Source organism: Gossypium hirsutum, chromosome D02, assembly GCF_007990345.1.
Source record: "Gossypium hirsutum isolate 1008001.06 chromosome D02, Gossypium_hirsutum_v2.1, whole genome shotgun sequence".
Taxonomy (NCBI): domain Eukaryota; kingdom Viridiplantae; phylum Streptophyta; class Magnoliopsida; order Malvales; family Malvaceae; genus Gossypium; species Gossypium hirsutum.
The window spans coordinates 49,452,475-49,524,563 of record NC_053438.1 but is presented as its reverse complement, the minus strand read 5'-3'; the positions used below and the strand labels follow the sequence as shown (position 1 = coordinate 49,524,563).

The 72,089-nt window shown below is 33.3% G+C and overlaps 2 protein-coding genes across 16 annotated transcripts; one reads left to right on the top strand and one right to left on the bottom strand.

The window, feature by feature from the left end:
• Positions 1–14,098: 14,098 nt before the first annotated feature.
• LOC107907930 (pentatricopeptide repeat-containing protein At1g51965, mitochondrial) lies at positions 14,099–17,386 on the top strand. Of its 4 annotated transcripts, none has more exons than XR_005910627.1 (3): positions 14,105–15,003; positions 15,488–17,216; positions 17,336–17,386. XR_005910627.1 is itself a non-coding variant. In XM_041089363.1 (3 exons), exons 1-2 carry the CDS (start codon positions 14,251–14,253, stop codon positions 16,691–16,693), a joined length of 1,959 nt encoding a protein of 652 aa, XP_040945297.1. In that variant the 5' UTR covers positions 14,105–14,250; the 3' UTR covers positions 16,694–16,708; positions 16,927–17,386. The 4 variants fall into 4 exon arrangements, 3 of the variants coding, with proteins under 3 accessions (XP_016690718.2, XP_040945297.1, XP_040945296.1); XM_041089363.1 differs by having other exon boundaries at positions 15,488–16,708; positions 16,927–17,386; XM_041089362.1 differs by having other exon boundaries at positions 15,488–16,708; positions 16,844–17,386.
• A 1,290-nt stretch (positions 17,387–18,676) lies between these two features.
• Positions 18,677–68,822, bottom strand: LOC107909972 (ADP-ribosylation factor GTPase-activating protein AGD2). Of its 12 annotated transcripts, none has more exons than XM_016837695.2 (20): positions 68,658–68,822; positions 68,227–68,303; positions 67,770–67,879; positions 64,141–64,211; positions 62,800–62,862; positions 62,093–62,137; positions 61,449–61,514; positions 44,797–44,844; positions 44,592–44,687; positions 44,444–44,485; positions 43,372–43,587; positions 43,124–43,255; positions 42,592–42,801; positions 39,537–39,623; positions 39,103–39,417; positions 38,225–38,343; positions 20,914–21,004; positions 20,310–20,447; positions 19,984–20,210; positions 18,677–18,976 (listed from the first exon to the last, which is right to left on the bottom strand). In XM_016837695.2, exons 1-20 carry the CDS (start codon positions 68,703–68,705, stop codon positions 18,862–18,864), a joined length of 2,316 nt encoding a protein of 771 aa, XP_016693184.1. In that variant the 5' UTR covers positions 68,706–68,822; the 3' UTR covers positions 18,677–18,861. The 12 variants fall into 12 exon arrangements, with proteins under 12 accessions (XP_016693184.1, XP_040945294.1, XP_016693180.1 ...); XM_041089360.1 differs by having other exon boundaries at positions 39,166–39,417; XM_016837691.2 differs by having other exon boundaries at positions 19,984–20,447.
• Positions 68,823–72,089: the final 3,267 nt, after the last annotated feature.

Here is a 72,089-nt window from a genome sequence, read left to right as displayed (position 1 = left end):
TTGATAGACTTACTAATATGATGAACTCTCTTATTGTAGAAAAAGCGAAGACAGCCTGATTATGCGAAATATGTGCTACACCTGATCATGCAACTGATGCATGTCCCAGTTTGTATGATGATACCATGGCCCATCTAGGTACTATGGGAACTTTCCCTGGGCCGCCATAAAGTTGATACGACCCCTATGCTAATACATACAACCCAGGGTGGAGGGACCATCCTAACTTAAGTTGTTGGGCTAATCTACAAAATAACCAGCCGTACCAAAATCGGTTTTCGCAACAGCCGCAAGGTTCAGATAATTTTTTAGCAACTATGGTCAATAAGTTAGCAGCTAATGTTCTTGATTTTCAACAGCAAACTCTTAATTTCCAAAAAGAGACGAAGGATTTTCAATAGAAAATCGATGCGTCCATCAGAGAGTTGACCACATCGATCGAGAAATTGACCTCTCAAGGGAAGCTGCCGTCACAAACAGAACCAAACCCTAGAAAAAAATGCAAATTCAGTGATGTTGCGAAGCGGGAATGTACTAGAACCGATTCTTGACAGAAATCTTGGCCAAGAAATCGCCTAGAAAAAACTTGATAAAGACGAACAAGTCCGACCGAAGCTGCCATTACCGAAAAGTAAACCTCCATTTCCAGAACGATTCAACCAGTGGCGAAGAGGTAAAGAGGACAAAGAAATCCTCAAAACATTTAGGAATGTCGAGATTAACATTCCGCTGTTGGACGTCATCAAGCAAATACCGCGGTATGCTAAATTTTTTAAAGAGCTTTGCACCAACAAGCAAAAATTAATAGGTACTGAAAGGGTGAATGTTGGTGAGAATGTATCCGCAATGTTACAGTGAAAAATGCCAGCAAAATGCAATGATAGGGGCATGTTTGTAATACCATACAAAATAGGCCATCTGGGAATTGAAAAGGCTATGTGTGATCTAAGGGCTTCTATAAATGTAATGCCGCATTTTATTTATGAATCACTTAACGCGAGTTTTTTTTGACAAAAATAGGTGTTATCATTCAATTGGCGGACAGATTTGTTGTGCATCCAGAAGGAGTCCTTGAGGATGTTCTGGTAAAAGTTAATAAGCTTATTTTCCCTGCAGATTTTTATGTGATCAAAATGGAGGAGGATAGCACTCCTGGATCTTCAGATCTCCTGCTGGGTCGACCATTCCTTAGTACAGCTAGTACTAAAATTGACGTTTGAAGTGGAACTCTCACGATGGAGTTTGATGGGGAGATCGTAAAGTTTAATGTCTACAACGCCATTAGCCATCAAAGCGAAATCTTGAGCGTAAATCGTATCGACATAATTGACTCTTTGGTGGAAGAGAATTTTGAGTCACTTAATGGAGATAATTATGATGTTGATAAATATGAATTTGTTAATGAGTTATTATCTCCAAATACTAAACTGTTACCTTCTGTTATACATGCACTAGAGTTGGAGTTAGAACCCGCAGGAAAGGCAAGGAAATTAAACATCCAAGACTTAGAAGAAATTTGCAATAATTCCTACGAGAATACTCGCATTTATAAAGACAAGACAAAATTGTTTCACGATAAGAGAATAGCTCAGAAGCATTTTTCGGTAGGACAAAAAGTTTTACTTTATAACTCCATGTTAAAGTTATTCCCAGGTAAGCTTCGATCACGATGGCAAGGACCTTTTATTGTTACTGAAGTGTTCACATATGGAGCAACACTTAGAGCGCATTAAGGCCCGACTTGAAACCTTTGGCCAGCACCTGACCGAGCTCATTGTCGTCATATGCGATCGATAGTAACAATACAGAGAGTTTTTCTAAACTTTTCTACCTATTTATTTCTTTTCGTCCACATTGAGGACAATGTGCTTTTAGTAGGGGGAGGTACTCTTAGTTATTACTGTAATTTTCTGCTGTGATATAAACACAATAAAATTATATGATATAAATAATATTGATATAAACACATCTAAAATATTTATTTTTGGGGAAGGGTAATACCCTACCAGTAATAATCTCTAATAGACTCTCCACACATTAAGAGAAAAGTTTGGTTCATGAACTAAAAAGTCATAAGGAGGCGATTGGTTGGACCATTGCAGACTTAAAAGGGATAAGCCCTTTGATGTGCACACACAGAATCTACTTGGAGGAAGACACGAAACTGAGGCGAGAGGCGCAAAGACAACTAAATCTGAATATGATGGAGGTAGTAAAAAAATAAATAATCAAGCTTCTGGACGCTGACGTAATTTACCCTATTTCTGACAGTAGGTGGGTAAGTCCGGTACAAGTCGTGCCCAAGAAAATAGGTGTGACAGTAAAGAAAAATGCTAAAGGTGACTTGGTACCTACTCGAGTACAAAATAGGCGGCACATCTGCATTGATTACAGGAAGTTGAACTCATACACTAGAAAAGATCATTTCCCTCTTCCTTCTATAGATCAAATGCTTGAAAGATTAGTCGAAAAAACTCACTTTTGTTGTCTTGATGGATACTAAGGTTTCTTTCAAATTTTAGTCGCACCGGAGGACCAGGAAAAGACCACTTTTACATGCCCATTCGGTTGCGTACCGAAGGATGTCATTTGGTCTTTGGAATGTGTCGGCCACCTTCCAGAGATGCATGATAAGTATATTTTCTGAATATGTGGAAAAAATTATCGAAGTTTTTATGGATGATTTTATTGTATATGAGAATTGTTTTGATGATTGCCTTAAAAACCTAACGATAATGTTAAGGAGGTGCATAGAATTTAATCTTGTCTTGAATTATGAAAAATGTCATTTTATGGTAGGCAGGGGTTTAATTCTGGGTCATGTTGTTTCATCTAAAGGAATTCAGGTCAATAAGGTCAAAATTGATATTATAAATTCTTTACCTTATCCCTCCACTGTGAGGGAAATTCGTTCTTTCCTTGGCCATGCAGGGTTCTATAGGCGCTTCATAAAGAACTTTTCAAAGGTAGCTGAACCACTGTGTGAGTTGTTGCAGAAGGATAAGAAATTTGAGTTTGGTCCAAAATGTAATGAGGCATTTGATACACTCAAGCAAAAGTTAGTCTCCGCTCCTATAGTGCAACCGCCAGATTGGAAATACTCGTTTGAAATTATGTGTGATGCCAGCGAGCGTAGTGTAGGAGCCGTGTTGGGGCAAAGGATAGACAAAGAACCGCATGTCATATGTTATGCATCGAAACCCCTAATGCCGAGCAACTACACCACTACGGAAAAAGAACTCTTAGCAGTTGTATTTACTTTAGATAAATTTCAACCTTATTTATTGGGATCTAAAGTAATTATTTTTTCTGATCATGCAGCCCTCAGGTACTTGATCGCGAAAAAGGAAGCAAAACCGAGGCTCATTAGGTGGATTTTGCTACTCCAAGAATTTGACATCGAGATTCGAGACAAAAAGGGATGCGAGAATTTAGTGGCTGACCACTTAAGTAGAATAAAAGTACGTTTTGACGACATAACTATTAAGGAAGAATTCCCTGATAAGAGCCTATTCTCGATCGAGGCAAGTCTCCCATAGTATGCAGATATAGTAAACTTTATAGCCATAGTATCGTTACCCACTGACTTAGTACGTTCCGTGAGGAACAAGCTTAGACGCGATGCTCGATATTGCATTTAGGATGACCCACACTTGTGGAAACACTGTTTAGACCAGATAATACGAAGATGTGTTCCAGAAAATGAGGTAACTTCTATCCTTAATTTTTGTCATGTTGAAGCTTGCGGAGGTTATTTTGGCCCTGAGCGGACCGCTCATAAGGTGTTAAAATGTGGGCTATATTGGCCCACAATTTTTCGGGACGCATATAACTTCTGTAAGTCTTGCGACAGGTGCCAACATACAAGACACATCATTAGACGAAATCAAATGCCCCTTTTCCCCAATTCATGTATGCGAAATATTTGATGTATGGGGCATCGATTTCATGGGCCCATTTATATCTTCATTTGGCAATGTATATATAATTCTTGCCGTAGATTATGTTTCTAAGTGGATAGAAGCAAAGCCTACTCTCAATAATAATGCCAAAACTGCTGTGGAGTTTCTAAAACGAAATATTTTTTTTAGGTTTGGCACACCTCGAGCCCTAATCAGTGATCGTGGCACCCACTTTTGCAATAAGGTCATGGAGGCACTTTTGGCAAAATACGGAGTCCACCACCGTATAGCTACGACTTACCATCCCCAAGCAAACGGTAAGCCGAGGTCTCGAACAGGGAAATCAAGACTTTTTAGAGAAAACAGTTTGTCCCAACCGAAATGATTGGAGCCTTCGGCTAAATGACGCATTTTGGGCCAATCGGACTGCGTATAAGGGACCGATTGGCATGACCCCGTATCGACTTGTTTTTGACAAAGCTTGTCACCTTCCAGTCGAACTGGAACATAAAGCCTATTGGGCCTTTCGACAATGTAACATGGAGTTAGAACCTGCAGGAAAGGCAAGAAAATTAGACATCCAAGAGTTAGAAGAAATTCACAATGATGCCTACGAGAATGCTTGCATTTATAAAGACAAGATAAAGTTGTTTCACGATAAGAAAATAGCTTAGAAGCATTTTTCAGTAGGACAAAAAGTTTTACTTTATAATTCTGTGTTAAAGTTATTCCCAGGTAAGCTTCGATCACGATGGCAATGACCTTTTGTTGTTACTGAAATATTCACACATTAAGCAATTGAAATAGAAATTAAAGAATCTGGAAAGCGGTTCGTAGTCAATGGCCAGCGTTTGAAGCCATTTTATGAGATTTTCAAGCCCACACGGTTGAGAAAATCCATTTGGAATCACCATAGAACCAGTAACAACGTCGAGCTAACGACGTTAAACAAGCGCTTGTTGGGAGGCAACCCAATTTTTATTATTTATTTAATGTGGTCGTTGAAAGCACAAAAAATATCCTACCCGTAATAAATAATGAAAAAGAATAGTAAAAGGGAAGTAGGGTCAAATCCTCAGGGACTGGATTTGCACAATATCTTGTTCCGTGAAATCCCAACAGAATCTTTCCCAAGAAAACCTTCTTGCTTAGAAAAAAATAAAAATAACAGAATTAAAGGTTTGGATCTGGAAATGAAAAATAAAGTAAAAACAAACTTAAGAATATTAAATCGAAAATTCGAGAAATTAAAAATAGAGTTGAGAGAAAGGAAATTCTTATGGGAGATTCCAGCCTCCAGTTGTCTCGTTTCGCCTTGGGTTCATTCCTCGACTTTTAGATGATCCTTCCCAAACCGAATAAGCACGTTATAATGGAAGAGGATGCCTACGACCACCAGCTCCAAGTATTTAGACTTACGATTTAGTGGAACCTAACTCTAGCCAACAATCGCTTCTGTGGGATCGTCTTATGCTAGATCAACGTTTCTCAATGGCGAATCTCATGCCATTTTGTCTCTTGAGCTTGCCAACCTCTGACGCAGTAAGCTAACGAACCGACTGTGCAACCTTCTCAAAACATACAAAGCGGCCGCCTTTGCATACGTTGAAAAGCTTACTTCTTAAGGGACATGGACGGAAGAGTCAGCCTTGTAGTGCGGAGAAACGATGAATACTCAGCGAAGAGGCTAAGCACGGACTCAAAGCCTCAAGAACCCTTTTTAGGGAATATTGACAACCTTCTGCTAGATGGTTTAGTGGCTCATGGTTGTGGTGGAAAAGAAAATAAATATAATAAAAATAGAGATTTTATTGAAAGGAAATATGAAAAAAACAAAAGCCTAGACTTTTAGGGAGAGGGTGTTTACAGAAAAAGATGGATCTCTTTTGAGTTACTTCACCCCCTATTTATAGTGCTAGGGGAGATAGTCTAATCCTACTTAAATTCCCAAAAGATAAATACATTTAATTGAAGATACATAAAGATAAATAAAATAAAACCCTAAAATTAAATAATCCTTAATAATTATCTTAATATTAATTATCCTAATATAATTAAAATAGAATCTGATAGAATAAAATCTATTCTTTTTGCATTTCAACCCTTGTGTCCTCCATGCTTGCACTTTTGGCACAAACTTTTCCTTGTGTCTCACATTGGCCCATTTTATCTCTAAATTCACGCTTTTGGCCCTTAATTTTGCTTTTGCCTCAAATTTAGTCCCTATGAGATAAAAGATCATAAATAGCTCAAATTAGCAGGATCATACTCAGAATAAATACATAATTAATACATAAAAATACGTTATTCTAGAGTGTTATCAAATTCCCCCTACTTAGCCCATGCTTGACCAAAACTATGGTTCTTATCTACTGTGAAAGTTAGATTCTGCCATAAAAGAAATAACACCCCAAAGTTTTATAAAAATCAGTAAAAAATGCATATGAAATATAAAAGGAACCCTAAGCTTGCTTTAAGTAAAACATAAAAAGTTTTCCAATTAATACACTGTATTTTCAACTTACTGTATTTTCATTTTGTATTTTCATTTTGTCTAGGGTTTGGTTCTGTTTGTGACGGCAGCTTCCCTTGAGAGGTTAATTTCTCGATCGATGTCTAATGGATGCCTCGGTTTTCTGTTGGAAATCCTTCGTCTCTTTTTGGAAAGTAAGAGTTTGCTGTTGAAAATCAAGAACATTAGCTGCTACTTATTGACCATGGTTTCTAGAAAATTACCAGAACCTTACGGCTATTGCGGAAACCGATTTTGGTATCGCTAGTTATTTCGTGGATTAGCCCCATAACTTAAGTTAGGATGGTCCCTCCACCCTGGGTTGTAGGTATTAGCATAGGGGTCGTATTGCCTTTGTGGCAGCCTAGGGAAATTTCCCACAGTATCCAGATGGGCCATGGTATCATCATACAAACTGGGACATGCATCAGTTGCAAGATCAGGTGTAGCACATATTCTGCATAATCGGGCTATCTTCACTTTTTCTGCAATAAGAGAGTTCATCATATTAGTAAGTCTATCAACTTTACCCTCTAAGGTTGAATTACTTAGCTGGTAAACCTTCTAGGGGGTTCAGTATTGGCTCGGAACTACTGAGAATTTGCAGCCATAGTGGAGATCAAGTCTCTCGCTTGTTGGGGAGTCATGTTGACCAATGCTCCTCCACTAGCGGCGTCTACCATATTCATCTCCATGGGTTTCAAACCTTTGTAAAAGTATTGTAGGAGAGATTGCTCTGTTATACCATGTTATGGCAGCTTGCACACAACGTTTTAAATCGCTCCTAATAATCGTAAAGGGACTCAGCTTCTTTTTGCCTTATTCCAACGATCTCTTTTCTTAGCTCAGCTGCTCGAGACGCTGGAAAAAACCTATTCAGAAACAAACGATATAGATCAGCCCAAGTTGTAATAGATCCAGGGGGTATATAAAATAACCATTCCTTAGCGGAATCTACTAGGGAGAAAGGAAAAACACGTAATTTAATCTGATCCTCAGTTATCCCCTGAGGTTTCATGCTAAGATAAACCATATGAAACTCTTTCAGATTCTTGAGGGGATTTTCATTTGCAACCCATGAAAAGTTGGAAGTAACTAGATTAAACCTAACTTCAACTCAAAATCAGTATCCACAGTAGGATACGCGATGCATAATGGCGGTTGTTCTATCAGAGCTTTGGCCAGTTGCCGAACATTTGAGCCATTGGTTTGTGTGCTAGATTCGGGTTTTCGTTAACCGTAGCGTTAAGCACTTCTTTTAGTGAGTCGACTTCTACTTTTTCGCTTTCAAGTGTTTGAATAGGGTTTTCGTTAACCCTAGACTCAGTTTCGTCATCGACTTTGATTTCTTGTGGTGGGTTACTTTGAGTTCCAACCACCGGTGACTGCTTTTTCAGTAACTTTGTCTCCTTGCGATTGGCTCTAGCAGTCTTCTCAATTTCTGAATCGAACGCAAGAGTACCTGGAGCAAATCTGGTCATAAGAAACAAAAAACAAGATTAGTACGTTGCCAGTCCTCGGCATCGGCGCCAAAATTTGATGCGATCATTAAAAGCACCAAAAATATCCTATCCCTAATAAATAATGAAAAAGAATAGTAAAATGGAAGTAGGGTCAAATCCTCAGGGATTGGATTTGCACAATATCTTGTTCTATGAAATCCTGGCAGAATCTTGCCCAAGAAAACCTGCGTGCCTGGAAAAAAATAAAAATAACAGAATTAAATATTTGGATCTCGAAATGAAAAATAAAATAAAAACATAATTAAGAATATTGAATAAAAAATTTGAGAAATTAAAAATAGAGTTGAGAGAAAGGAAATTCTTATGGGAGATTCCAGCCTCCAGTTGTCTCGTTTCGCCTTGGGTTCAATCCTCGACTTTTAGATGATCCTTCCCAAACCGAATAAGCACGTTATAATGGAAGAGGATGTCTACGACCACCAGCTCCAAGCATTTAGACTTACGATTTAGTGGAACCTGACTCTAGCCAACAATCGCTTCTGTGGGATCGTCTTATGCTAGATCAACGTTTCTCAATGGCGAATCTCACGCCATTTTGTCTCTTGAGCTTGCCAACCTCTGACGCAGTAAGCTAACGAACCGACTGTGCAACCTTCCCAAAACATATAAAGCGGCCACCTTTGCATACGTTAAAAAGCTTACTTCTTAATGGACATAGATGGAAGTGTCAGCCCCGTAGTGCAGAGAAATGATGAATACTCAGCGAGGAGGCTAAGTACGGACTTTAAGCCTTAGGTAACCTTTTTGGGGAATATCGACAACCTTCGGCTAGATGGGTTTAGTGGCTCATGGTTGTGGTGGAAAAGAAAATAAATATAACAAAAATTGAGAGTTTTTGAAAGGAAATATGAGAAGAACAAAAGCCTAGACTTTTGGGGAGAGGGTGTTTACAGAAAAAAGATGGATCTCTTTTGAGTCACTCTACCCCCTATTTATAGTGCTAGGGGAGATAGTCTAATCCTACTTAAATTCCCAAAAGATAAATACATTTAATTAAAGATACATAAAGATAAATAAAATCCTAAAATTAAATAATCCTTAATAATTATCTTAATATTAATTATTCTAATATAATTAAAATAAAGTCTGATAGAATAAAATCTCTTCTTTTTGCATTTCAACCCTTGTGTCCTCCATGCTTGCACTTTTGGCGCCAACTTTTACTTGTATCGCACATTGGCCCATTTTATCTCTAAATTCACGTTTTTGGCCCTTAATTTTACTTTTGCCTCAAATTTAGTCCCTATGAGATAAAGATCATAAATAGCTCAAATTAGCAGGATCATACTCAGAATAAATACATAATTAATACATAAAAATAAGTTATTCTAGAGTGTTATCAGTTCAAGATGGATGTTCGAGTTTAGAACTTCAAGTTACAGTATAGGTGAGTATTAGGTGAGTATTTATCTTGGCTCCTGTATGTGAACTGTTCAAGTGGAGATGATGATAACATCTCGGATAATTGGTTAGTGTGTATGCGAAGTAATGTAAACATTCTATATGTGTAATGATGATATGATTAGGTATTGTTTGAATAAGAAGTTAAATGGTAAGTATGCATGTGAAATTTAATATGAGAAACTAAAAATCAGAGAAGTATGTGAACAAATCTGGGTAAGTAACTTCTGAGTAAAACATCCATTTGTGATGCCTCTACTAGGATAATTATATTGTTAAGATCACAATGTAAAAATATGTGTAAGTCCATGTGGTAGAAATCCATGATATTATATGACAACGAAAACACTCATGGTGATGCCTCTAGTAAGACAAAGATTGGACTAACAGATCACGACATTAGAACGTCTAAGTCCATATGGCTGATACCCATGGCATAATTATGAGAATATTCATGGTGATGCCTCCAATAAAATATGAATTGGAATGACAGATCACGACATGAAGTTAAGTATAAGACCATGTGGGAGGAAACCCACAACACTTTCAGATTTGGTCTAACGAGATAGTAAACACGTAATTCTCTATGATGCCTTAGTGGCGTATTCTGTAAGACCTTCATGGCGTATTCGATTAAGCCTCTGTAGCTTTTTTGTGATGTTTATGTTACGTATTTTGTAAAGCCTTACTTGTAGCACCCCATTCCCGACCTTTAAGGAGGATTCAGGAATGGTGCGTTACAACCTTAAAGTCTTTTCTTTACAAAAATGTAATTGGCGAAACCTCAGGTTTACAAAAACAGTCAGGTATATGCTATAGTAATAATATATAAAACATTTAAGCCTTAGGACCCAAACACTTTTAAACCATAAAAATTCATTATAAAGATTTAAGGAAAGAGCACGGTTTAACGGATACATTTTTAGTTACAAAATATTGTTCTTTAAATTTCAAGCCTTGATGCCACCCTTATTTGTTATGAATAATACAAAATCACTATAATCCTCACACAGTATGTATCCTCTAGCGTAGTCTTTGAAGGTTCTTTTATTTCTTCAGTGGTCCTGAGAAGGGAAGATAAATGGATTAAGTTTATCGAACTTAGTGAGTTCTAGAGAAAACAGTATGATATTTATACGTCACACATACAAAATGACTCTTCTTGTAACAACTTATTTTTAGTGGTGTCGAAAATAGTAATTTTGAGACCACAATTTCGATAAGTGAGTCAGTGTTTTATAATTTATTTAATATTTATATGATTATTACAGTTTCGTATTAAAATTTGGTTTGAAAATTTTAACGTTTATATAGTTAATTAAATAAAAAGACTAAATCATAAAAACTTCAAAAGTCAATTGCTATTAGTCAATTATATTAAATGAATATTAATTCATGATTTGTAGGCTTTAAAATGGAATTAGACCATTAATAGAAATAATGGATGGTTTAGTTCATCATTTGGTTATATGTTAAGGTTAATTATAAGGGTAAAATAGTAAATTAGTAAATAAGAAAAGATAAACTAAAATAAAACAAAATCATCATCATCTTCATTAGCTTACCGCTGAATTGGGAGAAAGAAGAAAAAGATCGTAGTTGAAGTAAAAGGTTCGACCGAGCAAGGTTTTGTGCATATAAGTGATTTTATCTCATTTTTAATGATTTTATGTTTTTGTCCCCATGCCCAAAATTGCATGGTCTTGTCGTCCACATGGATAATTTGTGCATGGTCATCTTTTATATATTTAAATCATGTTTCCATATACTACCTACATAGTGAAAAATACATACATTAATAAATTAACATGAATTAATATAAAATATGCATGAAAATCATGTCTAAAATTACTAATTAAGTAAAATTCACTTATTTCAATAATTATTACTCGAGATAAACATAATGATTAAGAAAAATGGTGGTAAAAACATATAGAAAACCCTATATAATTTCGAGTTTACATCAGTGCCCCGAAATATGTACATGCGGGAACAAAAGAACCAGGGACGTGCGGTGCTACGTAGTGCGGTGCTTGTGAGAAAACACGGGGTTAGTGAAATGAATAAGAATAAGTGGAGTTAATTGACCGAGATATTGTGTAGACATAGACGGCGGTTCTTTGGTAGGAGTCGATGACGAACCCATCGTGTGATCGTGCCTGGCCTTACATTGTTGGGGTGGTCGTCGTTGCCTCTTCTAATGAAGGTGCCTACTCCTCGCCTCCACCGATAGTAGATACAACATTCTGGCGACTTGAACCATGACATGTACTCTAAACAGGCCACAGTGTCTGTTGAGAAAAATGGTTCATGGAAGGGTAAGAATTCCATCCTACGATCCCAAATGTATATGTAGTCCTTGTGAATCTCTTTCTAGTCCTCGTCATTCTCCTCTTGAAGATCCACATTGTGCAACTTATCTATGTGTCGCAATGGAAGCTGAATTTTTTGCCTCCATCTGAACTGCCGCATCACTCGATCTGATTCGTATATTTTCACCATCGTGTACACTATCAACGGCACCTTCGCGTCCTACATCCTCTGACTGGCCAACAATTCTGGTGAGATGTAATTTATGATATCGGTGTCGGCATATGACATCCATTCAAACTGAAGTGCACAAGTAAATTCTATTATCTACAAAATTTTATTTTACAAATCATTACGTTATTAATATATGTTTGAAAGAGTAAGTAGCTAATATCAACTTTTGAGCATTGATCTAACAACAACCTAATATCTTTCAGTTGGTCGGGTAGTCCCACGTAACTCGGCCCATGGTTCTACCTGTATAAGCGATATGTTAGTTCAAACATATAATAAATAAAAACAATTATTATACAAACTACATATTTTTTAACAAATAATTTTACCTTGTCACCAACATGAACTTGTATGGGTTGCTCATTCAGGGATGTAGAAACGGTAGTCGCCACCAATCCTACAACTACAGCAGGAGAAGGCAACCACCGATTGAGATCATATTTGATTTCGTCGCCTGACACAACTTCTGGTACAACGTGGCCAACACGACGATCCCCAACCCAATTTTTCACATTCTTTGAAGTCCACTAAGTGTAGTAGTCACCTTATGTGCACCAAATTTCGAGATTTATCAGACATTAAAATGCCCCCGATTGATCTTAGAATGAATGCTCGGGCGTATTATCCTTTGACCATGTTGGTTGCGTGCGGAGGAAGCTTCTTGAAATTGGTCTCCAACCACTTCATCTGTATCCAGCCACCTTCGAACGAGTTCGAGACCTTGCCCAATAATGTCGCGCAGAGGTCTTCTTTACCGAGAACGATCCCTGATTCCATGACAACTGACCCATCTACTAGTAGACTGAGTTATAACTCTACGTCCTCGAGTGTGATTGTACACTCGCCGCATATAAGATAGAAAGTGTGTGTTTCGGACCTCCATTTTCCCACCAACTTTTTGATGAGTGTAGGATCGAGTTTGCATCCCCAAGCATACAAGATGTATCAAGAATCCTGCCTCTTGCAAGTAACCACAAAGTTCGGTGATTGGAGGCATTGCCAAATTATGCATGATCCCTTCCAAAACAGGATCATTCACCTATTTATAACGACAAAAAAATTATTTTAAAATATTAAAAAAAATTTAAACTTAATTGAAAATAACGAAATTTAAAATTTCATCTTACCATTACTACTTGAGCGGCTAAAATGTGTTTCTCATCGAAACAAATTAAAGAGGTTTCCATTTGTGAAAACTTAATCTGAATGAATAAAATACAGAATAATTAAAAAAACTAATATTTTTAAACGAGAATATCGAAAAGTTTAGAATAAGAGCTTGTGAAAATTGAGAGAATTTAGAGAGTTGAGAGAATAGAAAGATTTGAGAGAATAGGATGTGAGTGAAATAAAGTAAAATTTGGTGGTATTTATAGGGAAAAATTTTGGACCATTTGGCATTTAATTTTTTTTACTATTGGAATTAACCATTGGGGGAAGCGCACACTCTTTCCAGCCAAGATGTAGAAAGCGCACTCAGTTGGATGTGCTTTCCTTTTCTCTCTTAAAAAATGACCTATTTCTTTAATTTTTGAAAAAAAAGACCTAAAACCCTAATTTAAAAGAAGACATATACCGCTAAATTAGCCAGTTAAATAATTCAATTAATTGAACGGAAAATTAAGTGATGTAAGTAGAAGTGAGCAAAATCTAATTCGATTCTAAAAACTCGATAAAAATTTAAATTTTGAATTAGATAGTTCGAGTTATTTGAGTTAATCAAGTTATTCGAATCAACTCAAATAAAAAATTAAGTTTTTCTATTTAACTTGAATATGAATTACACAATTCTAGTTATCCAAAAATCTGAATAAGAAAAAGTAAAACTACATCGTTTTGATAAATATTTACCTTTTTCAAAGTTAAAAGCCAAAACCATCTACGTTGTTTTGATAAATGTTTACTCATTAAGTTGAAAGTCAAAACCATTATATTATTTATGTAATTAAATAATATTATACTTCGTCTACTAGTTAAATAATCTATGCATGTAAATACAATATTTTGTATAAATAATAAGATTCGTTAACTTGACTAGAGATATTTTGACTTTGATTCGATTCGATTTGAAAAAAATTCAAATTGAATTCAATTTCTAAAATAGAATTCATCAACTCAATTAAATTAAAATTTTTTAAGTCAATTCAACTCGACTCGATCGAATACTCGAGTACTCAAGTAGATGTATTTAAAAACCATTGCTTTCGAATTTTAACAGACCAAAACTTTGTAGTCACTGTTTAGATGTTGTCCTAAAGAGTCCTTGATCTTGACTCTTGGAGTTCATTTTTCACTCAATTTTTTGAACCAAAAAAGCGAAGAACCGTTGTAGAGCGAATCGTAAGTGGCGCAATAATAATCCTCCGTGATGCACCGTCCCAACCGCCGCCGATTCCACCACATTATAACCAGTAGCCGCCGCCACTACGCGACCAAATACATAGCCAAAATAACCTCAACTTCCCCGGGCGGTCGCTCCCTCTCCGCCGAAGTCTCCCTTCCTACCGTCGTCACCGACTCTCGCGGCTACCCGATCCCACGCTACCAACTCATCTGCAAAGTGACACACATCCTCACCAAATCCCAATCCCAATCCCAAACCAACCCTTTCACTGATCTCTCACAGTACCTTTCGTCCCTCTCCCCAACCCTCACCACCGATGAAGCCTCCCTCATTCTCAAATCCCTAAGCTGCCCTTCCCTCGCCTTGAAATTCTTCCACTTTTGCTCCTCCCTGTCCCCCAATTTCCGCCACGACCCATTCACCTATTCTCGTCTCTTCCTCATCCTCTCCAAATCCTTGCGCCCCGATCGCTTCAACACCGTACGGTCGCTCCTCGATGACATGGAAAAGTCCGGCATACGTGGAAACATCTCCACTGTCAATATCCTTATAGGGTTTTTCGGGAACACTGAGGATTTGGGCACGTGTATGAGGCTAGTGAAGAAATGGGAGTTGAATATGAATGCTTACACTTATAAGTGCTTGGTTCAAGCTTACTTAAGGTCATTTGACTCAGGGAAAGCGTTTTCGGTTTATGGGGAGATGAAGAGGAAAGGTTACAAGTTAGATGTCTTTGGTTATAACATGTTGTTGAATGCTTTGGCGAAGGATGGGAAGGTTTGATCTTTATTTTAGTCTCTTCTTAATTGATTGATATGTTCTTACAAATTCGATTTGGTTTTCTTTTGACTACTGCTTAATGGTTTGTTTTGGTTTTCTGATTTCAAGTATTTTGGGGTTTAAAAGCAAATCCTGTGGTTGATTGTAAAAGCATAGATTCAAGGCTCATTTTCTTGGTGTTTTTGTTACTTGCTTTTTGCTACTTATTATCTGCGTTTACTTCTTAAACAGTTACTTGAACAGCAAATCTAAATTAATTGACTAAAAATGAATTAAGTACTAAAATGTAACACTATTTTGAACATGATTGTCTTACGTAGAAGTAAAATATTGCACTTCTTTCTCTAGATTTGATAATTATGGTATTTACTTTTACATTTTGCATCAGAACATGTTTCCCCCCTTTAAATATATATATTGTTACTAAATGCATCCATTTCAAGTGCCCTGAAGTGCTAATCTGATCTGCAGCATTTGACAGGTTGATCAGACGTACATGGTTTTTGAAGACATGAAAAGAAAGCATTGTGTGCCGGATGAGTATACGTACACAATTATGATGAAAATGAATGGAAAACTTGGTAGATGTGATGAATCACTGAAACTTTTTGATGAAATGGTGTCAAATGGCTGTTCTCTTAATTCGATTACTTATAATACTGTGATTCAGGCACTAGCCAATGGGCGGATGGTTGACAAGGTTATTAGCCTCTTCCGTGAAATGGTCGAGAATGGTTGTCGGCCCAGTGAATTTACATACAGTGTGATTCTAAATGTTTTGGTTGTGGAAGGGCGACTTAATAAACTAGATGAAGTTATTGAAATATCAAAGAAATATATGAGTAAGTCAATATATGCATATCTTGTAAGGACATTGAGTAAGCTGGGTCATGCTAGCGAGGCTCACCGGTTATTTTGCAACATGTGGAACTTTCACGATAAGGGAGACAAGGATGCATATGTTTCAATGTTGGAAAGCCTTTGTAGTGCAGGTAAAACAACTGAGGCAATTGATCTGCTAAGTAAGATTAAGGAAAAGGGAATCAATACTGATGCATTCATGTATAACATGGTATTTTCTGCACTTGGTAGGCTAAAGCAAATATCCCATCTTCATGACCTTTATGAAAAGATGAAACAGCAGGGTCCTTCACCCGATATATTTACTTACAATATTCTAATCTGTAGCTTTGGAAGGGCTGGGAAAGTTGATGAGGCTATCAAAACCTTTGAGGAACTCGAGAAAAGTGATTGTAAACCTGATATTGTATCGTATAATTCTTTGATCAATTGCCTCGGGAAAAATGGTAATATTGATGAAGCTCACATGAGGTTCAAGGAGATGCAAGAGAAAGGATTAAATCCAGATGTTGTAACATACAGCACACTCATTGAGTGCTTTGGCAAAACAGATAAAGTTGAGATGGCTTGTGCACTATTCGATGAAATGTTTGCTGCGGGCTGTTGTCCAAACATTGTGACATACAACATTTTACTCGACTGTCTTGAGAAAACTGGCAGGACTGCGCAGGCAGTAGATCTGTATACAAAACTTAAACAGCAGGGGTTAACACCTGATTCAATTACATACGCGGTGCTTGAACGGCTACAAAGTGGGCCACAAAAGAAATTTAGAGTTCGGAGGCAAAATCCTATCACTGGTTGGGTTGTTAGCCCTTTGAAATAATGAAAGGCTAGAAAGGTTAGATTCAAAATTTACCATTTTTGCAGTTAACTATTTGAGCATTTTGAATCTAATATATCCCTTGATATACTTAAAAAGTTGACTCCCAAGTAGTTATGAATCAAGGCTAAAGTTCGGTTTTATCATGTTTAGCTGGTTCATTGGAGAGGCTTTTTAAAGGGAGATATCTTGTTCAAATGGTGGTGTTGGAGAATATCTAATTTCTTTTTGCTCAGGGGAAGGGGTTGTTGAGGTTCAAACCCTCGTCCTGGTGACAAGCTAAGACGTGAAAGCAATAGAAGTCTTTTGCTATTATACTAGTGGTTTGGTTTGGAGAATCTCTGATTGATTTCTTCGTACATTGCGTGGATTATTTACAATAGAAGAAGAAGATTACATGCTTGATTTTCAGCCCTGACTGATTTCTTGTTCATTTGCTGCTAAGCTATTGACAGCCGGAGAAGGTGTCAATTTGTGTCAACCATTTCCCATCGACTAATAAGAAGTCTGCAAGCCAAGTCTTTAGGTATGTAATATGCATTTAGCTTTTTGAATGCTCCTCCCAGGCCTCCTTGCCCTATACTTTTTTTCCCTTTAATTAAATTTTGTCCCCTTGCAATTTTGTTAAAAGTTGGCGTTGTGTAGGACTCAAACTAAAATGATTGCATTGAAGTTGGAGGAGAGGGTTTTGGGATTCTTCTTTTGCAAACTTCTAAGTTGCTTTGAGAATATTAGTGAGTTGTATGATAAACCACACATAAACGTAACGTTCATTATCTTCTTTCTTCAAATTATTTAATAGTAAATATTTGTAGAGATCCGCTTGCAAATTTCAAACTTATGTTTTAAATACCTTTTTAAATATATAAGCATATTAAATCTTAATTATAATGTTCCTAATCATTGTTTGGTTAAAAAAATTGAAGGATTAAGCAATAAAAAGCTTGTAGAGAAATAAACAAGTATAAAAGACTTTCTTTTCATCTAATAAGTAGAATTAAAAAAAATACTACTTAACTTAGATATGACCCTTTCAGATATGAAAAATGTAATCAACTTAATACTGTCACACTTGAGCTCCATTCAAAGGGGAAAAAGACTCCCACTTCAAATGAAGCTCAGTTTTCTATATTAAATAAATGCAATGTATCCGAGGAAAATAAAGTAATTTCCCCCCTCAATCAAAACTTGATCTTGAAAAGACGTAAAGAAAATTATAATATGGTTAATAAAAACTGAGGTCCTAAATCTTGTATATCCACTTTTAAATTCTACTATTATGGAAAATTATCATGTTTGGATTTATGTGTGAGTTTTAATTTGAATAATTTCAGTTCTTAGTCTACTCTAATTATAATATATTTGTACTTGTAAACTTTTAAAAATATATATTATTGTTTTTGAAAAAGATGATGATGAGCCAATGAGGCATTTGCATTATTATAAGCTTTTAATTTTTGAGCTTCCATATTCGAGTTTCACCGTACGCAATTATAATGTATAAGTCTTCAATCTCTTCAAGTGCAATTATCGTATTTTTTGAACTTTGTCTGATTGTATTTTAATTATATGTATTTGTATTTATACTTGTAAACTCTTATAATCAGTTAGGGTAAAAATGGATATTGTTGTTGGCCAATGATAATGTAGTTGGCAATGTTGAAGCACTGAGACTTTGACGGACCAAATTATTTTCTCACCGCTTGAATGTCAGGTGAGGTTTTCTTTCTCTCATATTATTCTTGATCTAAATTTCACTATATGTGACTCATATCTAGATTTTTTTCTAATCTAGGTTTGGATATGTTTTGATTTTCAATTCTTTATGCATTGTATTGAATTAATTTTAATTCTAATTCATCACACATATTATTTGTAAGCTGTATTGTAATTTTACTTGTAAATTCCCCTTTGAAGACGAATATAGCTAAAATTTTGACCATACAATCAACAGAAAAGATCATATAACACTGCAAGCGCAAAGGGGAAGTTTCCAACACTCACCAGTCATGGGATTCTTCTTTTAAATATAGAGGAGAAACAATTCGAAATGTTGACAACTTAGAAGATAATAGCAGACTCTTATTAGGCAAATAGGCAACAACTGCCGACATAAGTGGAAATCATGAAAAAAAAAGCAAGCTTACAAATAAGAGGAAACCGAGTTTTCTTCAATCGCTTTCACTGAGCAAAATAAGTAGCCCCTCATCTGTAATTGCTCCCTTCTCCATAGCCCTATCTAATGCACTAAATCCCCCACCATCCCTAATTGAAGACCGTGCACCTCTGCACATTGTTGACAAATTAAAATCATTTAGATGAGACGAAGAAACTAATGCATAAATTATTATAATAAAATTTGAAATCCAACCTGTATAATTCTCGTTTTACCAAGCACTATAGGCAGATAATCCGTAAATGATCCAATATTTCAGACCGTATGAAATAAGGTTCATCAAATAAAATGGTATGTGGTGAAGCTTCCATCTCCGGATTTAGGGACTATTTCATTTGAAGTTAACACAGACAACTTAGCCATTAGTCCTCTCACAGCCCTACCACAAATAGCTTCTCCGCTATTTTAGAAATTTCAAGGCAAACTAGAACGAATTTGGTCTTCCAAGAAAGATTTAAGCAGTCGTATAGTGCACAATTGATGTGACCACATGACAGCTCTGTTTGCCAATGACATCTCATCAAGGGGGAGGTGTGTCCAATTCTCATACTTTTCTGTAAATAAACTAGATTGGCCTTGGGCATATATAAAAGGTGACCATCCCCCAATAGCCAACAAGCCCAGGGATGTCTCGAATGGTATTTCATAGCCACTTTGGTCCACTGGGACAAAGCCAAGAATTTTATATTTGAGGCGCCGGGATCAAATTATAAATTTTTAGGGGTTCAAAATAGAATTTTACCATTTTCTTAACAAAACGATATAGTAGAGTTTCAAAGGTTTTTGAAGGAACCAAGGGAGGGCCAAGGTCTTTGTCTACTCCCTTGGAACCCTGTGAATCAGGAGGTACAGTCATGTCGACTCAGGAGTTCTAAACCACCAGACACCACATGGTGGCCCCTGATAAGGCTGTCACAAATTGGCTAAGAGAGCTGGTCTGGAGCAATCCTCGACCCATATGGATGGATGGTCACTTCACCTAATAGGTTTTTCCTTTGGGTTGGGACTTAGGCTAAAATTATTTCTCTATCATTCAGGGACGTAAGTTAGATGGTATCATCTATTTTTCTTAAGTACGAGATTTATTTTGGTTTAGTATGCAAAATATGCAACCTACCTTTTTAGTAGATGCTTTGCCAACGGGTTCTTGCCTATAGCAATGCAATGGTGCAAAGGAGTCCTGCCATGGTAATCGCGCATATTTATATCGGCACCAAACTGCAGCAACAACTCAACCATTACAGGGTTGCTACGTTGGCAAGCCAGATGCAACAGTGAACAACCTTGTAGACAACTCCCCGGGTCATTTGAATTCTTGATTCTCTGACAGGCTGATGGATCATTCTGTATCAAGTGCTCATTTTGGATATCAATTGACGAGTTTTGAGCATCAACATGGTGATACCACTCAACGCTGAAAACATCATCAAAGGTGGTATTTACCATATTGGTGTCTGACACTGTAATGAGACGATATACTTCTCGTATATTATCAGCCTTAACTGCTTGCCAGATGTTTATCGAGTTTTGAGACACTCCAAGTTGCATTGGATCTCTGCTGACCAGCAGTTTGTTTACATACTGGTTAAGAGAAGAAATAATGTCAGGCTATGTTTTGGAAATCATAACAGTTCTGAACATGGCATTGTGAGAAATGAAAGACTAATCTAAACTGCACGACCTTCTGCAATCATGAAATCTAAATGGAACAACTGTGCATGTGGTGCAAGTGCACCTGCTTTTCAGCCTTGAATATTACTTACGGCATAAAGAACAAAGAAACCAACAGGAAATGATCTTCTATATGAAGAACAACATATCATATCTTGTAGTGATTTATTCCCTTCTCCCATAAGCAGCTAAAACAATCCACAAATCAATTTAGAGGGCAACAATGACAATGCAAAAAGATGTTTCCTGCTCAATGAAAACCCAGCCAGCTGCCCCATGGCACAATGCAAGAAAGAAGAAGATGAGGAAGAATGCATGGATGGTGAAAAATGAAAATTGATGTATGAGCATCAATAGAAAAAATCCAACTAGATACCTTAGCATTAATATATTTCTCTTTATCGCAAATTGCATCTTTGGGACATGGTTTTGTTACTGATGTGTTAATAGCATTTGATTCATCCACTCTGCAAAGAATTGAATTGGACAGGAAATGAAAGCAATTATTGTAAGTTATCAGCTTAACCACTTATAGATCATTAATTCAACCCTACAGCTGCTTTCAAATTTATGCTTTTAGAACTTACCGGTTATCACAATGTTACAATTGCCTCAAGACAAGATGTCAAAGGCACCAAAATGGAAAAGAAGACAACCAAGTTAAAAATATTAGAACCATTTATTTTAGCAAGTATCTTATTGCATGAAATGTTTTTAGTTTTAGTTTCCTATTCTAAAGAAAATACCCTATGTAACCTCTATTTAAGGGAATGATTATAAGTAATAAAATAAGCAAAACCTTATTCTAAATTACATGCGTTTAAAACTCTTTTCCTAACAAGTCTAATTAGGAGCTTTCTTCAACAAGTTCTAAAGTTAGGACCTCCCTTAATGAGCTCCTTATATTATTTATTCTTTAACAGAAATCGCAACAAGGGAAAGGCTCCCTCAATCGAAGCAAACTTCCAATTGAATCGCCCATTGGCTCGTTTCATAACCTGTGACCTTAACAACTTGGTATTAGAACTAAGCATCATAAGTGATCCCAATGCCAAAGAAAAGTTGAGGGCTTTGTACGAAGCAAGGGTGGCATAAGCCAAGTCAGCAACATGTGTTGCACAAATTGCGTCTCAATTAGGAAACCAGTTGCAACAATTGTCACTACAATTGTAGAAACTCGTTGGGTTTTGTTGACTAAATCACATTCTGACAATCATATTTTGCTAATTCACAAATTTTCAAACTTTATTATTAAGATATTATATTCAATGTGGTTTCTAACTTAGGCTCACATAGTGTACATAAATACCCATGTAATTGTTATTCTCAACACACAATAGAAGCAATTTTTTCTATTTTTCATTATTCTTTGCTTTCTAGGTGGTATTAGAGCCAAAAATTCAGATTTAAAGGTTCAATTTCCCTTATTTTTCCATTTTCTTCAAACCCTAGAGACAAAAGTTTGGTTCTTACTCCGTTATCCTCTTTTTCTTCTCTAACTGTTGCCCTTAGAATAATTGGAGCACCATTGCTAGCCAACCCTACAAGTTCGGTGAACATCTACCCTACATGTGAGCCTCATGCACCCCTTATGTCTTTTGTGCGCTCCACGTGTCAAAGCATGAAATTCGCCTCATCAGAATCTCGACTTTCAATTGTTGTCAATATCGTTTTGCTATTTCTGACCCTTTCGTGTTACTTCAAACTTCAATTGGTGTTGGTCAAAAAGTCTTTTATTGATTAAATTGGCTATTGTTAAGTGCATTATTCAAGGTCTTTTTCGAGTTTGATTTACCAATTTTTTATTAAAATGGTAGAGAACAAGAAGGTTATTGCTATTAGTTTTGATAATCTCTCTTTACAAATCAGTCTCGTAAAGTTTGACGGAAACAACTATCTTGTATGGTTATGGTTGTGTTGATTATTCATCAAAGCTAGAAGATTGCAGAGGTATAATATTGGTAACATGAGAAAGACCACAATGAACTATCCCACTTACAATCAATGGGACTAAAAAATTTCTCTTATGATGACATAGCTCATCAATTTTATGAAATATCAAATTTCCAAGACATTTTTTTTTCTTGAAAGTTGCAGAAAAAATATGGAAGGTGATCGCTTTTACATGCGAATTGAGAATGGCATCTACATTGTGACTTGGATAAAGACCATATGCATTGTGACTACTTGGGTAGTGGCATATCAAAGAAACTTGTTGGAAGTTACATGTTGGCCCACCAAAGGCTAAGGAAAACAAGTAAAGTCTGCACGAGATTAAGCGAATTTGTCTAAAACACAAAATCAACCAAAAAGATGGCCACTATAGAGACTTTCTCTTCTGATGAAATCCAACATCTCAAGTGTCTCCTCACCCAAATTGACTTTGTTAAATTAGCTTTATTTGATAATTGTTTTGATATAACAAACAAAAGTACTTTTGAATAAAACTTGTTATTGAATAAAGAAATTATAAAGTTTAAAGCATAAAAATCATTTAAAGACTTCCAAACATCTTAAAAAATGTTTTAAACACTTAAAAAAATTTGGGACAAAGTTCAAAAACGATTTAAAATTTTTCAACTTAATTGCAACACTTTTAAATCGATTGAAAAATTGTTTCTTGCAAAAATTATCGATACCTTTCATAAAGTATCAATACCCATACAATTTTTATTGATACCTATTTCAAGATTGATACCAAACTTGCTTACTGACTTGAAATAAAAATTGAACAAAAGTAAAAAGTATCGATACCTTTCAAAAAATATCTATACCTATTGTATTTTTATCGATACCATCTTTGATATCGATACCGTTTTTGCATTATAACTTGATTTTTAAACAATCACAATTTTTATTGATACCTATTTAAAGATCGATACCAAACTTGCTTACTGACTTGAAACAAAAATTGAACAAAAACAAAAAGTATGAATACTTTTCAAAAAATATCGATACCTATTGTATTTTTATCAATACCATCTTTGATATCGATACCGTTTTTGCATTCTGATTTAATGATTTTTAAACAATCACAAAAAGTATCGATACCCTTTTAAAACGTATCGATACCTCTTACCAGGTATTGGTAAAATGTCTTTGGTATCGTTATAAACTAATTTTAACGGTCACTGAACCATACATTAAATCCTAATAGTATTGATACTCGTTAAAAAAAGTATCGATACCTTTTGTTACAAGTGAATTTAATGATCTAGTATTTTCATCACCAACGATTGGAAATCAACTAGAGTGTATAAATTCTAGTTTCTAAAGGTTCTACCACAACAAGTGAGATTACAATATATCAAGTGCTTTAAGGTACATAAAAAATCCATTACTAATCACTTTGTGCTTCAATTTTTTATCTTCTTGTAAACATTTGTGAGCATTCATTGTATTTCCTATCAACTCAAGTTTTTTCCTTGTATTTGTGCTTAATTGGCAAACATCCTAATCTTGTGATGATTATTTTTCTTGTGATGATTATTTTTTGTTTGCTTATTTGTTATTCTCTTTTAGAGGATTGGGCAGAAATCTTAAGAAAATTGTAAGATTGAACATTATTCTCAAAAGTTATTAAATTAGTGAATTTGAGAAAATTCTTAACTATGTAAAGCTAAGGTAGTGGAGTAGGCAATTGGGGTCGAACCACTATATATCAACGTGTTCATTGTTTCTATTTATACTCTTTGCTTCCACAAATTTTTAAAAGACCAATTCACCCCCTCTTGGCTATTTCTAGTGATCAATCGAGCTAACAATTGGTATCAAAGCTAGCCTCTAAAGACGAGTTAACTACCAAGAGAAGATCATCGGAAAAGCTCAAACCATCATCAAAGCATTCTACAACTATGGCATCCACTTTCGGATCAAATTTCCATGAAGAATCTCAGTTCATCTGAAAGTCTCCATACTTAAATAAAGCAAATTGCTCTTATTGGAAGACAAGAATGATGCTTTTCATTCAAGTGAATAATCTTTCGGTTTGGGATATCATCTTGAATGCTCCCTCAATTTCTCAAAAACAAGGAGAGCAATTAGTGTCAAAGAGAAAAAGAGAATGGAGTGAAGAAGATAAAATGAATGTACAAATCAATGCTAAAGCCATGCACATTCTATTTTGTACATTTGGTCCAGATGAGTACAATAGGGTGTCATCTTGTTCTAATGCCAAGGAGATATGGGACAAGCTTGAGGTTACTCATAAAGAGCAAAAAGAAGCCTACTTTTGTCTTATGACCATATAAAATTCTAAGAAAAAGGAGCATTGCTTCAATGTGAGCAATTCAAGCAAAAAGTCACGGTACCTTTATAGTAAATGCTCAAGGCACATGACCAGTGACAAGAGTCATTTGATTGAGTTGAAGCCAAAAAATAGATGAGAAGTTACATTTGGTGACAACTCCAAAGGACTCATTTAAGGAATTAACTCTATTGGTAAAAACTCTTCAATTTTTGTTAAAAATGTTTTATATGTTAACGGTATTAAGCATAATCTTCTAAGTATTAGTCAAATTATGTGATAAAAGTCTCAATGTCATTTTTGAGTCAAGTAGATGTAAAGTAATTGACATTGTGTCTAATAAAATTATGTTTGTTGGTCATAAAATAGAAAATACATAAATGATGCATTTAAAAGACTTGCATAATTCAAACATTTGCCTCATGATTAAAAATGAAAATACTTATTGTGACATAAGAAGTTAGGACATGCTAGTATGAGCATATTGTATAAATTGACTAAATATGATTTAGTAAGAGAATTGCCAAAAATTGATTTTAACTTAGATAAAGTTTGTGATGCATGTGCTAGAGACAAACATAAGAGAGTTTCTTTTAAACTTATTAATGATGTATCTACAAGTAGAGTTATACAATTAATTCACATTAATGTTTTTGGACCAATTAAGACTACTAGCTTAGATGGAAAACAATATGCTTTTGTGTTTGTAGATAATTACTCTAGATTTACATGAGTTCTTTTCTTAAGTATTAAAGATCCTCTAAAGGAGCTCAACCTAGAGGAATATGAAACAATGATGAGAAAATTGATCAATCATTAAATGAAAGGATCCAAGAACATACACAAGATCCTCTAAAGGAGCTTATCCTAGAGAAAAGGGAAATCCTTCATTCAAGAGAGTATAATTATGAGAAGGATTGTAAGATTTTGGGAGATCTATCCAATGGGGTAACTACTAGACCTTTTCTTAGAAATACTTCTAATTATGTTGCATTTATCTCATTCATTGAGCCTAAAAATATAAAAAAAGTATTAAATGATGAATATTAGATATATGCAAGAAGAGTTAAACCAATTTGATAGAAGTATAGTATGAACCCTAGTTGAAAGACCTTGTGACAAATCTATTATAGGTACTAAATTGGTTTTTAGGAACTGACTAGATGAGTGTTAGCACAGTGAGGAACAAGACTAGATTATGATAAAACTTATGCTCTCGTAACTAGGATAGAAGCAATTAAATACTTTTAGCTTTTGCATGTTTTAATGATTTTAAATTATATCAATTGAATGTTAAAAATGAATGTTAAAAATGTTTTTCTAAATGGTTTTATAAATGAAAAAGTGTATGTTGAACAACCACTCGGATTTGAAGATTCAAAATTTCTAAATCATATTTTTAAACTTTCAAATTTATATTTTGGAATGTACAGATTTGAAAATATAGCTCTTCTACAAAGCTTGACAAAAAATAAAGAATGTAAATGTGTAGATATTGATCAATGATTGGTTCTTTGATTTAGCTTACCACAAATACACCAGACATTATATTTAGTGTTTGCTTGTGTGCTAGATATCAATCTTGTCCTAAGAAATCTCATTTACAAGTCATTAAAAGAATCTTTAATACCTTAAAGACACCTAATTTAGGTCTTTGGTATCTTATAGACTCATCATTAAGCTTACATGCTTTCTCGGATACAAATTTTAGAGGTTGCAAACTAAGTAGGAAGAACACCTACGATATTTGTTAATTTTTAGGCAACATATTAATTTAATGGTTTTCAAAGAAACAAAATAGTGTTGCGTTAGCTGAAAGTTATTGTGCTCAAATTTTATGAATGAAACAATAACTTAAAGGCTGAAATTGATATAGATACTATTCTTATCAAGTGTGACAATATTAGTGCTATTTGTCTCACTAAAAAAACTCATCCAACATTTTAGAACTAAGCACATTGAAATAATACATTATTTCATTAGAAATCATGTCCAAAGAGGTGATATTGTTCTAGAGTATGTAGACACTTTGCATCAATTAGCTGATATTTTTACAAAACCTTTAGATAAAGAAATATTTTGGACACTTAGGAGAGAACTAGGTATTACTACCTTACCTCGATTTTGTGTTCAAATAAATTTATGCACTTTGATTTTTTTTTAAATGTTTTTTTGACTTAAAATTAATTGAAAAAGGATGTATGATTTTTATGGCTCTTACACGCAAAAAGCTAGGGAGAGTTAATGGTTGCATGATTAATCTATCTTGACCAATATTGCCTATTATACAAAATTTTCAAAACCTTTGAGTGTGCTTAATTAGATTTTATTTGATATAAATGTTCAATTTTTGCATATTTTGTGATCTTTTATGATTCATATACATCATGCTTTAATTCTATACAATTAGGTGTATGAAATTATTAGAAATGGTCAAAATAGTTGCATCCTTAAAGTTATTTTTCTTTTCCTATTTCTATGTGATTGTACCTTAATGTTTATTTGGTATTTTAAGATACTTTAATGATTATTTTGCAAATGTTAGTTCACTTATTCTTTATATTTAAATATCTATCTTCGGACTAACTACTTTTTTTTTCTTTTAAGCTTTATTTATTTATTTCTTATATAACAAAAAGGGGGGAAGGAAAGCTAAATTTATTGGTATTTTGTTGATTGGTTTTTAATGACTAATCTTTTAATGCCAACATCTAAGTGACCACTATTTCACACTCATGTCTTTATTTCAAAATTATAAAATCAAATATTTGTTTCAAAATTATAAAATCAAGTCTTTAATTCAAATTGAACTTTAACAAGGGAGAGTAGCAAATTCAAAAATAAATTTACCAAAATATTTTGTCATATCAAAAAAGGGAGATTGTTAAACTAGCTTTATTTGATAAATTGTTTTGATATAACAAACAAAAATGTTTTTGAATAATTTTTTTAACAAAGAAACTATAAAGTTCGAAAGTATAAAAATCATTTAAAGACTTCCAAACATATTAGAACATTTTTTGAACACTTAAATTTTTTTTTGAAAAAAGTTTAAAAACGGTTTAAACTTTTTTAACTCAATTGAAACACTTTTAAATCAATACTTTTTTTCAATATCAATATCAAACTTGCTTATTGACTTGAAACGAAATTGAAAAAAAGTAAAAAATATCGATACTTTTCAAAAAGCAGCGATACATATTGTATTTTTATCGATATCATATTTGATATCGATAACGCTATTGCATTCTGACTTAATGATTTTTCAAAAAATCACAAAAAAATATCGACACCCTTTCAAAATGTATCGATACCTCTTACCAAGTATCGATAAAATGGTTTTGATATCATTGCAAACTAACTTTAATGGTCACTAAATCAGACATTAAATGCTAATAGTATCGATACTTATAGAAAAAGGATCGGTACCTTTTGTTGCAGGTGAATTTAATGATTTTGTATTTTCATCCCCAACAGTTGAAAATCAATTAGAATGTATAAATACCAGCTTCTAAAGGTTCTACCATAACAAGTGAGATTACAATAGATCAAGTGCTTTTAAGATATATAGAAAATCCATTATCAATCACTTTGTGCTTCAATTCTTTATCTTCTTCTTGTAAACACTTGTGAGTATTCATTGTATTTTTTATCAGCTCAAGTGATTTTGTTATATTTGTGTTTAATTGGCAAACAACCTAATCTTGTGAGGATTATTTTTTTTTTTGTTTTCTTATTTGTTATTCTCTTTGAGAGGGTTGAGTCTTAAGGTTTGGGTAAAAACCTTAAGGGGGTTTCAATCTTAATATTTGGTTAGGAATCTTAAGAAAATTGTAAGGTTAAACGTTGTTATCAAATGTTGTCAAATTAGTGAGTTTGAGAAAATAGAGCAAGCAATTGGGGTCAAACCATTATATATCACCGTGTTTATTGTCTCTATTTGTACTCTTTGCTTCCACAAATTTTTAAAAGACTAATTCACCCCCTCTTTGCTATTTTCAGTGATCAATCGAGCTAATAGACTCCTTTAGTAGAACACCCCACTTTGTGAAGTCAAGAAAGGCCTTAAAGGCATATGTTGACACCGCCTCTTGGATAATTGATTATGGAGTGAATAAACACATAAGAAGCTTCTCTAAAAGTCTTCTAAATTACTCTAAATGTCAAACAAAGAATAGTGCCAGAATAGTCAATGGTTCTTTTACTCATGTATCTACAACATGTTCTACCAACTGTGTACCTAATATTAAAATGTCCTTTGTACTTGTTCCTCTTTTCATGTTAACATTTTATCTGTTAATGACCACTAATGCCTTAAATTGCAAACTTGAGTTCTTTTTCTTCTAATAATGATGTTTTTCAAAAACTTCAAATAAAGAGGAAGATTGGTAGTGGTAAATTGCATGATAAATTATATATATTGGAAGGAAGTAGTTACATTTACATCGAGCATATTTTGGAAGAAATAAGGATGCCAACCATGAAAATAATACAACAAACCTAACAATTAGGACATCCATTTTTTTGTATTAGAAAAATTGTATCCTAATATATTTTTAAAGACTCAGTTTGATTCCTCTTTTTATAAGGCTTGTGAATATGCCAAACATTCTAGAAATTCCTATCTTCTAAGAAATAATAAAAGTGTTGTTCCTTTTATAACTATTTAGTTTGATGTTTAGGGTCCTACTCGAACTACGTATTTGATTAGTAATTGTTGGTTTGATACTTATATTGATTATTGCACTAGGATGATAAGGTATATTTGATGCAATTGAAAATTGATGTATTTTTGTGCTTTTTTTCACACTACTAACAGGAGCAAACTATTTTCACACATACACGCTACTAACAAGCAATTTCTGCAATTTGATTATAAGGGTGAATACCCTTGCTCAATGGGCCAGGCATTAAGGATCGTATTTTTTGCTTTTGAGTCTTTTCACAAGATTGTATTTTTTATCATATTTTAGGAATTGATAATGACACAAAATACAATTTTGATGATTATTTGAAGAACTATGGAATAATTCATCAAACTAGCAGTCTTGGTACAAGTGAACAAAATGGAGTGGTCAACCTCAAAAAGTGTTAAGGTGTTTTTGCTTTGTTCATAATCATAATGCTAGTCATTCTTCTACTTGAAAAGAAATTGGTTAGTTGCAAGTGTGCGTTCATTGTGAAATATGAGGTTGATGGTTTGATTGAGAGGTTTATAACTATATTGATAATTAAAGGATTCACTGAAACTTATGAAGTGGAATATCAAGAGACATTTTCCCCTATTTATAAGATTAACACTATTAAAATTAAGCATAATTACATAAAATGCCCTCAATGTTTAGGGGTTTTTGGTTTTGTGCCTTTGACTTTTTTTATTGACACCCTTAACGTTATGATTTTTTAAAAAAATCAGCCCAATTTTAACGGTAAATATGAGTTGACCGTCAATCAAGCATTGGTCAACGAAGTAAGCCTATGTGACGTCATAGATGATGTCATTTAAAAAAGCTAAAATCAAAAACCCATCTTTACTCCATGGGTATCAATTTTTTTTAAAAATTTCTCGAGCTTTTACGGTTCAAAAATGGCGGACATAGCTAAAACCAAAAACCCATCTTTTTTGCCAGGGTTTACTTTCAGTAGCTGGTTTTCGCCATTGATTTCTGCCACAGCCACGATCTTTACCACCGTGATTTGGAGCCGGAGAATCTTCTCTTAGAAAAAAGGCAATTTGAAGGTCATCAATTTCAGATTTAGTGCTTTCATGGAACATTTGAAACAAGATGAGTTGTTACGACGAAGCCAAGGTGGATATTTGGTCTTGTGGGGTGATTTTATACATTTTTCTCGCCGGGTTTTTACCGTTTCAAGATAATTTGGTGGCGATGTATAAGAATATTTACAGAGGAGATTTCAAGTGTCTGCCATGGTTCTCACCTGAAGCTCAAAGGCTAATATCCAAGCTTTTAGACCTGAACCTAAAAATCTAAATCACCATTTCCAAGATCATGGAATCATCTTAGTTTAGAAAATCAATCCCCAAGACTAAAACAACTAAAGAAGAAATAGAATTTGAAGCTTTGAATGGGGAGAAATCTTCTAAACCCGAGACCTTAAATGCATTCCACATAATTTTATTGTCGAAAGACTTCAATTTATCTCTATTGTTAGAAGAGAAAAAGAAGGAAGAGAAAGAGGAGTTGAAGTTTGCCACGACGAGGCCAAAAAGTAGCAAGGAAATGTGTATTTGAGAGAGTGAAATGCAAGTGTGGGCTTTGATAAAAATGGTGATGGGTGTTTTTTTTTACTGTAACAACAGTTACAGTGGAAAAGGGGAAGGGAGAAGAAGAAAGAAGATGGAAACAAAATGAAAAAAATAATTGACGTCATCTATGACGTCACATAGGCTTATTTCGTTGACCAGTGTTTGACTGACGGTCAACTCACATTTACCGTTAAAATTGGGTTGATTTTTGAAAAAAATCATAACGTTGAGGGTGTCAATAAAAAAAAGGTTAATGGTACAAAACCAAAAACCCTTAAATGTTGAGAGTATTTTATGCAATTATGCCTTAAAATTATGTTATCCTATACAACCAACCTTGATTGAGACTTGCAACAATTTGATGTAAAAACCACATTCCTACATAGAGACCTAAAAGAGGATGTGTATATAGAAAATCCTTTTGTATTTGATGATAAAAACACAAGGGAAAATGTACAAGTTGAAGAAGGCATTGTATGGGTGTTAATAGTCTCTTAGTGTTACAAGGTTAGAACTTTAGTCTGACAAACCGCACGGCTTTATCGAACATTGGCTCTAATATCAACTGTCACGGGGCTAAAACTTTAATTTGGCAAGCCGCTTGGCCTTAAGAGATCTTTTGCTTCAAATTCTCCTAAGTCGGTCTTACTCTTGAAAAGACAAAAATTCACAAAGGAAATTCTCTAAGACACCGAAATATAGTGAAAACAAACTCTCAAGCGAAGAAGCAAAAAACCATAAGAAAATTAAGCACACCAATTGTTTAAGTAATTGCTCTTAAAGTGTTTCTGTCACTTTAAAGAATTACAACTAAGTGATTACAAATAAGGGAGATGTCTCTATTTATAGTCGAGCTCCCCAAATCTAACGATACAATTTAAATTATATCGATGGTTGATATTAAAATCTATCTACAATATGAGAGTCCTAAGAGATTTAAATACGATACAATATTATCCCTTAGATTACAAATATTTATCATGATAACTTTAGTTTTACTAGAGTGCTTAAACGGGTTACTAAGGTTTCAAGTAGGTGGGTTTCTCCATCTGTTCCACGAATTGGACCAATTCATGTGAGCCATATAAGACCCATTTAATTAATTGACCTCCATGAGACATTTTGTGTGCATTTATCATGGATTTTTATCAGCGACCTGTGACACTTGAGCATGGTTTGACAGATTCATAAAAACCATGGTCTTTATTTATTATCAACAGAATGTTGATCATACTCTCTTCATAAAACATCATAAGGGTAAGATCACTCTTCTTTTAGTATATGTTGATGACAGAGTAACATAGAAGAAGACAAAAAAGAGATGACATAGTATCTTGATCATACTCTCTTTATAAAGCATCATAACGGTAAGAACCCTTTTTCCCTTTCACGATTTTGATTAAAAACTATCAAATCTTATATCTACAACGACAATTGTTTCAATAGCTTATTGCCCAAATTGCTGATGCTTTTAGCCATCCTAGATTCTTCTTCCAGTTTTGCATCAAATTCCTCTTTGAAGTTGGGATCGCCTACGATGTCTGGCTTAAAGGCCAAATTGTTATAGTCTTGAGTTATGGATTGAGTCACTAGACGATTTGTAGGAAAATTGTTTAACTTAGCAGAACTTTCCCCCTTCTTTTAGTCTCTTTCTGTTGAGAATATTTGAATTGTTTGACAGTACCAAATAGCTAATCTTTAGGGATTATAGCTGATTTTTAGAGATTCTGGTTAGAGATATTCTTTCCTTAGATGATTAAATGCTTCATGTATATATATCTGTACATATTTATGAGAAATATATAGTTTTTTTAGTGAGTTTCTCTTAAATATATCAGATTATTCATCTCTAATTTGATCATGTTATCAGTTTTTTTTATTTTTTTTGGGATAAATTTTGTTTTTCAAGTTTTGTTCCAAAAACCCTAGCAACATTAAATTGGTATTTCCACCCTAGCTTTTTTCTCTCTCTCAACGCCCCTATCATTGGAGTCGGAATCCAATCGTCGATGAAACCTCGGAGTCTAGTGACCAAAAGACTCATGCATGGGTATCACGCGCCGTCAAAAGGTTCTGCTTTTTTGTTTCACGCATCGCGCGTGGCCTTTACCTGCTACCGTTGTTTTTTCTGACACTGTCGAAGTGCTCCCTACTCACTTCCGATCATTTTCTTTTAATTGGTGGTGTATTTTAGCTAAGTTTTTCTTTTTGTTTTTTTAGTGGTATTTGTTATCATTTTTCCAAGTAGATTTTTAGGGTATTAGTTATTTTTCAAGCATTATGTCGAAGGACAAGAAGCTCGTGATTCCAACCAATAATCCCTCATTCTAAATTAGTCATGTGAAGCTTTATGGACGTAATTAGCTTGTTTGGTCGAGGTCCTACTTGTTGTTTATCAAGGCTCATGGATTGCAGAGATACATCACCAGTACCACGTCAAAACCTGATCCTACTGATTCAACTTTTAGTCAGTGGCAGTGACCTCTCTTGTTATGACATGACTTATCAACTCTATGCAACCTTATATTTTCAAAACTTATTTGCTATTTGATACTACTAAAAAGATTTGGAACGTTGCTACAATCATCTACTCTTATGTTGGGAATGGTGTGCAAATTTTTGAGATTTGTAATAAAGTCCATGATACGAAGTAAGAGGACCTACCGATTTCTCAATATTTTGTTGAATTAAATGGCTTGTAGTAGGAACTTGATTGTTATCAAGATTTTCAGGCGACTTGTACCAATGATGTCGGGAAATTTTAGAAGATGATGGAGAAGGAGCGATTTTTTGATTTTTTGGCTGGGTTGAATACTGAGTATGACCAGATTCAGGTTCAAGTTATTGGCAAAACACTGTTCCCTTCTTTTCATGAGGTATACTCTTATGTTCAACAGGGGGAGAGTCGACGTGCTGTTATGCTCTATAATCCACATATTGAGAAAGTTGGCCTTGTTACTAACCATGATGGTCCATTGGGTGCTAAGTTTGACAAGGATCACTTGACGTGTGACTACTGTGGTAAGCCTCGACAGACTAAAGATTCGTGCTGAAAGTTACACAGTTGTCCCGCTCGAAGTCGTGGTGGAAAACGAGGGGGTAATTCTTGATCCTAGGCAAATTTGTCGGACTCTATGACAACAGAGGACAAGTCCAATTCTACTGGGAGTTTTACATCAAACGAGATTCAACATCTCCGACATCTTTTGTCTTAATTAGACTCTACCTTGGGTGCTAAGTCTAATAATGTGAAATCAAGTATTGTTTTAAATTCTCTATCTACTTCTGAATCTTAGATTACTAATTCCGGTACGAATAGACATATGACAAGGTCAAACAAAAGCTTATTTAACTACAATATTTGTCCATCTAAAGATAGTGAGCGAATAGCCGATGGATACCTTACCTCCGTTTTTGGAACATATTCTGTTGTTTGTACTCCTAATATCACTTTATCTTGTCCTCTATGCCCCTAAATTTCTAGTGAACATTTTATTTGTTAGTACTATCACTAAAGCCTGAAATTGTAAACTTGAATTCTTTCCCGACTATTATGTCTTTCAAGACCTCCAGATAGGGAAGACGGTTGACAATGGTAGATTGTGTGATGACTTAGATCTTCTGGATCGATAGTCTAGTATGTCTCAAGCCTTATTTGGAGAGAATAAAAATGTCAACCAAGAGATAATTCAGTGGCATAGGCGGTTAGGGCATCCATCATTTACTGTTATTGCCAAGATATTTCTTACTTTGTTTTGAAGAACTCAGTTGGATTCTTTAGTTTGTGATATATGTGAATTTGCTAAGCATACAAGAAACAATTATCTTTTACGTAATAATAGTATTATTCCTTTTGAGATTATTCATTTTGATATTTGGGGCTGTACTCGCCTTACTTCTTTATTTGGTAATTGTTGGATTGTTGCATTTATTGGCTGCTTCACTTGGATGACATGGATTTTTTTATTAAAGTCCAAAAGTGATATTTTTTTGTGTTTCTTTTCTTTCTATAAATTGATTACTATTCAATTTGATGCTAAGGTTAAGATTTTGCAAACTGATAATGGAACCGTGTATAACTTTAATGATTACTTAAAATCACAAAGGATTCTACATTAGACCAGTTGTCCCGGTACAAGTGCTTAAAATGGTGTTGCCGAAAGAAAAGATCGGCATCTTTTGGAGGTTGCTAGATCACTTATGTTCACTATGAACCTCCTAAAGCCTTACTGGGGGATGTGATTTTGGTTACTACTTATCTCATTAATCAAATGTATCTTCGAGTTCTTGATTTTAAAAGTCTTATAGAAATATTACAAGGAAGACAGATTACACGATTTCACCGAAGGTATTTGGTTGTGTTTGCTTTGTCCATCTTTGACATAGGAGCAAACTGGATCTTCGAGCAATCAAATATGTTTTCATTTGATACTTTCTCATATAGAAGGGTTACAAATGTCATCATCCGTCATCTGGAAAGTATTATGTAAGTATGGATGTAACATTTCGTGAGAATGAACCCAACATTTCTTCATCACAACCATCTCTTAGGGGGAGGTTATTGAAAATGAAGAGATGCCACATTGCTCTGTTACTCTTCTTAGAGAGAATTTAGTTTCAGAAGAGATTTTGATTCAAGAGAAGACTAGTGGACGGTTGTTTGATAGGCCTAATTTAAGGACATACACTAGAAAAGGTAAGAAAGAAGATGTCATCATACAATCAACTTTGTGCCCTGACTCTTCACTGTCAGGTGAGTCTTCTTTACCTGAATTTGGTACTGATTTAGGATTGCCAATAGCCCAAAAAAAAAGTGTTAGAAATTGCACTTTACATTTTTTCTTTAATTGTCTTTTATGATTCTTTATCCTCATCCTATAGAATTTTTACTTTATCCTTGTTTTCTATGTCTATTCTACGGGATTAAAGAGAAGATATCACCGATCCAAGATGAAAGAAGGCTATGATTGAAGAAATGTGAGCTTTAGCAAAAAATGAGACTTGAGAACTGATTAATCCTCTTGAGGGGCAGAAAATGGTTGGCTGCAAATGGGTGTTTACCATCAAGTATAAGGCTGATGGTTCAATTGAAAAACTCAAAGCCAGATTAGTAACGCAAGAATTCACTCATACAAATGGAGTGGATTATAAGGAAACATTTGCTCCGGTTCCTAAATTGAAAACAATTAGGATACTTTTATCATGTACAACAAATTTCGACTGAGACTTACAACAATTTGATGTAAATAATGACTTCTTACATGGAGACCTGGAAGAAGAAGTGTATATGAAAATTCCTCCAAGATTCAAGGATAAAGATACTTAAGAAAAAATGTGTAGGCTGAAAAAGACCCTATATAGACTAAAGTAATCTCCCAAAACCTAGTTTGAAAGATTTAGTAAGGTCGTGGTGTTGTTTGACTATTGACAAAGTAAAATGATTCGACTTAAGAAACAATTGGCTCGAGAATTCGAAATCAAAGACTTGGGAAATTACAATATTTGCTTGGAATAGAAGTGGCCAGATCGAAAAAGGGAATCTTTATTTCCCAAAGAAAGTATGTCTAAGATTTTTTTGACAGAGACTGACATGTTGGGTCGTAAACCAGCAAAATCACCTATTAAGAGTAATCAAAGACTCGTTGGATGATTGATTTATCTCGTTTATACTCGACATGATATAACCTATGTAGTTAGTTTCGTAAGTCAATTTATGTATGACCCTCACAAAGCCTATATGCGGTAGTATTGCGAATTTTATGCTATTCGAAGTCTACACTAAGCAAATGTATTCTCTTCTCCAAAAATAGTCATCTCAAGATAGAAGTATTTACAAATGTAGATTGGGTTGGCTCTCTTGATGACAGAAGGTCTACAATGGGTTATTATACTCTTGTGGGAGGAAACTTAGTCACTTGGAGGAGCAAGAAACAAAGTGTTGTTGCTTGATCAAGTGCAGAGGCTAAATATAGTGCCATGACTCAAGGTGTCTATGAGCTATTATGGCTGCAAAAGGTATTGGAAAAGCTAAAGTTGTTGAATGAAAATGGATCAACCTTGTACTGTGACAATAAAGTGGTCATCAGCATAGCTCAAAATCCAATGCAATACGATAGGACCAAGCATATCGAAATAGATCACCATTTCATCAAGGAAAAATTAACTAGTGGTGTCCTAAGTCTATTTTATCTAGCATCCGAAAAATAGTTGGCTAATGTTTTTACTAAAGGGCTTAACTGTAAGACTTATCATAATCTTCTTTGCAAGTTAGAGATGTGAGATATTTATGCACCAACTTGAGGGGGGAGTGTTGAGAATCTTTGATTTGTTTGACAGCATTGAATAGTTGATTCTTAGAGATTCTGATTAGAGATATTCTTTCCTTACATGATTCAATGCTTCATGTATATATCTCTGTACATATTTATGAGAAATATATAATTTGTTGAGCGAGTTTTTCCTCAAGATATTAGAGTATTCATCTCTAATTTCATCACTCCCATACGAATCCCCTATGATGACAGGGTGGAACACTTCAAAGGGAATCCCTTACCTTAGACTTATTAGAACCAGTCTTAAACCTCTTAAAATTGAATTAATCTGACTTAATTCTATTGCTTCCAACCAGCTTCTTAAATAAAGGTTACATAGGCTTTACTTGTTTGAATAAAAGACTCATAAACTAAGGAAATTAAAACAATGACTCTAAATAAAGAAAGGCTTCTAAACACTAATACCGTAAAGATACTTTTAATTAAAGAAGATCTCCTAAAGCTAACATCTTTCTAACATTAAAAATTAACCTCTTCAATGTCATAATTGACTTCTAACAATCTTCCTAATTAAGATATTTCATTAACCTAATTTACAGATGATTTTGAATATCACATGAAAACATACAAAAAGGAAAATACAAATTTCATTCCAAGAACAAAAAGAGATACATAAACCTCAAACATACAAATTTATAGTTGGCATAAATTCAATATTGATAAAGCACACTAACTTTTCTGTCTTACCTTGATCTTCTATAGGTACCGTATATGCTTATCAGAAACCAAGAATTACAGTTTAACATACAGAAATAGCATTACCAATTAACAGATTAGTTACAAGCAACACACAGACACATATATACATATATAATGTTATTTCAACCTGTGGATATCTTACCTCTCATTCTTAAGGAGTGAACCTTCCCATATAGAGTTACAATAAGCATTTCCCAGGGTACAAAATAATTCCACAATTGAAGGTTCCCACACTTTGACATCTAATGTCAAAGATCTCACCTGCAAACAGAAGAAAGTATTCTTTTATTAAGACTCTTAAAATATAGGAAAGATCATGATATCAATTTATTTCTCAGTTTCCTCCCTCTTATTTGTTCTTTTGAGACTTAAATTTTCTCATTTCGCTACTTTAGTAGTAAACAAACTTTCACTGAACTTGTACACCGTATTTTCACAGGCAAAACTACTTATAAGTCAATGGTTGGCTCCAAAGTCATTTGTAAGTATAGTAGCTGGTATGAAACTGTACAACAGATTCTCCCATAGTCTGCTGCAGCACTGAAATGAAATAAAGGGAACTAAATGTATTCTCCGAATATTAATCATAGGGCACCGAAGTTGGTTATAAGTTGCACAATGGACTCTCCCAAAATCCAAAAGTGTTGGAAATGAAGGGAACTAAATACTTCAGTAGACGATAATGTGGAATTCAGTTCAACAGTCCAATATAGCTGCATGAAAATTGAGGTGGAAAGTGTAATATGTACGTACAATGACAAGAAGAAAAGTAAGAAGAATCCTTTACTGCAACCTAATAATCTTGAAGGTCTCTAATATAGAATAACTTTCTGAACATTAAAATAAGTACACCATAGCTAAAAGTGGGCACTCAACTTTAGCAATATCAAAGAACATAACCTCTATGTTTCTAGTAGACCTTAAACATGCTGAAGACCTAACATAGATTACTAACTATAAACTAAAAAACAAGCATAGCCGGAAAAAGGAAAAAAAAAAAAAAAGAAAAGAAAACTAAACTGAACTAAAGGGTAAAAAGAAGGCCATAAGGTCTCTTTCTCTTCTTTGATGAATAAATTGCACCTTTGAAATATGTACACCAAGATTACGGTGAACACCAGAGCATTCGATGCATAATAATATGCCGAGGTTAAGAGACGCCCAATCAGGTTCATGAGCATTGCACTCTGCACAAACATCATTTCCAGGAATTTCTCTGAGGACTGCAGAAACGGATTCTGCTCTGTTGCCTATTTGATCCTCTGAAGTATGGAGGTTATTATGTAACATAACATTAGAAGAAGCTTTGCGAGCATAATCGTTGTTTTCCACATGCTTTTATCCCAGATGCAGCCACAACAGACAACCAAATCACTATTAGTAGCAATTTAATGAGAACCAGTATTTCAACATCACAAAAATAGAAAAATATAGCTTTAAAGGCAAAAAAGAACCTGCTGCATGATATGAGAGCTCAAAAGAGATGTAATAACAGCAGTTATCTTATTAACCCAGTCCGTTCTATCTCCCGCATTTTCAGCCTGCCAAAACCAGAGACAAAAAGTATCAGCACAAACATCATGAAGAAAACATTATTTTCTAGCTTAATTCAAACGGTTCGAAGATATTTGTTTGATTACATTCAGTTACCTAATTCAAATATAATAGTAATAAGTGTTTCACACTCAAGTTTGTACTAGAGAATTTGATCCACGCTTCGTTCTCTTTCTAGGGTCTCTAGATCATGCACAGTGGTAAGTGCAAAACTATAGGCAGGAAAGAAGAAAAAAAAAACTATTGGTTCCAACTGCTTTTAAAGGGCATGCCATTGTTGGAAATTGTATACTATGTTTTGGGAAGTTTCATTGTTTCAACTGTTTCAGATAACTTTTTTTATTTGATCATACGTTAGAAGCAACCAATAATTTGGTAACAAGTATAAGGCATCAGGATTAGCTATTCCAAAAACTTCAGATGCCATTTCCTAATTGTATTAATTAGTTTATTTAACTGGCATTCAATCTTTTCACAAGAAAAACATGCACAGACAGTTCTACATGCATATATAAATATAAATGAATATTAATAATCTGTGAAAGGAAATAGTTTTGCAGTATCACAGGTCCAATGCTCTATAAATCATGTCCAATTCTGTTCATCAACACCTCTGCAAACACTTTTAAGCATCTACCAACAATTTTCAATTGAAGACTGTCCAGAAATTCACAGTAATTTAGTCAGCATATCAATACCATTGTCATTAATATCTTTAGGTGCGAACTCTCAGTTTTAAACTTTTGCTTACATGGTGGACCTATGATTTTTAGTATTTACAATTTCTTAAGAATACTGAAAGGAGACCTGTAGGCTCATGTTAATGCAAGTGAGTTGGGGTTACCAACATGAACCTGTTTCCTTTATTCTACTTAATTGAGAGTATGCTTTCTGAACAATGTTTTGGATTTGACATCCTTATTACCTCATCCCTTGGTTCACTTTTACCCTCTTTATTCCCTGCCTATATCAAGTCATCCTTAATGCTTACACATCTCTACTTATATTACACCTTTCTAAAATATCTAAATTTTCTAATGGATACAAACTCCACTATTTGACAAATAACTTTATTTTTCATTCTTTCTCACCTTTCCTTTTTGACTATACTAGCACACATCCGCTGCTACATTCGCATCTCAGCTTTGAACATGTTTTCCACCCACTACATTCGCAATATTTTACAATTTCAAATGCATATGCATCATATTACACACAGTTGCACCAACAGTTCTCCATATCGTTCATTGTGCTTTGATCCTATAAGTAAATTATCTTCTGCCTCTCCTCTTTATAAATTACATACCTAATAGAGTCACAATTAACAATATCTAGACAGTCATTTATTACTTTTCTTTCATCCTTGTAGCTAATACTAAACCCTACATTCAGTTTATTCTTTCTCTAATCCAATCAGCCCAAATAAGCACAACCTGGTGCACTTTATGATTCAAATATGCAGTGTTTTCAAAACCGGACTAGACCAAATCAGACCGGCCGGAACCAGGAAAAAACTTGTTGACCCGTGAAGTGGTATGGACAATTGAAGCGGATTTTAATTTTTTAATAATTTATTTGATTTGAACTAGATGGACTGGCCGGACCTAGAACTGGTGACCTGACCAGTACGACCATTGGTCCAGTTCCAAAAACATTGGATATATGGTGACGGATGATCCAAAACTAAGTTTCATCCGCACAAAATATAACATAACATAAACACGTCGTCTACATGAAAAATGAACTTCAGAATTCTACTCCCAATTTCCATAGTAAACTCACTGTAACTACAGCACAAGAAAGGTAAATATTTTAATGATCAATGAGGTAACCGGATTCTGATTTGAACTCACAGATACTATTACCCAGAAATTGTTGGATCACGCTTGCACCTATTCTCAAAAACCTCTCCCAAAATCTGAAAGGCATGGACAACTAGAAAAACTTGGAAAATCAGACCAGATCAATATAGGAATCTTCATCCATCAATCAAGAATCTTTTCAATCAGTAAATCTTGTAAAGTAATTTTTTCAACCATGTTATGCCAGATAGCCTCATCATTTGGGATTCACCAAGGCAAACTACTTCTCTTCTCTTGGTTTTCTTGGGGACCTCCTCAGAGCAAATACTCTAATACCACACGTTTCTAGACTTAATCAAAAAAATTTCCAACGCATTATTAACTGTCTAGATCACTTGTGCTAATTAATCTATCAAATTAATATATCATTAGCCTTTCTTGACTCTCTTCACTAAAACATTTTCATCTTCGGTGTATTTAGATCACTATATTCTGTTAAAATTAGCCTTTTCCACACTCCTTTCGTGCATTATAGAATCATCATGACATTGACTTGTGGTTTACTATTCAAAGAGAAGAATGAATTTTTACCTTTTCTACCTTTCATATAGTTCTTTTAACTCTATTTGACAATAACTTTCTATTTCTGAACTGGAATCTTCATCACTCATAAGTATAATCATTGAAAATAAATTCCACCAACATATGAAGAAGTTAATACGACTTGTTTCATGTTTCAAGTAATTCCATTTTAGAAATTTGTTAGAAACATTGACTGCATTATCCAAAATATTTTTTCAATCCTGAAGATACTGAAATGATATATTGTAAACCCTTCAACACCTTGCAAAAACAGCAAGGTAGCAAAATACTGTTAAGTGCCTTATACCTTCCCTATCATTATGAATCATACAGTCAAGGAGTTCAAGCTTTAGACAATCTTAAATAGATAAAGTTAAGGTTTCATAAGATATTAATAATACACATAAAGTCACAAGCAAAAATTTAACAACAACAACAACAACAAGAACGAAGAAGTAATACCCTGTCATATTACATGAATGTATGATATTGAGACTTTGCTATACTTTGACCTTATTGATAAGTTCAGCAAAAGTGAAGAAAAAAAATTCCAATGATCAGTCAATATCACCTGCAATGTGTAAGTCTTCAGCGGAGATATGATCCTAAAACAAAGCCGTAAATCTGTATCCTCTGCACCCATCTTTATTGTTGAAGTACAAAGGTCAACGGTACGACAACCCAAATTGTCTTCGCAAGATGATGTCCTATACTTTGCACGAAATCTAGCAAATACACCACTGTTATATTCAGCTGAACCAGCATAATGATGGAGAAAACCCTGGAATACAGCAGATAAAGTGAAATAGCATGCCTCATCAAAAAAAATTGAAAACTTAAGCCCCAAAACATTTCATTTTCAAATAGATTTATTCTCAAACTGAAAGACACCATTAAAGCGCAACAAAACCACATAAACTCTTAACTATCTCTGTCATGCACAGCCAAATATGTCAAAACCAACAATTAGCAAGCACTAAGACTAAAATCCTGTTACAGTTATATATCCCCATTATCCATAATCATAATTAGTAGACAAAATGTTTCAACCTATATTATTAAACTTGATCAACCAAGCACAGTTCTAAAGTAATATAACATACCGTTGGTTTGATACCCTTATTCCTATAATAGTATAGTGTCCCTTGACTATCAAGTACAAAGAACCTCCTCTTCCAATCTCCCCTCAAACTTGAAGAACGTTTCAGCAAATATCCTTGTTTGATTGTCTGGACCTGTAGAATGAATGATTATATCATTTCTCCCAGTAATAACACCGATGAAATAAACATGATGCCTAAAAATAACAGCCAAACAAATACATATATATATATGAAGATCACTCACTGACCTCCCCATTTCTTGAGGACTGCATGATTGCTTCTATATTTTTGTCTGAATTCATGCCCGTAACACAAATGCCGACAGAACTTGTTGAAGGCTCTATGTTACTTGAAGTTTTTATAATATCTATCTCCGCTTGGGTCCTAAATTCTTGAATACGTTTTTCAAGGCTACACTGCTCAGCATTTGCTAATTCTTTTGCCTGTTGAGCATATGTATATACCTATTATAAAAGAAAATTAAAAATAAATATATTCTGTCATCAAGAGACCACATTTGCAAAGCAACCGAATCAGATAAGGTTAAACTTAATAAAAAGGACAGGCGGTAAGGACATGGGATCAAAAGCCACCAGTTTAGAATGACAAACGTGCAAGCATTCTGCACTCAATGTCAAGGTCTAACAGAGAAATACATTTAACCATGCATTTATATAACACACAGGAAATAGATGCATATATAATGTTGCATTCAGGAGATGGCTTCCTTCATTCAAGAATCTCCAAGGGTGAACCATGCAACTAGATAGCTCTATGATATGATAAATTTGTATGCCTTGGCATGACCAAAAAATACACTTTGGCAAGGTAACTCCAAAAAAACACCCAAGAATATAGCTGTGCGTCTCTTCTATATCCTTGTCTATCTATTTATACTTTGTAACCGAAAACATTTACATCTAATCATACGTTTGATAAAAGAAAAAGAAATAGAAAGAGGTATGAAAATATTTAAACTAAAGACTCTAAAAGAAGACTACACCTATAATTGCATAGATTATTTAGGTAGATCAAAATTCTTTTTTTTAATTGCCAACACTGCGGGATCAGTTATTTGGAGAGCCAACTTCTCTATGGAAGAAGTTTCTAGAAGTTATTGATTCTACTCTACTGACTACATCACAGTAACTTGTTTTTAAAATCATAGAGTAGAAAACCTTCATTAAATAATTAAACCAGTTAATTGGACGGTAGTAGTCAACAACTTTCTGACATTCTCTCCTTCGCTTCTCTCTCTCTCTCTCTCTCTCTCTCTATATATATATATATATATAAATATATATAAGACTAAGATATTACCTGGTGAATAAATGGTTCCAACTGCTTCAATAATTCAAACCCCTGTAACAGTAAGAAACCAATCATAGTCAGTCCACACACAGAAGAATTGTTAATTATCTCATCTAAATAAAAAATTAAGCAATACATCATATAAGGAAATACAAACCAACTTAAAATATTTAAGATGGCTATCCATAATTGCACTTATAGATTCCAGAAATTCATACTTCTTTTTAGCTTCAATATTCATTAGCGCATTTACCTGTTTCCCTTAAACCACAAAGAAAAGTCACCAAATGAAGCATGAAATAATATGGAAACATAATCTTAATAGAATTAAACAGGAAGACTTGCAGCTACAGGAAACATACTAAATTGAAGCGGCTTCTCTCAAAAGAAGATTTTGAATTTTGTAGATCCTGTAAAAAAGCAAAATCCAATCCAACCCAAAACATAAGCCAGATATGTTTTTTAATGAGAAAGAAAACTGAACCCTACATACAAGTTAGAAACAAGTTATTAAGAAAACATAAAAGATTTGTAAAGAAACTGAAAATAAAGCAAACTGAAACATACTTCCATGGATTGAAATTAGAGTATTTATAGAGAAATAATCAGCTCACAAGAAATCAAAATAAGAGTTCAAAATAAATCAAAACACAATAAAGGATAATAATCAACTAACAAAATATCCTAACAAACAGAGATTAAAAGTTTAAAAATTTTGACAAACTCATGACTATTATGCCCCCTCAAGTTGGGAATTGTAATCCCAGCTTGACAAAGAATTTATCAAAGGTAGCAGCTGGAAGTGGTTTTGTGAGAATATCTGCAACGTGGTTTGTAGCATGAAGATGGGCAACAGTGATGCAGTTCGCTTGAACTTGTTTGCAAAAAAGAAAAAAATGAATATCGATGGCAATAAGATTCATTCGACTATGAAAGGCTAGATTTTCACAAAAATAATCAGTCCCAACATTATCACAAAATATCCGAATAGTAGTAGTAAGGTTGTAGTGAAGTTCTTGCAACAGATTTGTGATCTAGTTGGTCTCTGTGAGAGCAGTAGCAACAACTTTAAACTCAGCCTTAATAGATGATTGAGAGACAAATCATTGTTGTTTTAGAAGACAATGAGATGGGTGTATTCCAAAGATAAACCACATAACAAGTGGTAGAAGTACGACCATCAAGCCCAATCAAAATCAGAATAGACAAGCAAGCTTTTATTAAGGTCTTAGGAAATGTTAAGACCATAATTAGAAGTACCATTAAGATACTGAAGAACTCTCTTTACAGCTTTCCAATGACACTCTTTAGGAGAATGCATGTATTGAGAGAGTTTGTTGATTGTAAAACCAATGTCAGGTCTAGTAAACAACAAATGTTGAAGCTTGCCAAGGATGCGTCAATAATAAGAGCCATCAATAGTGACACCAGTAAGAGTTTTAAAAACTATGGCAGAGCTCATAGTAGTGATCGTAAGCTTGCTTGAATCCATATGAAATTCATTGAGCATATCTCGTATATATTTTTGTTGGGATAAAATAATGCCAGTAGGAGTAAATTACCTCAACTCTCAAGAAGTATAATAGACTCTCAAGATCTTTGAGAGAGAATCGACTAGCAAGACCATCAATAATAGATTTGACACCACTTGTAGTATTTCCAATGACAATAATATCATCAACATAAACTAACACAGACAATGAATCCACAATTATGAAAGATAAATAAGGATAAGTCAAATCTGGACCTCGAAAAGCCCACAATAGCTAGATAATTCTAAAGTTCAGAGTACCAAACGTGAGAAGCCTATTTAAGGCCGTAAATTACTTTCTTTAGCTTGCATACATAAGAGGGAAGAATGGGATCTTCAAGCCCCAGTGGTTGTCTCACATGAAAATCCTTTGTAAGATGACCTTGAAGGAAGGCATTGTTAACAGCAAGACCAGGTTATTGAGTGAAGCTTTTTGCCACAAGTCTCACCTTATACCTATCAAGTGTTCCATGGATTTATATTGAATGAGAAAAAGTCACTTATGTCACGGGGTTAGACCTTTCGTCTCGTAATCCGTGTGGTCTTAGGCGATTTATTCGTTTCAAATGCGCTTAAGTCAGCCTAACTCTCGCAAAGTGAGAATTCTCGTAGAATCTCTCAAAGGCACCAAAAATATATCAAAAGCAACTCAAAGACAAAAGAAAGCTCGAAAGAACAGAATAGCCACAGAAAAGTAAAGCACGCCAAGTGTTTGAGTAAACGCTCTCAATATATTCTTTAACTCAAAGAATAGGATACAATAGATGATTACAGATGAGGGAGAGGACTTCTATTTATAGTTAAGCTCCCCCAAATCCAACTGTACAACTAGTTTTACATCGACGGACGAGATCGAAACATAACTACAATTACGGGATTTGCATAATCCCTAAGATTACAAAATTAAATTTTATCAAATTACAAATCTTCTAGATTACTTTCCCTATTTATCAAGGTAGCTCTAATTTTCTATAAGGGTTTCGCTGGGTCACCAAGGCTTCAAGTAAATTAGCTTCGTTATTTTTTCTTTAAATGGGTCAAATGAGCCCCATTTAATAGATTGACCTCCGTGGGATGTTCTTTCTGCAATGGTCACGAGCTTTGAACCACGGTTTCTAACGCTTGCAATCTACTATGTTTCAAGAGGGATCATTAAGGACCAATTCCCAAGTCTGATTTCTCATAGGTTCTTCATATTCAAATTTCATAGCTTCAACCTAATGTGGATGTTTCTTTGGCTTGGTTATATGTGGAAGGGGGTGTAGGAAAGTACTGTAGGAGCGAATATAATCAACTAATGCTTTGGCTTTTGAGCATGTAATCATAGGATGGGTTGATTTTGGCTCAGTGTGACTTTGGGTTCGTATGTTGTGAGGATAGATGGTAGTATGAAAGAGTGAGTAGTAGTGGGAGCATCAACGGGGTGTTTAGAATCCATATATTTTTTATTTAGTAAATTTCAACGGTTGGTATGTTTGTATTTGTTTAGGACATAAAACAAAATTGTTAGAAACAATAGTTTCACAAGTATTGAATTTGGAGATGTATCTGAATTTGCAAGAGGTAGCGAGCAATGGGCAACAAAAGGCTCTCTTGGAGGACAAGCAAAAGGTGGAAGTTCTGGAATAAGATTTGAAGTTGTGGATAATGGGTTTCAATCTTAATCTTTTTCTACATATTCCCAAGACATAATTTTAAAATTTAATTTTATATGGGAAAATATAGATTGATAAGGATATACATTTTCAAAAAAGAATTACATCCCTTGACAAATAAATTTTTAACGTTTTTGGATCAAAACAAAGATGACAATAGTTTTTATTAGAAAAACTTAAGTAGACACACGGAGTAAACGTTGGCTCTAATTTGTGTTTGGAGAATATAAGCTCCCAAAAGTTTTAATTAAGTCATAATTAGGTTTTCTTTTTGAAAAGGACTTTTATTTTATAAAATTGGAGTGGGTAACTTGTTAATTAAATACACAGATTGTTGTCAAGCAAAGCTTCATAAATCATGTAGTAAGGAGGCTTGATGCAACAATGTTTTGGTTATATAGACAACATGACAATGTTGTCGTTTAACTAAGCCAACTCTCTAAGGTGTATAAGAAGGGGAAAGTAAATGTTCAATTTCATGTGTACTAAACTAGAAGTTTAAGCCTTGAAATTCACAACCTCCATTTGTATAAAAACAAAGAATTTTTGTTTGAAATTTTCTTTCAAGTAAGGTTTAACCACATCTTGAACTTCATCATTGGTTTTTAAGATATATAGCTACATATATTTAAAAAAATATCCATGAAAAGAGCATAATACCATTTTTTTATCTTTTGACAAAACAGGCGAAGGTCTCCATAAATCATTGTGAATGACTTCAAGTGGACATTGAGTTTGCAAGGTATTTCCGAAATAGGAAGCATGTGTATCTCACTAGAAAGACATGAGTTACAAGGAATTAAACTTGTGGAAAATGTAAAAGGAATTGAGCAATTATCCAAGAGTTTATTTAAAGTCCTACTATTTAGGTGTCCTAAATGTGGAGATCACAGGTCTATCAAAGGGTCTTTTGTATCTAGGAATGTTTAGGGAAGTATGCCTGTATTTCCAAGCCGTTTATAGAGTCCATGCTTAGTCTATCTATGAGCTAGAACTACCCCCGTTTTTAAATCCTTCACACGAAAATCAAAGGGGTTAAATTCAATAGAAGTTTTGTTATCACGATAGAATTGAGAGACAAATGATTTTTCACTTAATATCAAGAGCATAAAGGGTATCTTGTAATTGCAACTGATGATTAGAAACAATTATATTAGTATTATCAAACTTGACAATTGGAATAGTGTGATCGTTACTCATAGTGATCTCAGTCGAATCACGATAGTCCTGTGTAGTAGCTAGTGATTGTGCATCAGAAGTGATATGATGAGAAGCTCCCAAGTTTACAACCCATGGTTTGGGTTGTGAATAGAACTAAGTAGCATAATTTGTCTGAGTTTGATATTGATTACGTGATGTTGTGTGACAAACTTTTTCAGAGTGACCAGGACAACCATAAAGCTGACAGTAGACAATATTCCTTGAAAACTATTGCAGTGAAATTTGTTATTGTGAATTTCAATGAGGCCTCAATTGATTATTGTTTCAATTGGAAGATGGAAAACGTCATTGTTGGTTGCCTTTTGAAGTTATTTGGTTGTCGGTGTTCATTATTGTTGTTGGGTCGAAAATGACCTAAATTAAGTTGTTGGGCAATAGAAACTGTAACTAGAGGCTTTTGTTTGCACTCTTCATTTTTTAGAAAAATTTCATGATCAAGTAGTTTTTCGTACAATTCTTCAAAGATGATAGTGCTTTCACGATAACGGATGGCAGCAGATATATCTTTGTACTCATGGCCAAGAACTTGAAGAATTCTAACTAGTTGAACATTATGGTTGCTAATTCATTGACTATTGATTTAATTTCATAAAAATAATTACTAACTGTTGGAACATTTTTAAATATTTATAATGTTCCAATAACTATAAATGAATGAGTGTAATTAATCAAAAGATATATTATTTGATTATTTGAAAAAAAATTTATAACTATTTAAATAATTATAATATTAAATGAATAATTATGTGCTTATTTGAAAGACATTATTATTTAGAAAGACACCTATTGAAAGATGTCTCTATAAAGAGATATGAAAATTCCTATAAATAGGAATGTGATTTCATTTGGAAATCACCCCAACAAATTCTAATATTATTTCTTTCATTTCTTCATTTTCTAATATTATTAGATTGTTTTATAAAGTATTACTGCAGAAATCCTTTATAGAAATTGAGTTTCTTGTTATACATTACTCAGTGTGTAGTGAGCTATTCTCGTCAGTGCAAAACGCAAATAGTCATTGGTTTTATTTTATCCTCGAGGTTAATTTGTTTGGAACTCATTTACACACCGAAGATAGGTGGGGGCGAATATAACCTTAAAGATAGTGATTTGATATACGCCTTGGAGCCTTGTCCTATTTCTTCTTTTTCTGTTCGAGTTTCATTAATGTGTTTGAGATTTTCTTCATCGGAGATTTGTACTAACAATTTTAAGGTTATATATCATGATGAATACCACAATACATGAAAGTGGAACACTAAGGGAGTTGACTTCCAACTTTGTCAAACCTGATCGGTTTGGTGGTGGCAATTTTCGACGATGGCAAAAAAAGATGCACTTCTTATTATCAACTTTAAAAATTGCTTATGTTTTGAATACTCCAAGACCTGAAGAGAATGATAACGAATCTGTTGCTCAAACCCGAGAAAGATAAAAATGGGACAATGCTGATTACATGTGTATGAGCCACATATTGAATGGTTTATCTAATGGTTTGTTCAACACCTACCAAAACGAGCTAAAGAATTATGGGAAAATTAGAGACAAGATACATGACCAAAGATGTTACAAGTAAGAAATTTCTTGTTAGTCGTTTCAATAATTATCAAATGGTTGATGGTCGTTCTGTTATGGAACAATTCCGTAATATTGAAAAGATGTTGAATCAATTCAAGCAATATAATATGGAAATGGATGAAATGATTGTTATATTCTCCATTATAGACAAACTTTCTCCATCTTAGAAAGACTTTAAAAGAAGTCTAAAACATAAGAAAGAGGAAATATCTCTTGAAGCTTTGGCAAATCATCTTCGTATTGAAGAAGAATATTGAAAGTAAGATCAGAATCTAAATTCTGAAAATGCCAAAATACATGTTACGGAGGAAGTACAGACTACTAAACTATTCAAGAGAAAGTTCAAACAGACTGATAGAGAACCTAAGTTCAAAAAGAACAAAAGGGCTCATGCTATAATTATGGTAAGCCAAGATATTTTAAAAATGAATGTCGATTTTTAAAGAAGAAATCATCTTCTAAGGCTAATAATAATGAAAAGTTTGTTACAATGATATCTGAAATTAATATGCACAAGATGATAATACATAGTGGATTGATACCGGAGCAACCAAACCAAACATGTGTGTAAAGACAAAAGCATGTTCACAATATGAAAATGACAATGTCTTGTACATAGGAAATTCTTTCACCGCAGGGTCTGTTGAACTACAATTCACTTCTGGAAAGGTTTTAACCTTAAATTATGTATATTATGTACCAGAAGTTAGGAAGAATTTAGTGTCTGGAAGTCTGTTGAATAAGTTTGGTTTCAAACTTGTTTTTTAGGCAGATAAGTTTATTTTGTCTAAGGAAGAAATTTTTGTAGGAAAATGGTATATGTATGAGAGTATGTCCAAACTCAATATTATTAATAAAAATAAAAATGCTATTTCTGCTTATATGGTTAAATCTTTTTGTTTATGGCATTATAGATTAGGTCATTTGAATTATAGAAAATTGAATGACATATATAAGTTAGATTTAATTCCTATTTTTAATAATAATATTGAAAAATACAATACATGTATGTTGACTAAAATTACAAGAAACACTTTCCCTAAGGTTAAAAGGAAAACAAAATTGCTTGATTTGATACATAGTGATTTATGTGACATGCATAATACTCTTACATTAGGTGGAAAGAAATATTTTGCTACTTTTATTGATGATTATTATAGATATTTTTATGTATATTTATTGCATTCAAAAGATGAAGCGCTTGATAAATTTAAAGTTTATAAATCTGAAGTTGAACTTTAGTGTGAATCATTTATCAAGTGCTTAAGATCAGATAGAGGTGGAGAATACTATAATACAAGTTATTTTGAATCAATTGGAATTGTCCATCAAGTTTCAGCCCCTTACACACCACAACAAAATGGTGTTGCTGAAAGGAAAAATAGAGTCTTGACTGAATTGGTAAATTCAATGTTATCATATTCAGGTCTTGGTCAAGGTTTTTGGGGAGAAACTGTTCTAACAGCTTCTCATATATTGAATAGAGTTCCTAATAATAAAATTAAAATAACCCCCTATGAACAATGGAAGAAAAGGAAACCAAACCTTAATTATTTGAAGGTTTGAGGTTGTAGAGCTGTTGTCAAAGTTCCAACACCTAAACATAAAAAGTTAGGTGAGAGAGGAATTAAATGCATATTTATAGGATATGCACATAATAGCAAGGCATATAGGTTCATGGTAATTGAACCAAATGATTCAATTTCAATTAATACTATTATTGAATCAAGAGATGCTATTTTTGATGAAAATAGATTTAATTCTATATCAAGACAATTACAAGCACAACAATTGATTCATTCTTCAAATGAGAATGAGATTCCATTGGAACAAATTGATAATAATGATAAATCTTGTCAAGAATTAAGAAGTAAGAGGATTAAAAATGTTTAAGATTTTGGACCAGATTTCATTATGTTTCTTGTAGAAGAAAAATGTGAAAGTATATGCAATAAAATACCTTATTGTTATAATACGAAATCTGATCCTATTACATTTGAAGAGGTAATGAAATCTCAATACTCTACTTTTTGGAAAGAAACAATAAATGATGAGATGGATTCAATAGTGGGAAATCAAACTTGGATCTTAGTTGATCTTCCACCAGGTTCCAAACCAATAGGTTATAAATAGATCTTCAAAAAGAAAATGAAAGTCGATGGAACCATTGATAAATTTAAAGCAAGGTTGGTAGCCAAAGGTTTTACACAAAAACAACGTATTGATTACTTTGTTACCTATGCTCCAGTAGCAAGAATTGCTACAATTAAGATTCTTAATATCACTTACCTCTATATATAATTTGGTTGTTCACCAAATGAATGTTAAAACTACATTTTTAAATGCTGAATTGGAAGAGGAAGTGTACATGGAATAACCAGAAGGATTTGTTGTTCCAGGACAAGAGCATAAGGTATGCAAGTTTGTTAAATCTTTATATGGACTTAAACAAGCACCAAAACAATAGCACCAAAAATTTGACAAGGTTGTTTTAGCTAATGGCTATAAAATAAATGGATCTGATAAGTGCATATATAGCAAATTTGAAAATAGAAAAGGTGTCATAATTTGCTTATATGTAGATGACATGCTCTTTTTTGCACGAATTTGGAACAAATAGAAAACACAAAGAAATTCTTGTCAAACAACTTTTCTATGAAGGATATGGGTGTAGCAGATGTTATTCTTGAGATTAAAATAACCCGAGATGAAAGCACTATAGCTTTATCACAATCACATTACATTAAAAATGTGCTTAAAAAGTTTGATCTTTTCAACTATATACCAACATCTACACCCATGGATCCTCAAATAAAATTAGTATCTAATTCTGGTAGGAAAATTGATCAATTGAAATATACAAGTTTAATTGGTTGTTTTATGTACATAATGACTTGTACAAGACTAGATATTGCATATGCTGTTGGGAAATTGAGTAGGTATACAAGTAATCCAAGTAGTTTGCATTGACAAGCTTTGAATAGAGTGCTTAAATACTTAAAGAAAACTATTAACTATGGATTGTGTGATAATGGATATCCTCCAATTTTAGAAGGGTATTCGGATGCTAGTTGGATTACAAGTTTGGAAGATCATGCACTAGTGGATGAATCTTCATTCTTGGTGGAGCTATTTCTTAAGGTTCCAAGAAATAAACATGTATTACTGATTCCACCATGGTAGCAGAATTTATTGCATTAGCAGCTGCATCTAAAGAAGCAAAATGGTTAAGAAATTTGCTTTATGATGTACATTTATGGCCTAAGCCAATTTCACCTATTTCTATCTGTTGTGATAGTGGGGCTACTCTAGCAAAGGCATATAACAAGTATATAACGGAAAGTCTAGACACATTGGATTAAGACATAGTTATGTCCGACAATTAATCACTATTAATTATGTGAGGTAAAGTGAAAATTTGGCGAATCCTTTGAGAAAAAATCTTGCTAGAGATGCAATAAAAAGGACTTCAAAAGGGATGAGACTTAAGCCCATTAATAAGAGTCACCCATGTTGGAAACTCGACTCAACGCTTGGTATAACGTCAAGTCTTGAGTTCAATGAGACAAAGTACATCATTAGTATGTGACTGTTAGCACTATAAATAAATCCATCCTAAGATTAAAGTACTACGTACTCGTAATGATAAGGGAAGGATGAGTAATGTACTCTTAATGGACCCATAACATAAATATGTTAGAGTATTATAATTACGGTAACACTCTTGATGGGATCTACCTATGTCAGTGGAAGTGTGGTTGCTTCTAGGAGCTCAAGGGCTTGGCTCTGACAACACTAATGAAAAAAGAACATAGACACATGGCCATAATAGTGTCCCTAGATACTATGCATTGACCGATGTTGAAATCATTATGTGAGATGTGTTCGGTTAATCAAATGGAATAGTTGGTTCAAAGCTTATTCTACCATGCAATTTCGATTAACTTTAACATGTTTTCACTAAGTGAAAGTTCAATCAGATACTTTCACTTATGCAAATTGATTTCCAAGAATATCAAAATCTAAAATATTTTGAAAATGAAAGGAGATTGTTGGAACATTTTCAAATATTTATAGTGTTCCAATAACTATAAATGAATGCATATAATTAATCAAAAGTTATATTATTTGATTTTTTGAAAAAGAATTATAACTATTTAAATAATATTATTTAAATAGTTATAATATTAAATGAATAATTATGTGTTTATTTTAAAGACATTATTATTCAGAAAGACACCTATTGAAAGATGTCTCTATGAAGAGATATGAAAATTCCTATAAATAGGAATGAGATTTCATTTGGAAATCACACCAACAAATTCTAATATTATTTCTTTCATTTCTTCATTTTTTAATATTATTAGATTATTCTATAAAGTATTACTACAGAAATCCTTTATAGAAATTGATTTTCTTGTTATACACTACTCAGTGTATAGTGGGCTATTCTCGTCAGTGCAAAACGCAAATAGTCATTGGTTTCGTTGTATCCTCGAGGTTAATTTGCTTGGAACTCATTTACACACCGTTGGTGGGGGCGAATATAACATTAAAGATAGTGATTTGATACACGCCTTGGAGCATTGTCCTATTTCTTCTTTTTCTGTTCGAGTTTCGTTCGTGTGTTCGAGATTTTCTTCACCGAAGATTTGTACTAACAGTAACTGACCTATTTTCTTTAGTGATGCAAGCTAGACGATTCTAAAGGCTGATAATTAATGGTTTGTGATTTACTAGCAAATGTTATGTGTAAAAATTGCGAAACTTGAAGTGCAGTGGTAGAGAGGGCTACAGTGGAGGCAAATGTAGGATCGATGGAGACCAATATAGCATTATGAATAAGCTTGATTTGACGGAACCACTATTGATATGCAAAATCAGTTGTGCGATTTTCGTTAGTTAGAGTTTGGGTTGGTGCAATTGTTGTTCCATCTAGATAACTAAAGAGATCGTGACCATTCATCAACATTTCTACTTGTGCTTTCCAAATCATCAAATTATGGCTGCCAATTAATTTGATCAATACTTGAGAAGCATGGTTGAATTAGATAATGGTGTTGTTAGCGGTTGTGTTATCGGCATTACTAATTGTAGTATCAATCATTTTTACAGGAAGGAAGAAAAAAAGGACTGAAAAGAAAAAAAGGAAAAAAATCAGATTTTGCTCGTTTGAGCTTTGAAGGCTTTGATTATCATAAATAAACTGAGAATAAGGCAAAATGAAATATACTTCCATTAACTGAAATTAGAGTATTTATAGAGCAATACTTAGCCAACAAGAATTTAAAATAAGAGTTCTGTTAGCTTTGATGTCTTAAACTTTTGGTATAACAAGATAAATTATATATATAATGTCCTAAATCATTTGGGGAAATATAATTAAAAATTTTATTAAACATTTTCAAAGACTTGCAAAATACTCAAAAATATCCTTTAAATATGTTTTAATTTATCTAAATGTTTTTAGATTATTACTAAAGTGCTCTAAGGTGTTTTAAAATATTTTTAAGATACATTGATGTGTAAGTCTCGAGACATGAAAATTTCAAAATAGAAATCTGCTTTAGGAGTTGTCTGTCTTGAGACATTGTGCAATATGTTTAGGGATAATTAACATATTGTCTCAAGACACACTATTCATGTCTTGAGACATGGCTTGCCAACAACTATATAACAACTATTTTTTAGCCTTGTCTCGAGAGATGTCTCAAGACATCATGTGTAGGGATAGTTTTTAAGCTTGAAATTAATACTTCCAACGGCTAGATTTCATCCCAAACAGTCATAAACATCCATAAATTTATTCATTGGTATAAATACATTTCGTGTCGTAAGATAGAGATACTCAACCATCAAGATCAAGACAAGAGTACTTAAATTATTTATTTCTTCATTTTCTTTTGTATATATCTCTTTAGGTGCTTATTGTTAAATTTATTTATCATTTTCATTTCAATTTTTTGAAAGAGCGTAACATTTGTAAGCATACACCTTTGAGAGACCTTCCTTGTTTACATATTTTCTTTGTACTTGCAAAAAGATACTTAATGTTTTTGAGTTTTAAGATCTTAGATAATTTGTAAAGGGTTATAGTTGAGCCTTATAAAAGCTAAAGGGTTCTAGTTTAGCCACAAAAATTAAGGGGAAAATTCTATCTCAATCTTGTGAAAAAGATAGAGATTGTAAAGATTATACTTTCTCTTTAAAAGGTAATAATTTAAGTATAGTGAATTAGCAAATCTTTGGTTGAGATATACCAAAATAGTGGAGGTACACAATTTGGGTCGAACCACTATAAATCAAATAGTCCAAGTCTTTCTTTCCTTCCCTCATTATTTAGAAGAGTTTGTAGAGAATTTTAAAATACCAGAGCTTGGTTTGCATTAAAGGTTTAACCATCGAGAGCAAAGATTCGAGGTCGAAAATATCGAGTTTAGATGACATTTGAGTCAAGGTTAACAAGTTTGCAAGGTCATTCCATCATGTCCCCTCCACTCTTAAATGAAGAAAATCATTCCAATTAGAAAGTGAGGACGAAATTCTTTGTCCAAACATTTGATTATTGTGCTTGGAGGATTATCTCAAGAGGATTGTCTCAAAATTCAAAATTAAAAATGATTTTCTTTTAAAAACAAAAGTTGATTTGAAAAGCAAAAATAAAAAATTGAAAAACTTTGAGATTTCCAAAAGAAAGTTAAATTGTTTGAAAAAAATAGAATTGAAAATGAAATTTGAGAGCTTGAAAAAGGAAAATGAAATCAATTTGGAAAACTCTTTTTCAAATATGTGAAAGTGTGAACATTTCCATTATTATGGTCATCCATTACATACGTGTCTAATACAAGTATGGGTTACTAAAGGAACAAAAGACATTGTAATTTATGTGTACCAAAATCCAAGTGTCTCTTGTAGGTTGTTGGAGCATTGAGGAGCAAAGCACAACAATTTTGATGCTCTAGACACATAAAAAAAGATGGATAACCTCGAAGTTTGAACTTTATTGTATATGTTAATTAGTTGCCTATTAACTAGTAGTTTCTAAGCATGCTTTTTTGTTTAATTAGTTGAACTTGTTAAAATTATGCTTAGGGATATTGCAAAGAATTCTAAAATTCATTTAAGTGACTGTTGAGAATTTTTTTGAACTTTTTGATAATTTAGTTTTAAGCTTACTTAGACAAAAAAAAAACTTGCAAAGCTTTATGTTTTAGTATTTTTAAACACAAGTTTACAAAATTCTTTGAGCTTAAATGATAAAAATTTGATTTTAATAATTTATGGATATGAAAACCACTTAAACACACTTTAAATTGGTTATAAGACTTCACTAAATGGTTTAAAGAGCTTTTAGCATAATTGTCCTTTTTGAGTCCAAATTCAAAGAAGTATACTTTTGAAATTTGATTTTTAGATTTCCTTGGTAATTATATCATTTGATCATTTGAACAAATTTGTTTCATTGTTGGAAAGGTTCAAGGTGGTCAAAATTGTGTTTTTCAAGTTTTGACTTCTACAATGGCCATTTTAAAAGCAAAAATGAGTTTTAAAAGTTAAACTTTGTTTCATCCATATAAGTAGTGTAAATTTTAGTGTATATATGTTGTTAATAAATAATTCTAGGTTAATATAGGTTGTATATAGGTGCATTTGTTTCCAAGCATGTTTGGAATATGTGACTTATGCTTAATATGACATGTGCTAAGTTTATGTACTGTATTTTCACATTTTAAGACACCTAGTACTTTGGTTTGATATATATAGGAGTATCTTAACTTGAATTTTTAATAAATTGAAATTACTTTGTACCTTAATGACCCTTATTGAAAATCATTAGAATTTTTCAAGAAAATGTGACGCTTAAATATATATATTGAAATTAAGGCCATAAGATCATTTGAACAACTTTGTTTTATTTATAAACTTATGCTTTTATCTTATTTTGAACCTTCGATGACCATTTTACAAAATGTATAATTCTTAAACTCTTAACTTATTAGAACTACGATTAAAAACTTAGAACTTAAGTTTAGAACTTAGGATTAAATTTAAGTTAATAAGTTAGGATTAGATTTAGTCTTAGGATTAAGAGTTTGGATTTAGGACTCCTCATTGGTATCTTGCTATTACTTGATATATCCTTAGATATCTTTTTCATGACATAATTTGTGCTTTTATTGAAATTTGTCTTGTGCTAATATGCCATTACACCTCCCTCACATCACACTCCATTGTATGACTATATTGTTATATTATTAAATGGATGTCTTTGCCATGTACTATGCTTACCGAAAATGGTAAAATTGTGTGATGCTGAGTATACTTATCGAATGAAATCCTTCTTGTTTGTCTACATGCTTTATTCATTCAATAATGTATGTTTGTATGAAGTTCTCCTCCTTATACTCTTCATAATTGGTATCATTGTAGCTTTGATGGGCTTTTGATATCCAGTTTGTTGATGCCATTATACTTTTCATATCTTATTTTGTTTAATAGTATTTGATATCTAGAAAAAAAGAGAGAAAATCATTAAGATATGCATCTATTAATAGAGAGTTCTAAAATTAGCAATTGCTTGTGATCTTTCATTGAATTATGCTTAGCATGCAATTAGTACCTTCCATTAGGCATGAATTTGGTTTAACTTTTATGCAATTAAGACTTATTCATATGATTTTTAGAATTTTTGTCTAAAATATTCTTTATAAATGGATTTCAAATATACTTCTTTGTCATATCATTCTTTTTTGAAGTTCGTTGTTTACTTCTAAGAATGCAATTGAATGTTCTTGACATGAATATATTATGACTCATTATATTCTTGCATCAATCTTGACATAAAATTGGTATCATTCTTTAAATGTTTTAAATGTTTTTTGATATACCAAAAAGGGGGAGAAAAAAATGAAATTTGCATATTTTGAATGTATATCTTCATATGCTTATGCAAATGAATTAATATTCATGCATATATGCTTTATTGATACTTTATTGATAAATGCATAACATTAGTAGGTACTTTATGCATATAAGCATAACCATGTTTTATCTTAAATGCATGCATAAAATCTTTTAAAAGTCTTGGATTTTATTGAATTTCTCCAATGCTTAATTGTCATATCTCTTGTTGCAATTCAATACGCTTATGTCTTGTTTAAGTATTTGTGCTTGAATTGTCATCTCTTGTTGAAATTCAATATGTTTATGTCTTGTTTAAGTATTTGTGCTTGAAAATTTTTATTAAGGGGGAATTATATTTTGAAAATAACTAAATGATTTCGAATGAGCTTTTTCAAAATGCAAATTTCTCTTAAATTTTTATTATGTCAAAATAATATTTAAGATGAATTTGTTATGTATTATATGTCCTAAATCATTTGGTGAAAATAAATTAAAAATTTTATCAAACATTTTCAAAGTCTTGCAAATACTCAAAATTATGTTATAAATGTGTTTTAATTTATCTAAATGTTTTTAGGTTAAAATAAAAGTGCTTAAAATGTTTCTAACGGGCTTTGGCATGCAAGTCTTGAGACATACAACTATGTGTCTTGAGACATGAAAACTTAAAAGCAAAAATCTATTTCAAGAGCTATCTACCTTGAGACATTGTGCAGTATGTCTAAAGACAATTGACAAATTGTCTCGAGACACACTATTCATGTCTCGAGACATGGCCTGACAATAGCTATATAACGACTATTTTTTTTCCTTGTCTCGAGACATATTTTGCTAGGTCTCAAGACATAATGTCCAGGGATAGTTTTAAGCCCAAAATCAATGCTTCCAACGGTTAGATTTCATCCCAAACAACCATAAACGTCCACAAACTTATTCATTAGTATAAATAGATTTCAAATATCAAGAGAGATATCCAAGTATCAAGATCAAGAGAAAAGTACTCAAATTCTTTATTTCTTCATTTTCTCTTGTACATATCTTTTTAGGACCTTATTGTTAAACCTATTTATCATTCTTATTTCAATTCTTTGAAAAAGCTTAACACTTGTAGAACACACCTTTGAGACGCCTTCACTGTTTATATATTTTCTTTGTACTTGCAAAATGATACTTAAGGTTTTTGAGGTATAAGACTTTAGGTAATTTGTAAAGGGTATAGTTGAGCCATGTAAAAGCTAGAGGCTTCAAGTTTAGCTACAAAAACTAAGGAAGATTCTATTTCAACCTTGTGAAAAAGATAGAGATTGTAAAAGTTATACTTTCTCCTGAAAAGGTAAGAATTCAAGTATAGTATATTGGTAAAACATTTGTTAAGGTATACCAAGATAGTAGAGGTAGACAATTAGGTCGAATTGTCCAAGTGTTTCTTTCCTTCCCTCGTTATTTAGAAAAGTTTGCAAATAATTTTAAAATACCAATTTACCCCATCTTGGTATTTTCGGGCCTATCAAGTTCAAAATAAATCAAAACACAATAAAAGATAATAATCCAATCAAATGATGCCTTCATTGGCAAAAAATCAAGCCACAATTCCATCTTTAATATAAGAAACCGATTAGTTAGGTAGATTATCAATTCTTGAAGCAAATGAGGTATTTACTTTTGCACTCGAATAGATGTTCAAGTTTGGAACCAAAAAATTTGTCAATAGTAGATTAACTATGAGCTATTAGATACTAGAAACAACATAATGGATATCTAAGCAGAAAAGGCCAGGTCCTGTAAACATTCAATCCAAGTAACTGGAAAATACTTTCTTCAGATAAAGGTAAGTAAAGAGTGCAATGACTACAAGCTAAATTGATATAAGATCCATAGTTAAAGAGTGCAATGACTACAAGCTAAATTGATATAAGATCCATAGTTGCCTGGTCAAAAGAAACAGGAACTTTGTTTCTTTTCTATGGTTTTGAAACAGTTAAATGTTTTCTAACTAGTGAACCAGATTCAATATAGTAGCACAATGAAAAATCTAGTGAAACACAAAGTGTAGTATAAGAACGTCTTCTCATAGCCTTCTTAGAAATATGTGAGAAGTCATTAATTTAAGGAAAAATAATACCTCTTCTAGCTCAGCAACAATATCTCCTGGCGTATTCTTCTTCAAAGACACAAACTTTTCACGTGCCTGGTAGTACAAAACATTTAACAACAATCATTATATTTTACAAGAATAAAAAAATATGATGCTATTTTATTATGTTTGATTGGCAGCTTTTCATAAATTTTTAGAGAAAAAGCAGCTGATTTCTAAAACTTCTACAACGAATAGCAATCTCCAACTCTTTTGAAATATCAGCATTTGTATCAGTAAATCCAATGAAAAACTTCTTTAGAATTGAGACATCTTCATCAATGTTTGCCACTTAATACTGAAGCTAGTAAACTAGAAATATGTCAATAAATCTATTTTCGGCAACAAATATTTTTAGATTTCAGGACATGTCATCATCAACCTGCTGATTTGGTTTCTCTGTTACATATTTCTATTGGATAGCTCTTGATTCAGAAGAACTCTTGGTGTTATTACATGCAACCATGGTGTGTTTTTACCTAATAATTGGATAGTTCAAAATTTACTCCTGATCAGGTGACCCCAAAGGAAAGAGAGGGAGAGAAACAATGAAGGAGATTTAAAGTGTCATTAAGAACCAAATCCAATAATGAACTTCATGTCAGAAAAGAAATTTCCATTGTCTTTAATACCTGATCATATGTACTTATAGCTTTGTCAAACCGTCGACGAGACTCCTGCAGAATACAGAGGATGAGAGCTGTGAGACAAATTGGGAAGGGAGGAAATTTAGCTCTTAACACTAACCTAATTAGCAAGGAAGAAGAAGAGTTATTAAAAATGTTCAGCTATTCAAAGATGAATTTTGTTGTTATGTTTTCCCATCTAATTTGTTCGCTACCTCACACACCAACAACCCAAGCTCCCACATCAGAATTTATAGTATCCCAAGACATCACATCTATCTTGGAAATATTTGCCTTCCACAATTATCAACATGTATATTCAATATGTTCATCCACAATGAGTTATTATGTGGATAATATACAATCTCTCCTAAGTTGTAATGTCCATGACTTAGTCATCTAAGAGTCCTATGTTTTCTTAACATTTTGAGTTTCAGATTCCAAGGTGGACCACTCATTTCTTTCGAAGTGTGGCAATCATTAACAACCCCCTATTGCAAACGCAACCAAGTTTCATAGCAAAATCTCAACAAGAAAGTGATAGAGTTCATCTCTCAGACTTGATTTTTGTTAAATTTTTCAAAAGATAAAATTTCAACACACACGCACAAAGCTAGAAAGTGGGCTAGGCCATGAGAGTTTCAATAAACTGATTATTAAAACAACCACTTTTAGAAAACAAAAGATAGAGATGGCTGATAAATAATGTTTACCTTCGCATCTTGCAAATCAACATTCATAAAGTGCATTAACTGATCAATTAACACATGCTCCACCTGTAATTGATATTAAAATCTCAAAAACAAAATTCCATTGATATTGAAATCTCAAAAACAAAATTGACCATGCAAAACAAAATATGAAAATGATAAGTAACAATTATATTGGACATGTAGAAGGCTATGAGGAAAATGTTAATATTGATTCCAATATATGAAGTGTTTTAAGACAGAATTTTGTTTATCGTGAGGTTATGCAGCAGGTAGCCTCAAGATGACTTTCACGTGCAACAAATATGTCAATGTCTTCTAGTGCTTTTACATGAAAGAGCAAGGTAACTAACCAGAACGAACATGAATGCATCTGCTAGCAATTGAAATTTCTAAAGTAGTTGCATTCACAAACATGTTAAATACTTTCTTGGGTAAAGCTACAACCTGATCATGCAAATTTGTTTTTAGCAGAAAATATAATGTCATAAGACTGTTTGTAAAGGTGCACCTGCATTGTTTTCAAAAGAAAAATTGCAAAGGTCCTTGGTTTTACAATATGGTTGCTTATTTCCTTATTAAAAGCTGGCCAAAGGAGCTGGCCAAAGGAGTTGATACATTTTGTAGACACATCTGCTATGTCTTTACAATACAAGTTTTAAAGGTAAGCATGTCTTTCAAACTCATTTTGGGAGTAAAGGTAAGGCAAATATGACATTTGACATAAAAATCATTTAATTGACAAATTGTTCATGCATGGTTAATTAATTCACACAACTTTAAATAAACATGCATATCCATTCATAGAGATGTAAATATCTCTTACATGCCAAGCACTATCTAATCATGCATACTCGTGTAAACAGAAAGGTGTTAAGTGGTGTCACCCCACATCTGTTGTGTAATATGTGATCTTATATTAAAGTTGGGCCCCTCCACCTATTACCAATTGGTTTAAGGTTGGAAGTTTAACATGGTATCAAAGTCTAGGTCTTGCCATATTGTTCTTCCTACTAAACCCGTTGTAAGGTTGTCCACATGTAGGCTCTATGAATTACACGTGAGGAGTGTTAAGTGCGCTTATTCCACATCTGTTAAGTATTAGGCATGTGTGACTTTATATTAAAGCTGGGCCCCTTAACTTATTACCAACTGGTTTTCGGTTGGATGCTTAACAAAAAGGAAATATTCATGCAGGAAAAAAAAGCAACATTAGTAAGTTGTTGCCAATAACAACCCAGATACCATTGTAATAGGCAATAACAAGAAAAAGGATACTAATCCATGTGTTTTTCAATTGTATAAGAAAAAATTGCTTTCTTTAGATGGTAAATTGACACTCACTTGTGAACGAAGCAACTCCTTATAACTAGCAAGCTCACGAAAAGCTTTGATGAACTTGGACATGATCGGCCCTACAAAAAAGGAACCATGTAAAATGCTTTCAGGTAAAATCTTCAATTTTTCAGCTAGGTTATTCTATCTCAACATCAAAAAAAGCTATTCTATTTTTGAAGCCCGAAATGTCATCTTCCCCTTTTTCATTTTGCAGTATAATTTTTTATCAAATAAACTTGCTAAGGATGCAACAGAGGCTTCAAATTAAGAAATAGATAACCAGGAAAAAAAAGGTGAAATTCTCAATTTCCTTATACCCAAATATATATACACATACATTTATATTGAAAGTTTTCAAAAGAGCTTTTAATAAAACTGTTCTATTTTTTATTAACTAAAGAACTGTTAAATAGAGAAACGAGTCATAATCCTAATTGGGAAAAAAATTCTCTTATTCTAATAAACTACTAAAACATAAGGGAAAATAATTCTCTTATTCTAATAAACTACTAAAAGATAAAATAAAATATTCCTAGAATATGAATAAAACTTATCTACCTAAATAAATTTAAAATATATACATATTTCAACACCCTCCCTCAAGTTGGTGCATATATATCAATCATGCCCAACTTGCTTACAAGAAAATCAAAGCTTGTCTTAGAGAGCCTTTTGGTGAGTATGTCAGCAATCTGTTGCTTTGAAGGAACAAACGGCATGCACACTTGACCTTCTTCAATCTTCTCCTTGATAAAGTGACTATCAATCTCAACATGTTTAGTTTTGTCATGTTGGACTGGGTTGTGAGCAATACTAATGGCAGCTTTGCTATCACAGTACAACTTCATTGGTGAAGTTATTGGTTTCCTCAGCTCTTTTATAATTCTTTTTAACCACATCATTTCACAAATTCCTTAAGTCATTGATCTAAACTCAGCCTCTGCACTACTTCTTGCTACAATACTTTGTTTTTTGCTTCGCCCAATCACAAGGTTTCCCCAAACAAATGTACAGTATCCTGATGTAAATCTTCTATCTGTTATTGAGCTTGCCCAATCTACATCTGTATAAGCTTCAATTTCTCTTTGTTCGGATTTCTTGAAGGTTAAGCCTTTTCCAAGTGAACTCTTCAAGTATCTTAGAATCTGAAACATTGCTTCTTCATGTTCCTCCATTGGGGAGTGCATAAATTGACTCACTAAGCTCACTGCAAAAGCTATGTCTGACCTTGTATGTGATAAGTAAATTAACTTACCAACTAATCTTAGTATTGCCCTTTATCAACTAATCGACATTCTTTATTTCTGAATTTTACATTTGGATCAATTGGTGTGTCAGTTGGGTGGCAACCACTCATCTCGACCTCTTTTAAAAGATCAATCACATATTTTTTCTGAGAGACCACAAAACCCTTCTTTGATCGAGCAACCTCCATTCCAAGAAAGTATTTCAAAGGACCCAAGTCTTTGATCTCAAACTCCAATGCTAAGTGCTCCTTGGGGCGCCTTATTTCATCCACATCATTTCCTGTAAGAATGGTATCATCGACATAAACTATAATAACTGCTATTCTATTTTTTTGTGAATGTCGATAGAACATTGTGTGATCAGCTTGCCCTTGTGAGTAACTTTGTTTTTTTAACAACTTGTGTGATCAGCGCCAATCGATTGCTAATTTTACGGACTGCGACCATTCCAGATAATTATTGCCATTCAGCTTGTGAGATGTCAACTAAAAAGAAAGGTGAGACGCCTCTGTCCCTTGAGCCATTGTACTCTCGGTAGTTGTTTTAACGGTAAAACTTTCTTCCTCTGTTTGATTGTTGGATCTCTTATCTCCATTGAAGATTGTTTTAACCATGATATTACTAGGGATTTAACCTAGCTCTGATACCATGAAAGTTTTCAAGAAAGTTTTTAACAAAACTGTTATATTTTTTATTAACTAAAGAGCTAAACTTAAATAGAGAAAAGAGTCTAATCCTAATTGGAAAAATAATTCTCTTATTCTAATAAACTACTAAAAGATAAAATAAAATATTCCTAGAATATGAATAAAACTTATCTACCTAAATAAGATTTATCTAACTAAATAAATTTAAAATATATACATATTTCAACATATATATCAATCTCACCTGACAAGAAAGCTAGTGGACTGTGACCAGATAAACTTTCTGTTCAGGAAAATGGAACATTAGTTGGAGAAAGGGAATGAAAATCTTACCCCTAATTAGTAAGTTAACGGTCCAACATGATAATCTTCCTATTGTCTTCCACCAAGACAACTCAACTACCAGATGAGATATAGCCAGCAAAAATCAAGAGTATGAAACAACACAGACTACCACTTGCCAGCAACCATACAATGAAGCAAAGAAAGATAAGCCACTTTCAATATCTCTTCTTCAAGACAAAGAAAAAGAAAAGGTCCACACACCATATGCCATCTCCATTAAATTAAAATCTCATAAGCCAAGGTTCCAAGCAGCCTCTAAACAATGATCTTAGGAGGCACCCCTGGATTCCAGACGCTGATCTAAAATAAATATTTTACAAGTACGCCATCAGCTCATTGTCATTGGGCCTAACAGCAAATCTACCAGGTTCAGCTTTTGGAGTGTTAACCCAAATTCTCCTATCTCAACTGACGGGACTGTAGCTTCCTTATACAGGAAAAACACGCATGCACCCACATACACACGTACACACACAAACAAACAAATTTCATTTGTCATTAACAATGGTAGAATAGGATTCTCCCCTATCCTCTAGAAAATTAGTATTCTGTATATAAGAATCTGAAACACAGAAAACCTAACTTTTAAAAGCTTCGTGTTACCGTTATACTCACCTATATATTTCAGCTCCATTACAGCATGTCTTTCTGTCGCAGATTTTACACGTCACAACTCTGTAAAAAATTACTAGAATAATTTTTCTAAAAGTCTAAAACCTCAATTTATTCACCTAACTTTTAACTCTGGAATGTGAGACATCTTTAGTGAATTAAAATATTCAGTGGTAACTAGATGTCCATATATGATCTGAACTTGTCCAGACTTCAGTCCAAAGACCTCTTCTTTTAAAGTATTATTATTATTATTATTATTATTATTATTATTATTATTATTATTATTATTAAAAAGTCAAATATATTGTTTCATGCCTACATCTACCACTCAGACTAAGCATACATATTACTAATTATTCACCAGGTGATCCGAAAGCTAACTTCATATTCCACCCAATGAGATCTCCTAACGATTTTTTTCCTTTTTCTTAAATGCATTAGACTAAATAAGATGAAAATAAGGGCTTTTAAACGTAAACCAAACAGGGAAAAAGCAATTGCCAATCGATAGCATTTGTTCTGCAAAGAGGCAAAATGCGCATTTAGTTTATGGCCTTCTGCCATTGACTGTAAACAGGAATTTGCTTGAGAAAGTAATCAACAGTCAGAAACACATATGCGCACGGAGTTAAATGCACATCTGTTATATGTTTCATCTCCAGTAATTGACAAAGCTTGCAAGTTGCAACACAAGAACCAAAACTTTAAACCTAATCAAAATTGTTAACAATAACTAGTAAGACGGGTTTTGTAGTTAAAAGAGGTCTAAATAAGACGACACCTTGGAAACCTCCTATAGATAAACTATAAGGATCATCCTTCGCACCACCAAATGCTTCTAAAGAATCAGCAAAGCTATTGTCTCCATTATATGCTTCTCCAAGGGCTGCCCTGCAAAAGGAATAGAGATGGAGCAAAATATATAAACATGCATATATGGGAAAAAGAGAGGGAGAGAGAGATTCAGAGTGAGATGTATCTTCAATAATTCTTTTTGTATTTTACAACTCAAGTCACTAAAGGGAGCACTTGTTCTCTTCCTTCTTTTATTGGGTCTTGGCCAATTAACTTAATCATATCCTATTCATTATTGCAGTGGAATTATGTCATAGCAGGGGAGAGAGGACAAATTCAAAGTCACACGACAGATGTTCGGGGACCAAGGCAAAAGAATTGAATCCAGCATTTACGCTATGAGTAAAACGAATTAGCGAATTTTGAAATAGAAAGATACATACATAAACCTTTTGCTTCCTTTATACAGTATTTGACAGCGATTTTTCAAATCATCAGCCATGTGCTCCAAAGACCATATCTGTTCCATCAACAAAAAAGATTAGAATCAGTTTTTTCGTCAATTAAAGAAAAATAGTTATAACCGAAAAGAAATATAAAAATAAGCCATTACTTTAACCAATACCAATTACTTTTGGAAATAAGATTCAAGTGAATTTTGATTCTTCACTGTTCGGTTAAAAAGAAAAGAAAATAGAAAATTTTATATTCAAATGAAACGGTAACCATTGTTCACAATTGGATTCAAAAAGGGAAAAAAAAACTTTTCAGTTAGTCATTGGCTAGGCAATCAAACGAAATTATAAAAAAATAAAACCTTAATTCTGAAAACACAAATGTAGAATAGGGGAAATGTGGAGAACTTCGGAGTTACCTGCTTTTGAAACATAGGTGAATCTTCAAGCTTGAGAAAGGCCGACATTGCTAATTTGCTTTTTTCTTTTCTTCTTCTTTATCTTTCAAAATTCAATCTCAAAAGATCGCAGGGTCTGTGTCTCGGATCCAAAATGAAAGTAATGGAGACCATGCCAGATGAAGCTGTTTTATTTATTTATTTAAAGAAAGATCAACCAACTAACTAGGTTCGCGGGCGAGCCAGGGGCCTATATGGGCTCAGTGAGTTTGAGCCTTAAAGGCTATAAACCCACTAAAATAGTTCATTAAAAATGGGTAAATACAAAATGAGCCTATATTTGATTGAGTGTACGGCCCGTTGAAATTCCAAGACTGGTGTGTTAATAAGCAGTGCTTAATTAAATGTTAACTCCTGCTATTTGTCAAAGTTGTATATTTAGTTTTTGTATCTTAATTTGATATTTTAGTTTATGTATTTTTTAGATTTTAAAATTTCAGTCCTCACCAAATGATAGTTATTATATTCATTAAGATTTGTTATTTTTAAATTTTGATGGGGTAAATATATTATCATATATCTAATGCTATATTAGCTTATTATTTTTAGTATTAGTCACTAAAAATTTAGTTCATGGATTAACAATGGCCATTTAGCATCAAGACTGAAATTTTAATATTTGAAAAATATAGGATCTTAGAATGATTCAATTGGAGAATATGAACTAAATCTACAACTGTACGCATATTACAAGTGTAATACCCTATTTTTGCCCGGGTCAAAAGGGCCCGAATTACAAACAGGACTGAATGGCCCAATTAATTCAAATGCAATTACAATAGAATAGGCCCAAAATTAACAGTGGCCCAAGTAGTTTCAGAAACCCTAGGGTTTCTAGGGTAAACCGCAGCCTTCCTCAAGCACCGCAGCCAAGCATCACAGCATGATCTTCGGACCTACACATCAAGAAAGAAAGCAGCAGTATATGGAAATGAATAGATTTGCAAATCAAATCAAAGATTGTTTCTTTATATTGTTGATACTTCGGCTATAAAAGAGCCATCGATATACTGTAATGAGGCCCCCCCCCCCGAATTCGAAAATCAATAAAAAAACAGGGAATTACACAATACAACAAGAACAAAGAATCGAACCAAGAGGTTCACATTTACAGTTTTTTTACTTATTTATTTTTCGTTTCGCTTTAGTTTATTTATTATTATCGGTGTTTTTACATACGAATAAAACAAAATAATAAAAAGGAAAGAAATAACCTTTAGTGGTGCCCAGATCGCCGTCGATGGCCGAGGGTGTCGTCTCCGATGACAGACGACCGAGAGCCAAGGGCTTCTTGGGCTTTCGGGGCATTTTTATTGATGTTTTGGGAATTTTGAGCCCAGATCCGGGCTTGGGAAGGTCAAGAGAGCCAAAAGGGTCGTTTTCCTTTTTTTCGGCCACCGCAGACGGCGGTGACGGTGCCGGAGATCGGCGGCCGACCCGGTGGCCGATGACCGGCCTATGACCAGGCCCTGGCCGGAGGACAAGGAAGGGGAGAGCATTTTTGAAACCTTTTTGAAGTTTTTTTTTAAAAAAGAATGAAAAATAAAATTTTTTAACTAAATTTTGGCTTATATAGCCTACTGAAAACGGCACCGTTTGGAAGGGTGGGATCTGCGTGTCGACCCGACCCGACCCGAACCCAGGATCCGTGTGATTTTATGCGGAGGGGTAAATTGCACTTTTAGCCCCTCCGTCTTTTAATATTTTTACAATTAAGTTTTTTATATATTTTTTTAAATTTACCCTTTTATTCATTTTAAAATTCAATTCGATCCTGATTGAACGACGCCGTTTAGAGAAGTAGGGAAAATTTCCCCTCCGGTCCCTCCATGTAATACGCGCGTTCAATTTGGTCCTTCATTCTCCATTTATTTGCAGATTTGCCTCAGAATTTTTATTTACAGTTTAATTTAGTCCTTCCTTTATATTTCTTAAAATTAATTAATTAATAATGTAATTTTTATATATGTATATATTTTTTATAGTCTACATGCGTGTATATTTCTTTTATATATATGTACATATATATATTTATATTTTAGAATATTCTATATATATATGTGTACGTATTTAGCCATGTTTTTATTTATTTTCAAAAAATACTTAAATACATATTCATATTTCTAACACATATTCTATAATTTATATTTTTTTTATATATTTTTTTGTTTTCATAAATACATTATATATTTTGTTATTTAAATTCTATAAACCAAATTTTATATGTAAATCCATATTTTCAATATACGTATACACACTTTATTTTTATATTTATTTGTATTTTTATTTACCTTCTAAAGGATGTTTTTAATTATTATTTATTTTTGTTCATTTATTAGATATTTCGTATGTCATCGTTTTTCAAATTTTGCTTATTTACTATTTATGTTATTTCTATATCGTTGTTATATTTATTATTTGTTGTTGCGACCTTTATACATACATCTAATATAACATTACATTTTTACTCAAATTTAAAAATAAAAATAAAAAATTTTCAAAATAAAGACAATACTCGTATTTAGGATTTTCAAGAAAATTGAGTCCTAACGTATTGGATTTCGATTTTCTTCGTAAAATCTAACAATTGAGGATTGCTCTTTAATCAAACAAAATAAAACTTGTCATCGGGAATTCATTATGTTGTGTCCTAACGTATTGGATGTGACGCGTTGATTTCTCGAGATAAATATTTTTTTTTAAATAAAGGAAATATTCAATGTTTGGGATTTTAAGAAATCGTGCCCTAACGTATTGGGCTACGATTTCTTCATAAATTTTAAACAATTAAATATTTTCTTAAATTTTATTACACGAGTTTTTTTGGACCAACTCATCTTGAAAAGAATAAAATATCGTGCCCTAACGCATTGGGTGTGACATTTTCTTTTTCAAAATGAGAGAGTCTTAATAAATAACTTAATTTAATTAAGGATCGTATTTTTCAACTCTCGACATTAAGACATTTATTAATCAACTTGGTACCAATTTTTGGGCGTTACGAGGGTGCTAATCCTTCCTCGTACGTAACTGACTCCCGAACCCGTTTTTCTAAAACTCGTAGACCAACGTCGTTTTTAGGTGATCCAATCACACCTTAATAAAAGATTGGTGGCGACTCCAATTTTCGTTGACAACTAATTTTTTTTCCAAAAATAAAAATGGTTTCGACAGCTTGGCGACTCCACTGGAGACTTTTAAAAATAAGAGAGTTGAGCCACAAAGTTGATTAATTTTTGTCTTAAGGTCGAGAAAATAAATTTTAAAAATTCATAAGATCCTTTTGCATTCATTATATTATTGTTTAATTGATCTAAGTTATTTTTGCATTATATATTACATGAGTTGAATGATTTTACCCTTCTAAGTGGGAGTGAGAAACTATTCCTTCGT

Coding starts and splice junctions, on each gene's coding strand:
- LOC107907930 (XM_016835229.2), top strand. CDS start 14,251: ATGCACCGTCCCAACCGCCGCCGATTCCACCACATTATAACCAGTAGC. Junction 15,004..15,487: donor CTTTGGCGAAGGATGGGAAG/GTTTGATCTTTA, acceptor AGCATTTGACAG/GTTGATCAGACGTACATGGT.
- LOC107909972 (XM_016837691.2), bottom strand. CDS start 68,705: ATGTCGGCCTTTCTCAAGCTTGAAGATTCACCTATGTTTCAAAAGCAG. Junction 64,212..67,769: donor ATCTATAGGAGGTTTCCAAG/GTGTCGTCTTAT, acceptor CCTTTTTTGTAG/GGCCGATCATGTCCAAGTTC. Junction 43,256..43,371: donor AGTCCTCAAGAAATGGGGAG/GTCAGTGAGTGA, acceptor TTCATTCTACAG/GTCCAGACAATCAAACAAGG.